The 72,089-nt window shown below is 33.7% G+C and overlaps 6 protein-coding genes across 7 annotated transcripts; 4 read left to right on the forward strand and 2 right to left on the reverse strand.

Moving 5' to 3' along the window:
• Positions 1-1,657: 1,657 nt before the first annotated feature.
• On the forward strand, positions 1,658-11,541 carry LOC127097200 (lysine-specific histone demethylase 1 homolog 3). Of its 2 annotated transcripts, XM_051035707.1 has the most exons (10): positions 1,658-1,887; positions 2,058-3,301; positions 3,395-4,001; positions 4,785-4,926; positions 5,085-7,307; positions 7,393-7,486; positions 7,851-8,344; positions 9,526-10,245; positions 10,389-10,463; positions 10,759-11,541. In XM_051035707.1, the coding sequence occupies exons 2-10, from the start codon at positions 2,191-2,193 to the stop codon at positions 10,822-10,824; spliced, it is 5,532 nt and encodes a 1,843-aa protein (XP_050891664.1). In that variant the 5' UTR covers positions 1,658-1,887; positions 2,058-2,190; the 3' UTR covers positions 10,825-11,541. The 2 variants fall into 2 exon arrangements, with proteins under 2 accessions (XP_050891664.1, XP_050891663.1); XM_051035706.1 differs by having other exon boundaries at positions 2,058-4,001.
• An 11,839-nt stretch (positions 11,542-23,380) lies between these two features.
• On the reverse strand, positions 23,381-32,122 carry LOC127097201 (DNA-directed RNA polymerase II subunit RPB2). Its single transcript, XM_051035708.1, has 25 exons — positions 31,670-32,122; positions 31,123-31,344; positions 30,141-30,431; positions 29,824-30,021; positions 29,065-29,129; positions 28,899-28,985; positions 28,675-28,795; positions 28,541-28,585; positions 28,323-28,460; positions 28,149-28,221; positions 27,839-27,915; positions 27,631-27,738; positions 27,430-27,546; positions 26,629-26,784; positions 26,440-26,544; positions 26,216-26,341; positions 26,061-26,138; positions 25,876-25,971; positions 25,677-25,792; positions 25,509-25,578; positions 25,373-25,426; positions 25,142-25,285; positions 24,625-24,924; positions 24,079-24,501; positions 23,381-23,970 (listed from the first exon to the last, which is right to left on the reverse strand). Exons 1-25 carry the CDS (start codon positions 31,925-31,927, stop codon positions 23,851-23,853), a joined length of 3,588 nt encoding a protein of 1,195 aa, XP_050891665.1. The 5' UTR covers positions 31,928-32,122; the 3' UTR covers positions 23,381-23,850.
• Positions 32,123-43,017: 10,895 nt separating this feature from the next.
• Positions 43,018-43,857, reverse strand: LOC127091684 (uncharacterized). The gene has a single exon (XM_051030367.1). The coding sequence runs from the start codon at positions 43,855-43,857 to the stop codon at positions 43,018-43,020; it is 840 nt and encodes a 279-aa protein (XP_050886324.1).
• A 2,488-nt stretch (positions 43,858-46,345) lies between these two features.
• Positions 46,346-49,800, forward strand: LOC127097202 (eukaryotic translation initiation factor 3 subunit I). The gene is made up of 9 exons (XM_051035709.1): positions 46,346-46,533; positions 47,407-47,638; positions 47,725-47,940; positions 48,020-48,147; positions 48,258-48,377; positions 48,498-48,587; positions 49,002-49,088; positions 49,173-49,252; positions 49,524-49,800. The coding sequence occupies exons 2-9, from the start codon at positions 47,455-47,457 to the stop codon at positions 49,597-49,599; spliced, it is 981 nt and encodes a 326-aa protein (XP_050891666.1). The 5' UTR covers positions 46,346-46,533; positions 47,407-47,454; the 3' UTR covers positions 49,600-49,800.
• A 2,081-nt stretch (positions 49,801-51,881) lies between these two features.
• Positions 51,882-53,958, forward strand: LOC127097203 (NADH dehydrogenase [ubiquinone] 1 alpha subcomplex subunit 1). Its single transcript, XM_051035710.1, has 2 exons — positions 51,882-52,123; positions 53,718-53,958. The coding sequence occupies exon 1, from the start codon at positions 51,929-51,931 to the stop codon at positions 52,115-52,117; it is 189 nt and encodes a 62-aa protein (XP_050891667.1). The 5' UTR covers positions 51,882-51,928; the 3' UTR covers positions 52,118-52,123; positions 53,718-53,958.
• Positions 53,959-64,354: 10,396 nt separating this feature from the next.
• On the forward strand, positions 64,355-68,605 carry LOC127097204 (probable 1-acylglycerol-3-phosphate O-acyltransferase). Its single transcript, XM_051035711.1, has 9 exons — positions 64,355-64,764; positions 64,927-65,163; positions 65,912-65,958; positions 66,047-66,165; positions 66,340-66,488; positions 67,197-67,306; positions 67,389-67,488; positions 68,072-68,195; positions 68,280-68,605. Exons 1-9 carry the CDS (start codon positions 64,604-64,606, stop codon positions 68,403-68,405), a joined length of 1,173 nt encoding a protein of 390 aa, XP_050891668.1. The 5' UTR covers positions 64,355-64,603; the 3' UTR covers positions 68,406-68,605.
• The last annotated feature ends 3,484 nt before the right edge of the window (positions 68,606-72,089 follow it).

The raw sequence follows: 72,089 nt of genomic DNA on the forward strand, positions 1-72,089 counted from the left end.
AATAATTGTGTGACACCCTTAATTGCATAGTTACTCTGATTGATATATGTTTGTTGTTTTAAATTAAATATTTGGGGTATTTTAGAAGGGTGTTACATCAATACACCCCAGTCTGAAGAAGGATCCACATCAAGGAAAGTTATCTCGAGACTACTTTTGCAAGCAAATATAGAGGCAGTTGCTGAAATGGCAAGATCCACCCAAGAGACATAAGTATCTTCTTTCGATTTTTTACTCATTGTGGGCACTACTTCCATCTTTTGAGAAACTAATATGTTGGAGTAAATACAAATGGTGAAGCTATAAAAGTGATGCCTAAAAAATTGTATAACTGACTCCTTAGCGATCACATAATGACATACCAAAAGAAGGATCATAAGCACTATCAACGACCCATATCGCCCCAAGAAAGTACTCTAAGTACTTCAGTTTCCAAAGGTCATTATGATAAAACCTATGAAAAGACATATGAGGCATGAGGCGCATTTAAGACGCGAGTTCCCAGTGACGTCAACGTCACTTATTGATCTTCCATTAAAGTCGGGTTATAGACGGCAGAAAAAGGACAAATGCAACAAAGTCATTGCACTACAAAGTAGAGACAAGGGCTTCAGGGGCAACTATTCCAGGCCAGTCAGGAAACCATATAACCCCGACACAGAGTAGGCAACAATCCACAAGGTCACTCGCGAAGTAAGAGTGTTATCATGGGTTGGAGCGCAAAAGATCTTAATCCAGGATCCATCCAACAACTCCTTGCATCCTACAATTAAAGATCAACACATTGTTATATCCGCTCTACTATATAAAGAGAATTTACACCCCTTTTCAGATTAAAATTCAAACTTCATTCGCTCATTTTACTCTTATACTGATTTGAATGTTGAAATTAAATCTCACCACACCGGAAGTTCAGGTAACCTCTATTCTCCAATCAATTTTGATTCTTTCGCATAACATCTTACAATCTCAATTTATTTATTTATTTATTGCTTTTTCCAATGTCCTTATTATTGTACTATTTATTATGATTATTGTACTATTCATTATAGTTAGATGTATGATTTAAAATATTTTATTTTAAAAAATTCGTAATTCACAATAATTTTACTTTTCGTAGAATATTGCATTGATAATTAATATTCCTCTTTTTATATTTTTTATTTATTTATATTCCTCTTTTTTATCATTTTTTATTTATTTATAGTGACGTTATTTTATTGATGCAATTGTTTCATTGTTCAACTGTTCAATGCATGTCTGACTTTTGAATTGCATTTATGGTTCCAGAACATATTCAACCATAACTTTATTATTAGTATTCATGGTTAAAACAAAATCGTATATTATTGGTAACTTTATTAAAATAAAATAAAATAAAAAATGACGTGACATTGAATTATAATGTTAGATTGATTAATGATATTGATATCCAATTAAATTTTAAAGGGATCCGAGTATTCACAATATTATTTACCCTAACTTTTTTATCAATATTTACCCTAATTTGATACTACGAATCCGATCATCAAAATTAATCTTAGAGTATCCACGTGGATAAAAAACGACGCGTTTCGATTAATTTCATTCATTTAAATACCACAAGTCACGTATTGTACTAGTACTTATTTTTGAGACAAATACTAGTATATATATATGTACTCTACTCTAAATTACCTCAAACAAAATTTAATTACTCTACTCTCTCTTGACTTGTCATCACGCTTCAGGTTACCGTGCGAGCATCTCCCCCTCGACGTCAGAAGCCGTTACTCGTTACATTGCGCACCCCTCCGCCCTCTCTCTCTCTCTCTCTCTCTCTCTCTCTCTCTCTCTCTCTCTCTCTCTCTCCTGTAAAACAATTTACGAATCAGCAGAAAGCTCCAGGTAACTCTCTCTCTATCTCTCTCCATCACTCTCTCTCTATATCTATATATTATTTATTTTTCAATATACTTATGTTTTGTTTGATACAGTGTGTGTAAATAAACTATGTTCCTCACTATCCTACAATTAACACTTATTATTAATAATTTTTATTTATTTTCTTCAATTAGGATTCTGATTTTGCATTCAAACGCGAGGTTTAATTTTCTGATTCTGATGACGAACAAGTTGAAATCCACCGCATAAGAGGAACAATTATTCAACAATTTCCATAATTCAGTTAAAACCTAGGGTTCATTATAAATGGAAAACGAAGATTTGAGGTCAGGGACGAAAAAGAAGAAGAGATCCAAACCGATTGAAATTGATTTTGATTCAGATAACGATAAACCAATTGGATCGTTTTTAAAGTTAAAGAGGAATAAGAAGAAGGTTAGCTTTGCATCAGAGGGTTCTTGTGGTGGAGACTCTGTTAAGGAAAAAGAGAATTCTAGGGTTATGGATGATAATGATACGTTGGCTACCTTTAGGAAAAGGTTGAAGGGTCCAAAGAGAGATCAGGGATTTGAGGCCATGCCTGCTTTGAATGTTTCCGTCGAGGGTAATGGCGGATCTGGGAAATGTGATGATGACATGCAGCTGCATCATGATTCTGATCAGCATATGGAAGAATCCTTGTCTACGATTTTCCACAAGGCGCAATCGTGTTCTGTTAGGAAATCCCGTGCCGCGATGGGTTCGAAGCAGAAAAAACGGAATCGGAATGTGGATAGTGGGTTGAAACATGGTTCCAGAAGTTTAACAGAAAATGTAGATTCTGTGGTTGAAATTAGATCTGGATCTGCTTCTGCCTTGAAATCGGTTGAGAGAAATCATGAGTCTGATACGTTTTGTTCAGTATCTGTGATGGAGAATCAAAAGGGTGGCGGTGACTGTTTGCAAGAGGAAAAGGCGAAAGGTATTTGTGATTCAAACATTCCTGATGAACCGTCGGTTGATCACTCTAACTCAATCATTGCCTGCGATGGCGATGGACAGCAATTGACAAGTGTACAAGTTGAAAATGTTTGTGGTGCTTCTGACGAAATGGTTACATTGCAAGAAAAAATTATCGATAATAGTTTGAATCAGTGTTCTTCCATGTTACAAGATGTTGAAATAATTGATATTGGCTCTCTCTCTAAAGTGGGGGAAGGGGTATGTGGACTTTCTGAGACTGGAGAGCTTGAGAATAATAGATCAATTGATGAAATAGCAGAAGAACAGGTGTGTAATGGTGCTTCAGAAGGAGGCATTTCTTCTTCAGCAGAGAAAGAAGTTTTGTTAACTTGTCACACTAAGCACTTGATTAAATTAAATGAAAATAATCCCATTGTTTCTGGAAAAACTTTCCAGGAATCCTCAATCAATGGAGGTAAAAAATTGGAAACTGAGTCTGTTTCTGGTAGAGATTGCTATGATTATAGTCCTTTAGAAACAAATGCTGAAGTGCAAGATGTTGTTGTAGGCTGCTCACCTGAAAAACATGAAGCAATTGCCAGTGGTAATTTATCCTCTATTTTGCCTAACGATGCCAATGAATCTGAGTTGATTGTCCAGTCAAATCACCCGGACAAACCTTTGGAAATGTGTAATATTCCAAAATACTCTAATGCACCCATTATGAAGTGCAGCTATACGTTAAATCCAAATCAATCCGATGGGTCCTCTATACAATCTTCAATTCCAGATGAAAATGGAAACACTACAGAATATCATGCCTCTGTGTCTGATTTTGCTGACAATGGTGGTAAGATATCGGGCATTCCTCGGGCAGCACGAAAGACCAAAATGAATAAGCACGGCGACATGACTTATGAGGGAGATGCCGATTGGGAGATTTTAATAAATGATAAAGCCCTAATTGGAAACCAAGATGCTGCAGACGGTGAACGTACTCTTAGAGCAAGAGTGAAGCAGGATTCCTCTTTGAATGCTGTTGAGGACTCTGAAAGTGTTGCAGTAGCAGCAGTATCTGCTGGACTGAAAGCTCGTGCAGTCGGTCCAATTGAGAAAATCAAATTTAAGGAGATCTTGAAGCGTAAAGGTGGTCTAAAGGAATATTTAGATTGCAGGTAGTTAAGCTTTCAAACAAGTCTTTGTATTTGCTTGCAATTGTTTTCTTTCCCAAATGATAGAAAAGTTACAGCATTTTTTTTTGTTTCGTGTGCTTCAAATACAGAGAACTATTTGAGATCATGCGACTGATTATTGAATGTATACTTGCTTTAGCTGATTAATCATGGAAATTAAAATTGTGAATTATGTTCAAGTTACGGATGTACTTATATAATTGGGCAAATGAACAGCCATTTTGTTTAAAAAAATTGGGGAAGGGGAAGATTTTTAATAATTAATGTGGCACTAATGGCCAATTTCTGTTCCTGAGGGGATTTTAAGTCTGTATCTTGAGGTTACAAGGCTAGGCTCTTACCGTTGAGTTAACCCCTTAAGTGTAGACAAATGAACAACTTGTTAGTGGTCATTCAAAAATAAAAATAAAGGGAATTGTAAGCACATACCTTTTGTTAGATGCCTGTCTGTAGGTTCATTTTTTCCTTCCTCTTTTGCCATTCTATTTTCCTGGATTTTATTTATATTTGGTGTTATATTGTTTTTTGAAGGTGCCCCACTCTTTCAAAAAGCATAATTGCATACTTCCTATAATTTAAGAGTGAATTTATCTTTATTTTCTTTTTGTATATTTGGAATTTTCTGTTGGGTTGTATATTATATGTAATTTTCTGTTTGGAATTTTTCTAAAACTGACTTTAGCCAAAAACTATGACTTTGTTACTCCTCTTTCAAACTGGGAAGCTTGTAATAAGCTTTAACACGCCAAATTCATTGCGTTGCAGGAATAAGATCTTAAGCCTATGGAGCAGTGATGTCACACGTATTTTACCTCTTGCTGAATGTGGAGTTAGTGATACCTGTTCTGAGAATGAAAGTCCCCGTTCTTATCTTATTAGGGAGGTCTATGCATTTCTTGATCAATATGTAAGTTTGTTCACCATATTGTTTAGCCACTAATATTCATTCCCTTTGCTATTTATTGGGTTTATTAATTTGGAATGCATATCTTTTCAGAAAAAAACATACTAGTGTTTATTTGCTAATACAATTGGAAAATTAAAATGATTAGATTGTTTTGGCAGGGTTATATAAATGTTGGAGTTGCCTCTCAAAAGGAGAATGTTGAGAGCTGTGCAAGACATTGTTACAAACTTGTAAAAGAAAAAGGATTCGAGGAAAGTTCTACGGCTTCATTGGCCGGCTCTGAAGATGGAGTTCCTTTTAATGTTGGTCAGACTAAAATGTCATATGCTTCTATGGATATTAACAATGATCTAATAAAGGATTTTGAAGACCTGACAACTAAAGCTACAGAGGGCATGATGCATGTTGACGAAGTGATGACAGATTCATCAAACATGGCACAACATGAAAGAAAAAATTATGATGAACAGGAAAATGTTGGGATTCAGGATGGAGTCGGTGGAATTATACATTTCAATGATAACAGTGCTGTTCCTTCTTTTAAATTTCCCGATTGCAGATTGACTTCTCTTGTTGCTACAAAACACAACAGTGAATCTAAATTTGTTAAACATGCATTAGGGGATCAGATAGGTGATACTCTGCAGTCTGATTTAGAGGCTAGAAAGAGAGTGATTATAATTGGAGCTGGTCCTGCTGGGCTAACTGCTGCTCGCCACTTGAATCGCCAGGGGTTTACTGTAACTGTGCTTGAGGCTAGGAACAGGATAGGAGGCCGGGTATTTACAGATCACTCGTCTCTTTCTGTCCCTGTGGATCTTGGTGCTAGCATTATAACAGGTGTTGAGGCTGATGTGGCCACTGAGAGAAGACCAGATCCTTCCTCGTTGGTTTGTGCTCAGCTGGGCCTTGAATTGTCAGTGTTAAACAGTGACTGCCCTCTTTATGACACAGTGACTGGTCAAAAAGTTCCTGCAGAAATGGACGAAGCATTGGAAGCTGAATACAACAGTCTTCTTGATGACATGGTACTGGTTGTTGCTCGGAAAGGTGAACAAGCAATGAAAATGTCTCTTGAAGATGGTTTAGAATACGCCCTTAAGATTCGCCGCATGGGACTTTCTGAAGGTAGTGAAGAAACTAAGCAAAATTTTGATGAGGAGATTTTGGATCCTCGGGAGAGGAGGGTTATGGATTGGCACTTTGCTCATTTGGAGTATGGCTGTGCTGCTTTGCTTAAAGAAGTTTCTCTTCCCTATTGGAATCAAGACGACGTGTATGGAGGATTTGGGGGACCTCATTGTATGATCAAAGGAGGTTATAGCAATGTTGTTGAGTCTCTTGGAGAAGGGCTCGCTATTCATATGAACCACACTGTCACAAATGTGTCATATGGTATCAAAGAACCTGGTGAGAATAATAAAGTCAAAGTTTCTACATTGAATGGCAATGAATTTTTTGGAGATGCTGTCCTCATTACTGTCCCACTTGGCTGTTTGAAAGCTGGAACTATACAGTTCTCCCCCTCTTTGCCGGAGTGGAAATGTTCTTCCATTCAGCGTCTTGGCTTTGGAGTTCTCAATAAAGTGGTTTTAGAATTTCCTACTGTGTTTTGGGATGATGCGGTGGACTACTTTGGAGCAACAGCTGAGGATAGAAGCAAAAGAGGTCACTGCTTTATGTTCTGGAATGTCAAGAAAACTGTTGGGGCTCCTGTCCTTATAGCATTAGTGGTTGGTAAGGCAGCCATAGACGGTCAAAGTTTAAGCTCTTCTGATCATGTCAACCATGCATTAAAGGTTCTTCGGAAACTTTTTGGGGAGACTTCAGTTCCTGATCCAGTTGGATATGTTGTGACTGATTGGGGTAGGGATCCCTATAGCTTTGGTGCTTACTCTTATGTTGCTGTTGGAGCATCAGGAGAAGACTACGATATCTTAGGAAGACCAGTTGATAACTGCTTGTTTTTTGCTGGTGAAGCAACCTGCAAAGAGCACCCTGACACTGTTGGTGGTGCAATGATGAGTGGACTACGGGAGGCTGTTCGAATAATTGACATATTGAACACCGGAAATGACAATACTGCAGAGTTAGAGGCATTGGAAGCTGCACAGGGGCAGTTGGACACTGAAAGGAATGAAGTTAGGGACATAATGAAGAGACTTGATGCAGTTGAGCTTTCTAGCATACTATATAAGAACTCTTTTGAGGGTGCTCAAATCATAACCCGAGAAGCTTTATTAAAGGAAATGTTTCTCAATGTGAAAACCAATGCTGGGCGCTTGCATGTGGCCAAACAATTGCTAAGTCTTCCTGTAGGAAACTTGAAGTCCATTGCTGGAAGTAAGGAGGGGCTAACTGTTCTCAACTCCTGGATACTGGTACTATTATACCGCATGCCACTTTATTCCCAAATTATTTTGTATTTTTTACATTATGTGCTTCATAGTTCATATCTAAAAACAGGACTCAATGGGCAAAGATGGCACCCAACTCTTGAGGCATTGTTTGCGCCTTCTTGTGCGTGTATCGACTGATCTAGGTGCTGTACGCTTATCAGGTAGTTATTTTGTTTATTTTTTTAGTATGAATTTACATCAGTCTATTCACGCAAATGCGTGGATTTATGTGAAGTTTATTTTTGTCATTCTGCTTGATATCATCTAATATTTGGAGGAATAAGTAGTTGGTTAACTGATGGGACCTGGTTTGGGAGATATGAAAATGATTTATCCACTACCATTTTGTAAGATGCACTATTAATGTCAGTCCTATATCTTTTCTTATGATTATCAATTCCTATCACTTGATCAGCCGAATGAAACTATGAATTATCAAGTGGAAGATATGTTTAAGCTCATGTAGATTATCGTGTCTGTATGGAGTCATGTGGAAATATGATGTAAATCTTTTATTGGATGCAGGAATGGGGAAAACAGTGAAGGAAAAAGTTTGTGTACATACTAGCCGTGATATTCGAGCTATAGCTAGTCAATTGGTCAATGTATGGCTTGAAATCTTTCGCAAGGAAAAAGCTTCTAATGGGGGATTAAAGTTGTCAAGACAAATAACTACTCTAGAATTATCAAAGAGAAAATCTTTAAAAGATTCAGCGTCAGGGAAGCCTCCTCTCAGCATACATCAGAATGCCGTTGAGAATAAAGAAGGCTTGCTGAATCCTGTATCTGCTGGAAGCAATTCACCTTCCACCACACACGCAAGGAAATTGCACAGCAAACAAGGAAGACAACAATCAGTATGTGACTCAAGGCATGAAGTCAGTTCTTCCAGGTCCCAAGGTTCAATAGATAAAATAGTTACCAAGGAGGAAAATAAACGCTATGCTATGTCTGAAGAAGAAAAGGCTGCTATAGCTGCTGCAGAAGCTGCCCGTACTAAAGCAATTGCTGCTGCTGAGGTTTGTTTCTCCTGGAATCTTAATATAGTGAATCGATCTGGTTCTGAAGATTACATTCTAGTGACAAACTAAATTGCATGACCACTGCCTTTGTATGCATTTGCAGTTTTGCACTAGATTTGATAATATGATGATTTATTAGGTGCAACCGTGCAAACTACTATAATCTTAATAAGTTATTGTGTTAGGAATTAAGCATTTTTTTGGGCTCTCAAACAATAGCTGCTAGTTCCTCTCTTACAATTTATATTCAATATTAAGTTTTAAAGCATTCCATTTGAAGTAAGGGTCTTTGGTCAAATTTAACGGAAAAAATTTAAATATTTGTGTATTAAGTAACTTATAAACAAATTTTATTTTATTTTTTAAATGTTGGAACTTTTCTTTCTTGTATTTTACTGCTAAACTTATTATATTATTATTGAACCATGATTAATTTGAGTCATGTCTGGTGGGTAGATTTATTTAGATGGCCCCATCTTTTCATTCACAAGACTGAAATCTGAAACTTTGCTAAAGGGAAGTTGAACTTCATGCCCACTTGACCTAGTTGGCATTGATATTTTAAATTTTAGTCTAATTTCAATTTCATGCCACTTGAACTAGTAGGCGTTGATATTTTAAATATTATTCTAATTTCAAATTGAGTTACACATTTTCCATCTGAATTTAGCTTGTTGTAAAAAAATTGATTCCCTTGTGAAATTTGTCAAGAATCTTTCTCGTGCATTGCTAGTTGATTTTGTTGTTGACATTTTTGTAACTGCCTCCCTTGCCCGTGGTTAATGCGTGAAGTGTGAAATCCTTAATCTGTTTTCTCCTGTGCTTTTGACTTTTAAGATCTTTGATCTTCTTTCCTTTCCTTCCTGGTTTGTCAAATCTCCCTTTGTTTTAACTTTTAATCATGGACCGTGTTCGTGAAGCACAACCTTTAAGTCAAGAGTCATGTCCATTTGCAACTTGTGGCATTCACTTGACTCTTTTGGGGACAAATATTCCTAAATTTTTATTTTACTAGACACTTGCTGGATGCTTAATTAACATGTGAGACATGGGTATTAGGAATAATTTATGTTGGAAATTTACGATGATTTATTTTCTTTATATGCTAAGTAATGATTCCTTTCCCTACTTGGCTTCCAATATTCCTCAAAAGATTCAGTGGTTCTTGTTCTTTGCAGGCATATGCCTCTGCAGAAGCTAGGTGCAGTACACTGTCACAGCTTCCAAAGATACCCTCATTCCATAAATTTGCTAGACGAGAGCAGTATTCACAAAATGATGAGATTGATAGTAGAAAAAAGTTGCCCGGTGGTTTTTTCGGAAGGCAAGATTGTGTTTCCGAGATCGATTCTAGGAATTGCAGAGTTAGGGAATGGTCTGTTGATTTTTCCACCGCTTGTGTTAATCTTGATAGTTCTAAAATACCGGTTGACAATCTCTCACAGAGGAGTCATTCAAATGAGATTGCCAGCCATTTGAATTTCGGAGAGCGCTCGGGAGAAAGTGCTGCTGTGGACAGTAATCTATATACAAAAGCTTGGATTGACACAGCTGGTGATGGGGTAGTAAAAGACCACCTTGCCATAGAGAGATGGCAATCTCAAGCAGCTGAAGCTGATTCTTATTTTTCTGATCAAATAAATCATTTGAAGGATGAGGAGGATTCAAATGCCTATTCAAGGTTACCCAGCTGGAAACATGATGGTGTAATAAATGAGAGTTCTGTTTCTCAGGTTACTGTAAATAAGGAAGGGTCCTTCAAAGGTCATTCTCGAGGAGCAGATCATATTAAACAGGCTGTTGTTGACTATGTTGGATCACTACTTATGCCCCTATATAAGGCTAGGAAACTAGACAAGGATGGATACAAGGCAATAATGAAGAAAAGTGCAACAAAGGTAATTTTCATCTTCCACTTCTTTGCTTATCGTTTGTGTTTGTTAAATTAAGGAAGTAGTGTTGTGACTTGTTAGGTAGGAGATTTTAGGGAATAATAACTGATCTAGAATATCATCTTATGTGACATATGGTTTTCTTTCAGGTCATGGAGCAAGCAACGGATGCAGAAAAAGGCATGACTGTTCGTGAGTTTCTAGACTTTAAGCGAAGGAATAAGGTACTGTTTTGTTATGTTCTTTGTCATAACTTGCTCTACTAATTCCATAGCACTTCTCCAAGATGCAGCCTTCCAGAAAATGTTATTTATATTCCTGATGTTAACACAATTTACTGCTTGGATTCAAGCTTCTTGAGGTCTGGTGGGCTGGCTGCAGATTTAACTAATTGATTTTCTTTTGCTATTTTTTTCATGATTGGTGTGCCTATTTTGCAAACAGTCTTATAGATGCTTCTGACAATCTCTTAATTTTTTTCTTAATCACTGACACTGGTTGAGTGCCTGAAACATGCAGATTCGCTCGTTTGTGGATATATTGATCGAGAGACATATGGCAACAAAACCGGGTACAAAATCATAATACTCTTTCGGTTATATGGGCTGTACTTTTTTGTGCTTCTCCACAAGGGTTGTTCGAGTCTGGTTCTTACAATTCTCAGCTTGGGTGGTTGTGCTTAAGTACTCATATGAGCATTTCAAGCTTCCAATATAAATGATCCAGAAGCTGCTACAGAAGTAACAGATACAAGTTGATCGATCCAAATCAAGTGGGCTCTGGAAAATTGCTGTCTTGGCAACCATGAACAGAATAAAGGTGACAGATAAAAGTTGATTGATTCAAATCAAGTAGGATCTGGAAATTTGTTGTCCTGGAAAGTGACAACTGGAAACAGAATACTTGTATTATCTGCAAACTCAGTGCATACATCTGTTAGATCTTTCGGGTGGCCTGCATTGGCAGATTTGATGATGACAACGGATAGCAGCCATATGTCCTTTATTACTTCATCTTTCATTGAGGTTTACACCTCCACGGTTGAAATCTTAGACCCTATTTTTATTAAAGGGGTTCCCAATGGGAAAACATATTGACCTTAAGGTCAATTCTTCTATTTGTGCAGCGTAGGCTTGTTTCTAGTGATGAAAAGCATACATAATCAGTTTCCCATGCTCTTCAAGAAACATTTCTCCTATTTAAGTTTTACATCAATAACTGACTCTTTTGTTTCATTCTCCAAAGTGTGAAGAATGCCAACTTTTGTAAGATACATTGTTACTCTAATAATTTTTTTCTCCATCTCTGTCTCCTTCCTTGTTTGTTCTTGGTGCATATGAGTACCTTGTCTATTTATAGTTGAGTCAGCTTCCAAGTTTGTACTTCAAAAATTTAAATAGAAACATCACATCCTCCGCAAACTAGCCTGCCATTTTAGCTATAACCATGGTTTAGACGATTGTGCCATAATGCCATGACATGCCCAACAGCACAGGTCTTCGTTACGTGCAATTCATTGGTCAACTGTTCAATCTTGGCCGTTCTCTTGTGCTGATTATTGTATATGCTTCTTTCTATGGTTGCTAGGCTGAGAAAGGTTATGATAATCACAAATGGGAGGTAATACATACCTTTCCTGTGATTTGGTGTGTTCTATTGCAACTTACTGTTTGGAACAATTTTCAGGTGCCTTCTGTTTTCATAATTTCATGTCCGATCATATTAATGGCCCTCTAGGTGTTGAGGTTGATGACCTGTTATGTTTATATTGCTTTTTGTTTCTGCTGCAGACCGTCTCTACACCAGCGGTATGTAAATATTGGATTAAAAAGTATCGCCGCCAGGTAAATTATGTTCCATTGGCTCTATCGAGGGGTGAGTGCATATTTTACATTTTCAACAATTCCCCTTCATATTGGTTATATTATATACCTACTGAAAAAGTTGGTTACCGAGGACTTGTGATGTTTACAAAACTGTATTACTTTTTTATTAACTAGGGCAATGGCCTTAATTTTAGCAAAATTGTTTCGAAAGGCCTCCTCGCTTCTATTTTGGGCTCACTTCTGGTATTATATTGCTTCCTACCATTTCAAATCTGTCATTTATCAGGGACTTGGTTGGGTTGTCGTATGATTCCTATTACAGCCATTTAGGCTTATAATGTTGTTAAGGATAAATGATGTATTCCGCATTATCATTCAGTTGAGGTTTATATATGGTAATATGATCCCCTAAAGCGAGGGTGCGTGGTACATCCTGTTGCTTTGAATTGAAATATTTTCCCCTCTTAGTGTTGGATCACTGCATGTAGTTTTTTTTCCCATGTATCGTTCCAAAAGAATTACGTGCAAGTCTATGTTTGTTTGCCTTCAGTTCGCGTGAATGTTTTTGCCTTACATAGAACAACTGTTCTTCATGTACCATAGATAGGTCTCAGTCATGTTGTAACTTGTTTGTTTCTAAGTCATGTATGAACTTCAAACTGTCCTTGTTTGTTTCTAGGTCAATTACGAACTTCAAACTGTCCTTGTTTGTTTCTAGGTCAATTACGAACTTCAAGCTGTCCAGATCAACACAAGTGGTGCCTTTGAATCTATAATTCTAAACTTTATGCTACTATGCGTTCAAAAATAGCTACTGATGAAACTGGCAGTCTTATTTTGAATGGATTGACCATTTGTTGCTGCCTATGGCCTATGGAAATATCACATTCATGTTGCATCCCGGAAGCGGGTAAAACAGCTTCTTGATCTTATTGTAACTTGTTTCGATGCTACTTTTTACTTGTGTGGGTGCAGGAATACAAGAGGTAAACGGCATGCATCATAATGTCAATATATTAATAAGAAAATGTTCACCGATAGTATAAGGAGAGTTATCTGATAGATATGATAAATTGGTTAAGTGATAAAAATAGCTATAGAGAGAAAATGAAGTGTTGAGTGGGCGTCATTACAAATGTTCACATTTATTAACAAAGTAATTGTTCTTCAAAAAAAGGGTAATTGTAATAAATAAAGTTGTAAATAATGTATCTTCATTTATCATATTTATCCAAACAACCATTTACTATCAAAAGAAAGAACAAATGTATGTTTCCCAATTGTGCGTTTTTATAAGAAAAAGTATTAATGCATGTAAAAATCTATAAACAGTCTTATGTTAATGGACTGTTTAATAATAATAATAATAATAATAATAATAATAATAATAATAATAATAATAATACTAATAATAATAATAAAAATAAAAATAAAAATAAAACTAAAAATAAAGGAAGGATGGAATATATATTGAATTAGACATTTAGGAAAAATTAACTAACTAATTGAATAACAACTAATCTATTTTAAATTTAAAACAACTCACTTTTTTCATTCATTTTAAAAAGTGATAAGTGAGAAAATGAGTCATAGTTTAAAGAGTAAAATTTGGTATCAAATGCAGTTGGTTCCGTAAGGATGGTCACAACAAGGTCATTTGCAAACTGCCTACAACTTCAACTCATCCAACCCTAATTGTTGCTTCAACTCATCCAACCCTAATTGTTGCTTCAAATCATCCATCATTTCATGTTGTTCCAAGTCAATCAAGCCTTCTGCTTCAAGTCAGCCAATCGCAATCATTGCTTCAACTCATCCATCACTTCCTGCTACTTCAAGTCAGCCAACTCCTGCTTCAACTCATTCGTCACTTCCTACTATTTCAAATTAGTCAACACCAACTGAAGTTTCAACTCAGCAATCACCCAAAAAGAAAATGAGACTTCAAAAAGGCCTAAAACCTATTTTGAGCAAACCCTAATAGTTATGTTGATCTTTGATGTGTACTAATTATTCCACTTTTGGCCTATTAAGGATTATAATGCCACTTTTGTTGATTTTCTGCTACTGGAACATATGGCTTGCAATGCCTGTTTTGTAGTTTTATGACTTATGGCCTATAATGCGAATGTCACTTTTGTTATGACTTATAATGCAATTATTGTTATGACTTATAAATTAACTTTTGTTATCGCTTAAAATGCAACTTTTGTTATGGTTATGGCTTATTATTGGAATGATAAGGAATGTTATGGTTATGTTACACAGTTCCAGATTATGATAACTATATTTCACTATTTCAAATTAAAAGTGCATTTATTATGATATGTTCATGGGAAACAAAAGTAACATTTCACTAATACCATCATGACAAATACATTTCACTGATAAATGTTGATAGATGCATAACAATAGACAAACACATTTCACCGATACATTTCAATGATACATAACAATATTGACAGACACATTTCATGACAAATACATTTCAACCTCCTTGTTCACAGATACATTTCACTAATAAATGTTGATAGATACATCTCAATAGACAGACAAAAATCCAACCTAAAAATACATTGTTACAAATACAATATTAAACACTAAACTCAATATTCCAACCACAATGGACATTTTCAACCATCCTCTAGTGTGGATGATCTCATTCTTCAATTTGTAAATTTTCTTCTTTTGCCTCTGAATCTTCAAATCCCTTTCGTCAACAATGTCATCATCTAACCATTTGAAGAAATTACAACCCTTATTCACATGATTTCTATAATTTCTATAACCCAAACACATTTTTCCAAAATTAACACTATTCATGTCACCCACAGTACGAATGACACATTCATCTTGGCAAAAACACTATCTCCTCTTGTTTCTACTGATAACCGACCTAGTTGTTCCAATGGAAGTACTGCTTGACAACTTAGACATTAGAGAAGATTAAAATCCTAGAAATGAAGATAAATGAAATGAAGGAAAATCGATGAAACCCTTTCTGCAATCCCAGACAACAAAAACGAAGAGATTGAGAAAGCAAGAAGACATACCAACGCAGTGAATATCACTAATAATTTTCTGGAAAAGGCGAAGACCTTTGATACAATTGAAACCCTTAAATAATGGTTTATTTATCCTTTTGCCGAGTCATTACACAGTTGGCACTCCACGTTGGTAAAGACTAATGTTTTCTCAGTTGAACTAACAAAAAGGATTAATAATGCTAATGGAACTAATATTACGGAACCAAACTGTAACTATTTTTTATTGAGAGACTAAATGGGAACTCAAAATTAACTTAAAGAACATAGGGACTAATTTGCCTTGTTTTTACTTTATTTTTTAAAAATAAATTATTAAAAATTGCAGTTGAAATGTAATATTATGATAATTATTTGTTATTAATCAATTAATATAATTTATTTTATATTTTAATTAATATAAGAATATTTATATTATAATAATTGTAATTTATGATAAAAATTATACACGAAAAAATGTTTCACCAAAAGATTTAAAATTATTGTTTTTTAATATCTTTTACACACAAAAATTATAATTTACAAAACTAGATAGTTGGATGAAGGGGTTTCGAAGGGGCACGAGAAATACCTATCTTGTCACGGAAAACGAAGGTACAGTGTATGCAGCATCTCCTCGACTTCTTTCCCAATTGACTTCGTAGCCTAAAGATATTTATGCACGTTGCCCAAATAACTGGCTCCAGGATGTCTGGGTCCGACTGCCTAGCAATCAGTTTATATTTGAAATAATATGAGTTTTGGTATGCCACTAGCGTTATCCCCGTTTCTTTTTGGCCGAGACGTCTAGCCGACCCTATTTGTCGTGTTTGTGTTCTTGTAGTTACTTTGCTTGATCTTGAACTCGTCTGGTCGCACTCTGCACAAATACTTATGACTGGTGATGGTATGTGATTGGCTGAGTGGCTTATTCGCCCGCCAAATATAACATTGGAGACCCATTCAGAAGTGAGGAGGGTGTCTCATAATCTTTGGAAGTGTCAGCGGTAATTGTCGTTTCTTCAATAAGTGACCTCTTCAAGCATGAGACGCGTCGGGTGTGAGGATCAACATTTAACTGTTGGTACGCTATGAAGCTCCGACACGCCATTCACACGGCGTGTCGGACACTGGCACGCGTACGACACGTATCAGACACGTTTTTGAAGTGTCCAACGAAAAAAAAAAATAATTGCTACGGACACGGATATAACACCTTAGTTCAAATAAAGGACACGTCCCAATTCAGAAAATTCTAGATTTAAAAAAAAAACTCAAAATTTAAAAAATAAATAGGTTTTTTAGCTTTCATATTCCACTTCTTTACTATAAAAACAACACAATTATGATTCCTTATTTTTTTTATATTTCACTGTTTTTGTCTCCACAAAATTCTTTTATCTTCTCCGATTATTTTCCTCTTTGCACGCCATTGCTTCGGTTTTCACCAGGTATATATGAATATCAATTATCATGTTCGAAATTTGTTTGAAAGTGTTGAAAGAATTTTTTATTATTTTATTGTAAATAAACAAAAAATTTGCTTCTCATTTTAATTTTTTTCTATAAATTTTGCCTATAAATTGTATTATTATATTAATATATAAAATATATATAGCCGTGTCCGTGTCCTATGATTTTTACATTAGCGGGGTCCTCGTGTCCGTGTTCGTATCGTGTCCCGTATCCGTGTCCGTGTCCGTGTCCGAGTCCGGACTTCATAGGTGGTACGTTATGGCGGGGTCATTATCGGGCTTTTAGTGCAGAGAAATAGAGAAGGAGACTACATTAGCCTAAAGCCATTTGATTAATATGTTATTTACCTTAGAAGTTAGTATGGATCATACCTTCATAGATCTGGTGGATAATCTTCGAGTTGAATAGCTATGGATTCTCCATTCGGCATCGACTCCCTCTAGGCCTTTGCCTCTCTTGCGATTTTTCTTCTTTACTTGTTAGTAGTATTAGATATGTCATTCTGCAGGGATGAGTTACGAAATTGTTGAAATCCAATAGGTTTTCACCTTTGTATGGACTCAAATCTAGCTGGTGGAGTCCTAGTTGTTCGAGTGTGATGGTGTAAAGGACCTTACATGATTTTTCGTCGTCTACGACAAATCCTGTTACTGTGTGATCTTCAATGGCTACTATTATAACTAATGGTAACTCCGTGTTTGGGACATCTTCTCGCGATCTAGAAATTCGAGCATCGAACGGTCTTCGCTTCACGGTTTGGTATCAGTTTTTGATTGGAGTAGGTGCTCCGGTGACGAATCTCTGTCAGATGTTTCCATATTGTAGATATCATCGAGGATCGATGATTAAGGTGGAACAGGATCGAAGGATTCAATAGTGTTCTTCGGCGCGATTTAGAAGGTGACTATCTTCATTTCTCAGTGGTTCTGGTAGATATTTGTCTTTGGATCAAGGGTGATCCATCTGTGGAATTTTTCGAAAATTAGGAGTCAATTCCCCCATACAGCGTCGTTGTTTCGTTGTGGAACCAAAATTGGTGTTGGTTGTTGACGTAGGATTCTAAATTAGAGATATTGATCTCTGATACGGTGGTGCGGGATAGACCTGCAATGTTAACACTCCAACGCATAAGTCAGTTCAAATTTCAAGATGAGTATAGTGAAAAGTGGGGAACATAAAAGTATATTTTGAATATCATGTATGTTGACTATATACATTGGATAATTTTGATTGGACTTGCGCATGGTTGAACCCTTACATTGAGTATCTGATCGGCCTAATACAGTACCCAAAAAAATGTTAAATAAATTATAAATTTAGTTCAGTTTACATAAGGGAATTGTTAATCTCACCCTAATAGGTGGAAAAACACCCTATGAAAATCCAAATATTCCCCTCTGATTCCGCAAATGCATTTCTGGCGCACCAGGAGCCTTACTAAAACACGCCCTAATTGAGTCTCACCCCATATGTTTTCTAAAATTTACTCCAGAGATGCATCTCCGAAACAACTTCATTTACACCTCATGCATTCCTCACTGGAACATCTTTTTTTGACATAAATTGTTTCAGAGATGCATCTTCGTATTCACATGAGACGGAATCCATAGATGCATCTCCGGAACCACGCCAGACAGTAACTTTTTACTTTGATTTAAAGATGCTTCGATGAATTTGACGATATATTATAGTTATAATATCATTTTCAATTTTGTATAAATTAAACCACGCTTTCGGAGTAATATGAAAATGATATATATAAATTAATAAAGTTGGAGTACACAATGAAGTCAGAATAACATAGAACCGAAAATATTATGCAAATACTATATACTACTGCGTATGACGGACTCGGACTCCCTATTCATATGATGACTCGTGTACTGTAGTGTCTCCATCATCATAGCATCGAGAACATCCCTCACCTCAGAGTCATCTAAAAAGAGTCCTCTGTCTATACCCGTCTACCCAATATCCATAATATGGCGACATCTAGGCAACACATCAACAACATGATTTGCCCTATCTTGTTCCTCCACTAGAATCTCCTGATGATGTGCCCTAGGTGGATCTCCCTGAACTTCCGGTGTCATATAAGGATGTGACACCCAAAAATATCATTGGATGTAATTGTGTACTACACTTCAATCGTTGGGAGCTATGGTACTATGTGCCTCATCTGATACCAGATGATTAAGATAATCATCAAACATGATATCCATATCTATGTGTCATAGTGGTAGAAGCATACTCATAAGGGGTTTGGCTTAGGTAACATTAGGGACGGAAAGGCATGGTCTCTCTCTCTCTCTCTCTCTCTCTCTCTCTCTCTCTCTCTCTCTCTCTCTCTAATATTCCGCTCTCTCATTTAAATTATTATATTTATTTTATTTGTTTTTCAGTTAAAACACCTAAAAATACACTAAAGGTACCATACATTTCCCTCCATAATGTTCCCCAATCATAACTTGACTCAAAAGGGTCTTTGAGAATAAACTGCATGTAGTCGAACTGTCGTATAATGCACTTAGTTAGATGAGGATACGTCAGACATGAATTGCAAGTCAATCATCCCGAGTATGAGGTTTTGTCATCAAAGGGATGTGTCTTACGGTGAGTGATGTAAGTATGTGTCATACGGTGAACTGACTTTGTGTATTTTTGCTTTGGAAAGCAAATGTCGCGGATAGCAAGAGTCGCCACCGACTTTTCTTTTATCCAATAAGGAAAGGCGGAAAAGAACAGGAAAGACCTTGATTAGATTTTGGGTTCGGGAGGTACATTATACAAAGGGAATGTGTTAGCACCCTTTCTATCCATGGTTATCCATGGGCTCTTAATTGCTTAGCTCACTTATGTTTTTCTTGTCCGAAAAAGTGTTTGAGAACTGTTTAATGTTTTGAAAAGAGAGTTTAACTTTGTAATGATTCTTGTACGAATGTATACAAAGTATTTATCTCGTTTAATTTTGAAAGTTGTTTAGAAAAATATAACTTGGCAATGATTCTAGCACGAATGTATACCAAGTGGTGATTTTCTAATAGATGTTTTGCAAAGTGTGAAGTGTGAAAAGTATTTTAAGTTGTGAGTCAGCATTTAAGAGTTATACCTAACCAAGGTCTTTATAGGTATTTCCTATCCTTAGGAGGGTAAAATTGTCCTTACTATTGAGAAGTAAGTAGTCTCATCCTTTGGATGTAAAGGGACATCGTAGGGTCGTCGATTGGTCATTGAAGGCAACATTTGTAAGGATACCTTAACATTCGAAGGGACGATCATCATTTAACCGTAGGCTACCACGAAGGGTCATCGAGGGACAAAGTCATGTATTTGAAGGCAACATTCGAGGGACTATGATGATTTAACCGAAGGGTCTTTGCTAAGTGTATCCCCACATTCGCGGGACATGACCGTAATACCGTAAGGCAACAAAGAGAGAGCCAAGATCATATATTTAAAGGCAACATTCGTAATTAGTTAGGCAATTAGGATGAATCTCCGCAAGGGTATCCCACCAATAAAGTGGAATACCTAGCCCGCTACCTTCTTCGGGAATATGTGAGCCCTCACAAAATTCAGCAAACAGGTCAGAATACCAAATGGGATGCAATCAATAGTTGCACCGAACAAAGGAATCGCAGCAGTAATAATGTCAGGCAAATAATACACAGCTATGATATGACATGTCAAATAAACACAGAACAGAACAGAAAAAAAAAATCAGCGACTGTCATGTTCGCTACTGCCTCGCCTAGCAAAGGCTTGGCGAACACTCACTACATGTTCGCTTAGAGATGTGCTAGCGAACGGCTGCGGATTTTGATTTTAATAACAGTACGATTTCAGCAAGCTCCAAACCCTATGGCATCCACTACAGAAATTACATGGTTAAACATTCAAGGCATCCATGCATACTTAAATCTACATGCAAAACCTAAGATATATTTATAAATTCAATCATAATATCACATGTAAATTGGGAGCATAAAGCGGTAGTGGTAGTGCAAACCTGTTTGCAATTGAATTGCAACGTTGAATTGGCAGATCACTCTTAGGGTTGGTGTCGGGTTGAGTTGGGCGGAGATAACCTTTGTGCAGATGAGTTTCCTTCAAGGTTTCCTTTAGGGTTGCTCTGAATTCTCTTGGTTAGCCTCCAGGGTTTGCTGTCTGTGTTTGTGTTTCCTTGCTAGGGTTTCTGTCCGTCTGTCCCCTTCCGTTTGTGAATGAAGCTCTGCTATTTATAATAATTGCGTCTTGGTGGGCTCAGAATGAAGCCCAAAATTTCTGGTATTCGCAAGCTTCGCTAGGCGAGTGGTGCAGCGAAGGGTTCGCTAGGCGAAGGATTTTGCTCGCCTAGCGAGAAAGCTATTTTAAGTCATTTGCTGGATTTGATCACCTGTGTGCTGGGTCTTTGTTCTTTTAAGATCAATGTCTTGAAAAATGAGTTGGAGTGCCTTGAAAAATGTCTTGCAAGATTAACGGGCAAATTTTGGGGTATGACAATATGGAAGTGTACATCCTCTGCTACCAAGTGATCAAGATACATTTTGTATGGTTGCGTCGCCTGATTTCCTCTAAGTGGGACGAATGCAGAAGCATGTGGCGTATCCTCAGTGTAGGTCGGAACACATGACTAGTCGGATATGCGTGGGAAGCGCTGGAGGATTTAAGCTTGAAAATGGTATATATGAATCATTAGTAAAAGATGTAGAAATTAGCGTAGCAAAAGTGTAATCAAAATGACACGTTATAAGATGTAGAAATATTATTGTCAACAATGTGATGTTGCATGTCACTTGTTTGATCTTCCACATACAACCTTCGGCTAACTTGGAGTACAGGTAGACTAAACAAGCCTCCTCCCCCCAATTGTACTCGTGGATCTTCTCCAAGTCATCGAAGTATCGCAAGTAGACCACACCCACATAAGTGACACTCTTATCCATAAAAATGGATGTGGCAACCAAATACAATAGGTATGCTCTCATATTGTATGCTCCATGTTGCGCAACCTACTCGTCAGCACCAACAGTTTGCCCTGCATCATGCAATTGTTGTGTATACAACCTCTCCAAGAATCAAAACCTAACATGAGCCCCTCTGAAGGCTTCTAACTCCTTCATAGCAATCTTTAGGTTAGCTCACAGATAGTCTATCATCATCTCTAGTGTGTCATCTCTGTTAATCCTACTATGGTCTAATATTCTCTCCATGATCGAAAGATGCAACAGGCATGAGACACCGTCCAGTATGATAGACATCTCACCATGTGGAAGATGAAATGATGACGTCTTCGAGTTTCATCTCTCTACAAACGCGAATATCATATCATGGTTAATTGTAACATAATCGATCCTGCACAAATCTCTCAGCCCAAATAGTTGCATCACATCATTAAACCACTGCTCATTAGGATGTTGCAGACTCGTAATCTTTCGGTCATGTTTGATGAATTTTAAAGCATCGCAATCCTGCAGAAAAATAAATCATTGTCGAAAACTTTGAATATTATAACAAAAATGATATGATATTTCAAAGAATGAATCCAACTGAATTTTACCTCTTCGTCTCAAACATGTTTGACAGTATGGTCCGGATATATAGGCAACAACGATAAGTCTGACGGACCTCCTCCAAACCCCTCAGGTGTCTCAAGTTCTTGCGGTGACTCTGGTGTCTGAGTATGTGACATGTCTCATACGAAAAGACGAAGGTGGAAATGCATGATCCCTATTAGTTGATGCCCTTGCATCAACCGGACTAGAAGCGATAGGTGTCTACGATGATCGAGTTATTTCCCTCTGAACCAATACATGTTGCACAACTCTTTTATGTCTCAATCTATCTAGGTTATCAGCCATAATGTCTATAAATAAACCACACAAACATTATACATATGAAATACAATGAGATTAAACTAAAAAATGCATACTGATAAAATTCAGAGATGCATCTTCGGATTCTGAAAATCAAAATATTGGAAAATTTCAGAGATGCATCTCCGTAAGGTTCTGCAACTCATAAGCACGTTAATGGCGGAAATGTAGCTCATGCCAACATCCAAAACATTGCATTGATCATTTAAACTATCTAGCAAACAAATTCCTCGTTTCAATAACATGTCTAAACTACTTATCACATAACCTAATACTCAATTTCTATAAATGTATATAAAAATAAAAAAAGTTCAGAAAAATCATAAATTTACTAAATATGAGTTTAGTTTGATGTTAAGTGTGCTCTTTGATCGATTTGATATTGATGGAAAAAACTTTGAAGTGAGTTGAATGATTTTGAAAAAATATAAGTTGAGAGTTTCATACTTGAGAGATTGAGAGTATTTTGAAAAGTGAGGAAGAAGAAACGGTTCAACATATTTTTGATTAAAACAACGCTCAGAGATGTGTTTACACAAAGAGACATTTATAATTTCTTTTGTCTTGCGTTAAAACATAACTCAAAAACGAATGTGTTTGAAATCCATCCGAAGATACATCTCTAAACACCTTAAGCAACTCCCTTTACATAAACTAGTATCAAACCTGCTAGACAACCTAAAGATATTAGGAATCCATGTCTAGTTCAATATCTCTTTTCCAATAAAGGTTTAATTAATATAACTTGTTTTCCAATAAAGGTTCAATATCTATTTTCCAATAAAGCTCTTGCACTATTCAATTTAGCAGCTCTGTATTTTGTGAAATTTTGCCTATTGATTTCCATCCCAATTCTACTGGGAGCGCTTGTATTGTTCGAGTCATAAGAAAACATCACAGTAAAAGATTAAAATGGTGTTTTTAGTTAAAACAAAGAAGCTCAAAAACTTAATACTATTTTTTAATATATGATAAAGTTACAAATATAATTCACCATTTTACAAGTACCAGACCTACCTTCAAAGGATACAAAACGCAAGCAGGTCTTTAGAATGACTAAAGTTGACAGCCCTGCTAAATGCTAAAATTTTCAACAGATACATTCTCATGTAATTAACATTGCCAAATGTGTTATGTGAAACAAGGTATTGATGGGGCTGCCGGGCACAGGCTTTTTCTCGGATATTTATTTCTGTATAGTAAGTTAAAATCCTTGACTTATAAATGGAATGTCATTCAAACTACTTGAATATATGACTTCATTTCCCAACACTTGAAAGGCTCCTGATTTCATTTATCAGTCTTGAGAAAGCAGGGAAAGTCAAATTAATACATCTTCGGAAACAATGTGCGATCCAAAGTTCAAGGGAGAAAGAAGTCTACATATGTGGTTTTTCTCAAACTTGCTCATCAGGCTCCTTTTTTCTTTTGGTCTTTTATAGACTTGATCTCTTTAGTAAGCATTCTTGGAGCTATGGCCATAGCCATTAGCTCTTGGAAGAGCAGCTTACAAGCATAAGGAATGTAAACCTGCATAAACAAACAAAAGGCAGAAACTAAGAATTCAGCACAAGGAGAAAACACTCATAACTGTAATATGGACTACATAGTGCAAGACAAGATAAATGATCATTTCACCTGAACAATGTCAGTTTTGTTCTTGCAACCCCTACACTCGAAAGAATTCTTCTTCAGATTTGCAATAGCTATTAACCCACAGCGTTCGCATACATGGACCCTATATGCATCACTTTGATCAAACAATCTTTCCTTTAGAAAGTGAGCAGCTCCATGGGCTATCATGCAATCACGTTCCATCTCTCCAAACCTAAGACCACCGTCTCGTGACCGCCCCTCAGCAGGTTGCCTGGTAAGAATCTGCACAGGACCTCGTCCACGAGAATGGATCTTGTCATCAACCATATGCTTCAACCTTTGGTAATAAGTAGGGCCAAGGAAAATCATTGCACTGAGACGCCTCCCTGTATGACCATTGTACATTGTCTCAAAACCACGCATTTGGTACCCACATTTGTGTAGAGCTTTGCTGATATTATCCACCTGGATTACAGTAGTAAAAAAAATACCAGAATTTAAATGCTAGCTAAAAAGGTGTCTTGAACATGGTGAAAGAATGAAAATGGTGTTAAAATAATGAAAATGTGATGAAAGACTGCTACTTACTGTAACATCGGTAAAAGGAGTTGCATCTCCTTCTTTTCCCATATGGGCTGCAACCTTCCCCATGATACATTCAATAAGCTGACCAATTGTCATTCGAGAAGGTATAGCATGTGGATTGACAATAATATCAGGGGTGATGCCCTCCGCAGTCCAGGGCATGTCTTCTTGTGTATAAGTCATACCAACTGTCCCCTTCTGACCATGCCTACTACTGAATTTGTCACCAATCTGTGGTATTCGAACAGATCTCACCCTTACTTTAACGAATCTCAACCCATCAGCATTTGTTGTCAACAGAACCTACAAAATAGGAAATACATAAATCTATAAGTAAAATAATTCCAGGAATTCAGGCTTTAGATAGACTAATATGTTCTTCATTTCAGACGTAGTCATTTTGCTTTCGGAATGTAACTCTCATTTTGTTACTAAAAAATTCTCCTTTCATTAAGTTTTCATAGTATAGGCTCAAACTCAAAGGGTAACGATGAAAGTTAATATTTATGACAAAACTTACTTGATCAACGATTCCAGTTTCACTGTGGCGTAAACTTATGCTGTGATCACGTTTTGAGTAACGAGCAGCTTGTCCTTGAGCCTCCTCCTGAGATAAAGGAGTGGTCTTTCCAATAATAACATCCTCACCAGACACTCTGGTGCCCTGTTTCATAGTGACAAATTGCTACATTTAGTACACATTTTCACTGTCGGACATGACATTCAGAATGTTGTCAAAATTGATGCTTACAGGTGGAGCAAGGCCATCGTCGTCCAACTTATCGTAAGAACCATGCCTCATACCCTGCAAAACAAAACTTGGTTATAAACTACCAAATAGCAAATCAACATATATTATAAAGATTAAAGAGGACCAAAATTTTCACCATAGTGTTAGCTCTATCCGGCCGACCAAAATCTTCTTTGACAAGGGTTCCCATCTTCTTCTCTTCATCTCTATAAAAGATAAGCAATGCTACAACACATCATACAAAAATCACGAACAACAAAAAAAAAAGGAGTGGATTTTTTATCAATTGAGGCAGCAAAGTCACCTATATGAACGGAAAAACAGAGACCGAAAGAAGCCACGGTCTATTGATGATTGGTTCATGATGACAGAATCTTCTTGATTATAACCAGAATAACATGAAATGGCCACAATGGCATTCTAAGGCAAGAAAGGAGAATATATTAGAACACATAATTATCAACAGAATGACAATGATTTAAATAAAGGAGGTCAAAACTTACAATTCCAGCAGGTAGTTGACGAAAATGAAGATGCTCCATGGCTCTCGTAGTGACCAATGGCTTTTGAGGATAGTACAATACATAGGCCAAGGTATCCTAAGCAATGAAGCAAAAGCATCAAGTGGAATCCAGCATCAAGTATAGCCCACTAGATACTTTTAATCATATAAACAAGTGAACAATACCATTCGAAACTGGTAGTTGGTAACATAAATTCCCATTGCTTGTTTTCCCATTGCAGACTGATACGTGTTACGAGGGGACTGATTGCACCACCAAAGATAAGATATTAATAGTGTGTATTAATCAAAATGAGCACACAGCAAAATACCATATTTACCTGGTTGTGATCGGGAAATGGTATGATGGAAGCACATACACCCAAAATCAGTGATGGATGGATTTCACAGTGAGTGTAAGTATCAGAATATGCTTCTTCTGGATTGAGCCTTGCTTGAACAAGATCCTGTTACATATATTCGTATTGATTTACATATTCATGATTAGCATTTATGTATTATTGGAAGGTATATACTTCCACAAATTTAGAATTATAAAACTGACATTAATGGTCATGGAAATCATAGTTGTCTCTTCCTCTTCTGTGTCAATATATTCTATAAATCCCTTGGACACAAGATCATGCCATCCACCATCTTCGGGAGATTCCTGAAGAAATAGAAAAAGAGGTTAAGCAATTACTAAAACAACAATGACTCTTCAGATGCACTACAGTAACTACTTGCAACTTACCCTTTGTTGCAAAGAATGAATGTCCTTCTTTTTTATAAGAAGCCTTTGTTTATCCACAATGAATAAAGGCCGACTGCAGCGACCATAATCTGTATATATGCGCAATTCTTTAAGACGGATATCCCTAACAACCCCAACTTCAGTATTAACATCAACCTGCACGACATGAAAGCCATCAGCACTAAACTACAACTAAAACATATAACAAATAAACAATTATAAACAATGATGGTCTCCTCTTTAAAATGTAATATGATAAATACTCCTATAAAAATGAGCGGAAACTTAAACAAGCAATCACATCTGACTTTGTTTTGGGATTTAGTTTTTTGAAGCAGAAAAAAATAAATGGAAGATGATTCTTCTGCCTTTTTTGGCTAAAAAATCTTATTTTGCCCTTTATCTTGTAAGAATGGTTCATCCTCCTAATATCTCAGCCAAAAGATTAAGCTAATAAGGCCTAGCTAAAAGGCCCTCATTAAGAGGTCATGAAACAGAAAACATGAATCAAGAAATATAAACACTTATTGAAAAATACATCATTTAATGCAGTTCATGTCACAGTATTTTCCAAATATTACATTCTATTTTAATTCCTTAAGCAATGCCCTTGAGGCACACAATAGTATTTGTGTACTGATTACATAGAGATACAAACAAAAATTGCAATATCATCTTCCAAAAGTTGATGTTCTCACTATTTTAAGAGGGCTGCTATTTGTCAACAGTTTCAAACAAGTACAATATTTTAGGCTGTCAAAAGAATCAAAACAAAATCAGACAAGTAAAATGAATAGTTACCCGACGTCTCAGCTTTCTCAATGTTCTAACCAGCATATCAGGGTCACGATGAATACCCATCCAGCAACCATTTACGAAAATTTTTGTAGCTTGGGGAATCACAGCAGGAGAAATTTCCTACATTGAGAAAAATAAGCAAATTTACACACAAACAGTATAGAGAAAGAAACAAATTAATGTTATGCAGGAAGTCACAAGTACCTCAAAATTTTCTGTACCCCATTCCTCTAAAAACTCCAGAATAGGATATGCTGCTGAACCAACTGTTATGTAAACCATCAAGGCCAGGTTCTTCACCAGTCCACAGGCCTAAATAATAGCCCAATCACACCCATAAATACCACCGAGAAAGATGAGTTCCTCATAAAACAAGAAGTAATATAAGAAGCTTGCAAAGAAAAATACTAACTTGTCCTTCAGGTGTTTCTGCCGGACACATCATTCCCCATTGTGAATTATGCAGCTGTCTTGGTTTGGCCAACTTGCCTGAAATAATAGAAGAGAAACAATAAAAATACAACTTCTACAAATGTTATTTATTCATTAAAAAAACTAGTGTTGGATCTTTGAATCTAAATTCCTAAAGAAATCATTGAGGACTTATTATTGGATTCCATTGATTGTATCTATTTATTTATAAATTTATGCAAACAATGCACAAGAGGGAAGAAACGATTGAAGGCTCGGTCAGGCTTGAACAGCAGAAGGGAAGCAAATACCTTCACGTCCTATGGGAGAGTTCAATCTTCGCAAGTGTGATAAAGTGGACGCATAAGTTAAACGATTTAGCACCTGAAACATAAAGACAAAAAGTTAAGTTGTTAATGTTTCATTTCCTTTTTAGAAGAGAATGTGCACGACTGTTGAAGCATCAAAATAGCACATAATTATACCTGCGACACTCCAGCTCTAGTACCTGCAGCATTTGCTTGCCCCCAATTACCAGTAGCAAGTGAGTATTTAAGTCCACTTGTGATGGTTTTTGCTTTGATAGCAAATTGCAGGTTAACTTCCTTCCCATTATCAACACACTGCACCATTCATGAGGTAGAAGGGTATAGGCAGTGAAAAATAAATAGTAGAAAACATGTACTTTAGAAGTAGAACAAACCTTCTGTACATAACCCCTGACATCTCTAGTTAACTTTCTGAACAGCTGCAACACAAATTATAGCAACAGGTAATTAAAAAAACAAATAACAAGCCTAATTAAATAAAATAATATCAATTACTGGAGAAACAAACCATTCTAAAGAGTCCACCAAGTAAAGGACCTGCAAGGTCCAGCCTCTTGTTTCCGTAATGATCCCTGTCATCTTCGGCCCTCCGCCCAAGTGCACACAGAAGTAGCCGATGAATGATATATCTGATGAGCAATGATGAGCATAATAAATACTAAAAACTAAAGTAATAAGCTTAATAAATACTAAAAAATTAAAGTAACAAGATACAACATGTTACGAACTTACCCAAAATAGTACGCTTTTTTTGTCTCGCAATACTCTCCAACACCAACATGGGGAAGCATCTCCTTTTGAAGGATGTCCTTAGCATACCTAAAGATTTGGATAACAATTACTTCATGATGGGAGCAAATAAATCATTTTATTCTTACAGAAATACAACTCAACTCACTTAATTCTCTTTTCCTTGGTTACACCTACTGTTGCCCCTCTTTTTCCAATGTAGTCAAGTGCAACCTGGAGTGAAATTAATATTTAAGTGAAAAAAAATCTCCCCATACAAAACACATGAAATATTAAGAAAATTATTTATCAAACAATGTTATATTTACCTTAATAGAATAGTTTTTAATCATCTAAACTTATAGGGAGAAAAAAATGCAACGGGAAAAAACATATGACACGATGTGGAAAGGCCATGTAGTAAGATAAGGAAATATTGCAATGGAAAACAAATAAAGAATTAAAATTAGAACATTTAACTAGAGACTTAATTAAGAGCTAGTCTTGATAAACTTTTGCAAAGTACTTGTAGAAACAATAAGGTTCAAATAATGGTGCGATAACTATGAGTATGCAAACAGATAGCTTCTCTAATATTGTTAAATTGAGTTTCGTACCTCAATTTTTTTTCAAAAGCCCTCTCATTTAATTTCTATACAAAACGCCTATAAGCTTATAAGATCTGTTATATGGATAAGAAATTAAATGTATTCCTTATATTGAAATACTCTCCTCGTAACTATAAACTAATCCAAACTGAGCCTAAATTTTATTATAAAAAATATGCAGTACAGGAAAAATAGGCTATTCCATCCTTCTGAACACAAAATTGGGTTGTACAAACTCACTCGAAACTAATATAAAATCTTAGACAACCAATCACCATTTTGACTGGAAGCAATTAATATTTAACAGCTGCAAAACCCACCTGTTGATTTTGTATTACAAAGGCTTCTTCCAGGGAAGGACGGAGCAATTCCATCATTTGAGTATCCGCAAAGTCATAGCATATATGTTCGAGTATATCCTTATCAGCGACAAATCCCAATGCCCGAAACACAATAATGATAGGAATTTCAGTTCGAATGTATGGAAGAGTGGCACGTATATATTGCCCTGAAGAACCCTGATAGGAATAAAAATGCATAAACACTTAGGCATTGGAACAAAATACATTTGCAGAACGTGACTCACAACATAGCATAAAATAAACAAATTAACAAATATACAACGGTTTTCACTTACCCCTTTGGAACTAGCTCGAGAGAGCATGCGCACAAACATAGTGCTAGGTGGTCTGTTCTGTGATTCTGCCATGGACCGAACTTCACCCACATAAGCATACTTATTAGGTTGCCTCTTCTTGAAGACGTAGACATGATTGGTGCTCATCTTCTCCTGAGCAATGAGAACCTTCTCACTGCCATTAATAATGAAATATCCCCCTTGATCATACGGACACTCTCCAAGCTCAGTCAAATCCTTCTCCGAATTCTGATACAATGTGCAATAACTAGACCGGAGCATTATAGGAACCTAACAACAACAAAATCATTAGTTACGGTAAAACGACAAAATCTTATACCATCCCATACATCTAAAAATAACTCAAAATCTTATTTACACATCGACAAAACGGCAAAATAAGTACAATATGATTATAATTGACTATATATCTGTGTATAATCATTAAATGAAATTGCTTGATATAGTGAAATGCATCACATCATGGAGCTTGGAGAAATAATTTCATTGGCAACCTGACCCGTGATTTCCGTCAATGCCAACCGACATTTTTCTCAATCGTTTTGAAATTCTAACTTAAAATCTTATTTATAAATTGACAAAACTACCAAAAAAAAAGTACAATATAATTATAATTGATAACTAGATATCCGTGTATAATCATTAAATGAAATTGCTTGATATAGCAAAATGCCCCAAATCACGGAGCTAGGGAAATAATTTTATTGGCCACCTGACCCGTGTTTTCCGTCAACAGCGACGGACATTGTTCTCAATTGTTCTGAAATTCTAACACGTGCATTCGTGAATCGATACTTTTGCGAGTCCATTTTTCGCTACATATATAGTTCTGAAAATTACTTCGTAATTTAGTTTAATAAATAAACCCAAACATTAAATACTTAATTACTATAACTATTAACTCTTCCAAACACCCCGTTTTAACATGTAGAATACTATAATTGAGATGAGTAAGGAGCACCTTGCCAATGAAAACTTTAGTGAAATCCTGAGTCTCAGTGACCTCTTCACCATCATGTCCTTTTTTAATGACCCTCTTGGAAACATCAACATACAAAGGAGCCGAATAAGTAAGATTCCTTAATCTAGCCGCCTTAGGAAACAATGTGGCAGTTTCTCCATCAGATTCTGTCATCATAGGTTTACTCAAGTAAATCTGACCAAAACTTATCTTGTAAACTAACTGCAAACAAATCCAAAATCAAATTAACATCAACATTGTTACAAATAATAAAAGAAAACTGATTTTGATATTCAACAATTCAGACATTATTTTTACATATAATTTATTTTTTGTATCAGAAGCATTAAAAAAACTTTCTTAAAAATAAAATCAGTCATTATATATTTTTGCTGGAGAAGCTAGTCAATTAGATTTTTTTTATCACAATCTCACTATTGAAAATCTGTAACACACTGATGAAATATTGTAAAGTGATTATTTTTCAGTGCTGTGCACACCATGTGCAAACCAACAATAATAACAACAACAAAAAGAAGCTAGTTACCTCTGCGGCATCGGATTGGTGACCTGGATTATGCTGAGACTCAGGTCGAATCTCAATATCAGCAGATTCATCTACGATTTCCTGCATAGTGTTTTGGATGAACTCATCGAATGAATCAAGTTGCTGCCGAACTAAACCTTTCTCTTCGAAGTAAGCTGAAATAACAGCCCAAGCATCTTCCTGTGTAATTTCTTCTTCGTCATCTTCTTCGTCCATTTGCTGATCGTATTCATTTTCATCCTCCAAATCCATCACCATCTTTTCTGATTAATTTACTGTAAAGTTCAAATTCAAAGTTCAAATAAGTTTCTGTTCTCACTTTAATTGTGTAGTTCCAGTTGGAATTTTTGAGTTGTAATTCGCGGAAAGAAAGAGGAAAATGTGCAGAAATGAAACCCTAGCAGAGACAAATACTCAAGCTGTCTTGGTCTCTGAGTCTAAAGAAGTCGGAATAATTACAGCGGTGCTATTTTATAGGTGGTTTCGATAGGCCGGTTCGAGTTGGCTAATGGATATTATCTGTATGAACCGTGAGAACCGATATAACTCGGTTGGGAGTTTGAAAAATCGGTGAAATATGGGTCAAAGCATCTTGGACCGGTTCTTGCACAAAATCTAGATAAAACTTAAGTATACGAGTATTTGAAGCTAAAAAGGAACTAGAAAAGTTATTTAAGAGTAACGAAAATTTAACAAATGTGAGCATTTTTTTTTTTAATTTATAACTTAAGATACCTCTATTCTCTTTTATAACTCTATTCTATAATTAAATTTTTAATAAATTTATTAAATAAATAATATATTTGAACTATATAAATTAAATATATTGATTATTTGATGAAAATAAAAAAACTTGACTTTTATTATCAGGTTACTTTTTTTCCATAGATGTATGTTTGACCGATAATTTTTAAGTTGAATTTAAGATAAATTCATAAATATCAACTAATTTGAGAGAATTTTGATGTAATGAGGTGGTTCCTGGATAGTTTATACGGTTGATATTTAATAATTATATGATATCTTTTACTCTTTTAATATATGTCTTTTGTGACTTTTCAACTAGCTTTTTATATAAAATCTTTGTCTCGTCTTTTTCATTTGTCATGTCTCGAATCACCGTGATCGTCTTATTCATATGATATAAATATTTATTTGTTGTAGAATTTTAATTTTTTTTAGTTTGATATAGAATAAATATAAAATAAAATCAATAAGCGATGTTGATTGTCTCCATGTCTCTCTAAAAATCCAACGCCAACCATTATCAACATTTGTTTTCGGTCTATGTATCAAATCTCGCAAAAACATCATATTTTCCATTGCTTTTGTCCCATAAAAGAATTATTTCAAAAGAAAATAAAACTCATAAATAATGCAATCTTATATCTAATAAAATATTTGTCTAATGATTAGATTTAATAATTTTAATATGAATTAAAAATATATATTTTGAAAGTGTGGTATCATAATTGTTGAACTTACGGAGACACACATAAAGAAATTTAATAGAATAATTCATGCAAATACATAAAGTTTGTGTAGTTGAGAAAATTAGTATTTTGTTCCTTTTCAAGTGTTATTTTTTTATTTTTTACACATATCAAAAAAACTAATTATTAGTGTTACTTTTTAAATAATAATTCACCTTTTACCTCTAATACCCTTAATTATATATTACATTAGTTTTACTTTTTCTCTATATATAATAATTATATAGGGATAATTTTGACAAAGGTACATTTAATACTACCTTGAACTTTGCAATTGACACTTATAAAAAATAAAAATTTATCAAGAAAGTGACACTTAAAAAAGAATGGATGGAATATTCACAACGATATATCACCAAAACCAACGTAAGATTAATTTTAATCAGAAGACTGAGCCACTTTATTATGAGTTAGTTATGATGATTCATCAATCTCCCATTGATGGTTAGAACTTTACCAATGTATAAATAGTTTTTTCCCTTTTGTAACAACTCATTCAATAAAAAAAATCAGTAGTGTAATCATTCACACATATGATTTTCTCTCTCATTTCTTCTTCATTTTATTTTTTAAGATATGATATTAAAGCTTTTGAGTTTTATACTCTCTCTCTCTGAATGAGGTAATTTGAAATAGAAATGCTTTCTCGTGAAATTTAATAAATATAATTATGATATAAGATCTCAAATACTCTTAATGAAGTCTTTGTCTAATATCAGTAAGTTATTTTCTAGTTTAATTTAGCATGAATGTCAAAGTAATTAGAAAATGTAGAATAATCATTTGTTCTTGTTAATATAATTGATGGACAAAAAGCTCCATAAAGGAGTAAATTGTGGTAATTCCAATGGATTTGGTAACTCCCGTAGCTCTATTGGTAGAAGAAAAGGTCATTATAGGTCATGCACTTATTGTTGCAAGGTTGGACACAATGTTGATATTTGATATTGTTGAAGTATGTCGTAAACTCTTTGAGTTACAAAGATAAAGAAAACATGTATCAAGATTGTCAAAAATCAGGAAGCCAAAAAACAGTAAGAATGTTTGGTTCGGGCAGCCCGCGAATATCGAGTTTGGTCAGTTCGATTTTTGAATCGGTTTATTTAATGTAAGAATATTATACATATTTTTTATATTAATTTATAAATAGTCTAAATTAATACAAAAATATATCATAAGATATTTATAATATTTTATTTTAATAATTAGTGGATTGTATTTTTGGCTTTGTTATGGATATGTCAGATTTTAGCAATTATAATCTCTTTTGTTATTGTAAAGTGTGACAATCTTAATAACTTTAGAGTTGAAGGCATAAATAAGGGTTTAGGGTTTAAGGAAACCTTTTAAGTTATCTAGAATGGGTCAGACAATACTTCTAAACACCTTGAACTTGTATATGACTATTATATTGAGAGTTATGGAGAGGTTGGGAAACACTTAGTTAGAAAATACGATTTCTTTTTGGAAGCCCGAAAGGTTATTTTCTTGTAACTCATTTGTAAACTTTTGTAACAACTTTTGGAGTATATTGAATCGAAGAGTTGCTCTCTCCCCCGAACATAAATCAATTGATCGAACTGAGTAAACAAGCATTTTGTGTTTCTCGCCTTATTTTATCTTCTTCTGCCAACTTACTTCACTTTCTTATTGCATTAAAAATTATTATTCTCGATGGTCATTTGTTTGGTTGTCATTGGTATTTGTCCCATACATCAATTTTTTTGGTGTGATTGAACTCTGAATAATTTCTTCTGAAAGAGTTTTAATTATTCTATAAATTTTACAACAAGTGGCGCCCACCGTGGGGAAAAAGGGTATTGTTTACAAGTGAACACCATAGGTAAATGGAATATCAATAATTTTTTTGGAAACAACGATTTTGGATTGTGGAAATTAAAAATGCAAGAAATTTTAATTCGATTGAAGTGTATTGATACTTTGAAGGGTGATGAGTCGATGCATGCACGCCTAAGTAAGGCAGAGAAGACCGAGATGGTGTATCAGGCTAGGAGTGTCATTATCCTGTGCCTAGGGGATAAATTTCTAAGAGAAGTCGTCAGGGAGTAAACTATGGTTACAGTGTGGGCAAATATTAAATCATTGTATATGATAAAGTCTTTGGCTCACAAGTTATGTCTAAAATAACAACTATATTTCATTATGAATGTTGGAGAACAAATCCATATCAGATCAATTAACATAAATTCACAAGATTATTGATGATCTTAAGAATATTAAAACGAAGATTGAAGATGAAGACAAAGTTCTACTATTGTTTAGCTCATTACCTAAATCCTTTGAACACTTTAAGGATGTCATTCTTTATGGTAAAGAATGTATTATTACTTTGGATGAAGTCCAGACGGCGATGAAATCTAAAAGATTTCAAAACCGAAAATTTGAAGATTGATGATATTGGTGAAGGTTTAAGTGTCTCAACAAGAGGAAGTGGGTGTTATGGGTGTACGAACCAAAGAGGTTTTACAAGTCAACGATAAAATGGAATAATTTTCAGAAAGTTGGTCATTTCAAAAGGTATTTTTCCGATGGAAAGGACAATGGTGATTTGTTCAAGTTTTGATTACCTTAAATAAGGATGATTATGATAGTGTTGGTGCACTAGTAGTGTTGAGTTTAGAGACTGAAGATGTCTGATGACCGCAACCACTTTTGAGCTTTCTTTATTGAGATACTTGTTAAAATATTTACATGTTCCAAAGCTTGAGGCAACAATATTATTTTAGAACAATCAAGTAGCTTCAAACACTTATGCATATTCTGTATATCACGAGAGGACAAAGCATGTTGAATTAGATTGTTACATTGTTCGTGAGAGAAACAAAAGAGGAGAAATCAAGATAATGTATGTACAAAGTGGGAATCTGATAGTTGATATATTCACGAAATCACTGTAATTACCCACGCTACATACATATCTCAGTAAATTGATTGTCATTGACATCACACTCAAACTTCAGCGGAGTTTTAAAGTAAATAAAATCCCCGTTTAATGTGATTGACAACTTTCATTTCTAAATATAGAGTTATGATATTATCATTATTATTGTATCCGTTAGACAACTCATTACAATTGAGCAATGTCCCCTGCTATGTCTATATAATAGGCAACTGTACATATATATAACTATACAAACTACATTTCTATATACTTGTTTAACTACCAAGAACATGCTACCTCAATAAGTTATAAAACATTTTTTTATATATAATGTAGTACAATGAATTGCATATTTAATGATATTTGTACGATATCCACATACTCACTTGGCCTCAAATTGGTATAATAATGCCTCAACTAATACTCGTACCTAATATCTTTACATCCTTTGGACCACCTGAAATGCTTATCAATGGAAGAATCATATTCATCAATCCTGGTTTGAACCTATAGTTAGTAGAGTTCTAAGATTTAATGCCCATGTCCTCCAGTAAGTTTACTTGTTTTAATTGGTTAATTGCATACTTAAATTTGATATGTTTAGCTTTGATAATTCATTACCAAGGAGCAAGATTCCAATAATATGTGTTTTTTCCATTCGGTCGTACGATAACTTTTTCGTGTATAAGTGGAACTTTCCGGTGGAGCTCTTTCAAATGAAGAAAAAAATGAAGATTTGTTAATGAGTGCAGCTATATATCTTGTGGATTTAGATAGATAACATAGTCCATGGACATGGTCCCATATGGGGTAAATTAACGAGACAAATTTTGATTTAACCTTGATGGAAAAACACACCTCCTTCGTTTTTAATCTCGTTTCTTTTTCTATTGCATTATGGCATATTTTACTGTTTGGAAACAAAAACTGTTGAATATTTTTGTTATTCCCCTATCACATCACCCTTCAAACCATAAGCGTCATATCAAAATTGTTCACTCACTAGGTGATTGGATTCATGAGATACCATGATTATGTTAAATCTTATTTAATTAATAATTATAATACAACTTGACTGTAATTTTGTTGTTCAATATAAACTGGAAAAATTATTTATGCCCACTCGTTGGATGGCATATGATGTTACCTTCTTAATAATCATATGAAATTGATATTTTAAAACTAGGCTGAAGATGTAAGGAATGTGAGTATAAAGGACCCACAAAATGATGAGTCAACACCTAATGATGAAGCAAAAGAAATGGAAACAACTAATTCTATTACGATTTCGAAAGAAAGAAAACTTTGATGCAATTTACGAGTCTCTTGTTACTTGCATCGGTGGACTGACACCGGAGGAAAAATGAATGTGATTCCCTGAAATGAGTCACCTCATATCATGTGCGTATAATATATTGTGTATTGATCTTACATAATACGTTTTTTTGAAAACCTTTTTCCAACTGCGCACTGTCCCACCTCAAAATTTAAATGATTGTATATGTGTATTATGTGGCTTTCAAAATTACGACACTTTGTTTAAGTTTATTTGAGACCAGGATGCCTTATACCACTTACATCACCGGAGTGGACAACTCATTCAACAACAAAAGTTGAGACTTGACCGAACCAATTTATGGAAAGGATGCGATAGTTCGAGAAATTGAGCAACATTAAAAGATAATCAAATGCACAAAAGACAAAAGGGATATCACACTTACTTATAGATTTAGCCGACGACAAATCGTTCGATTCGTTTTAGTTTTTCATCGTCAATTAAGTGTATGTAATTGTGTCTTAATATTAATGAAGTGTAATATATACAAATTCTAAATATTTTAATACATTTTTTTTATCTTTGCCAAATTATTTGTTCATTTTCCAAAAAAATCATCAATTAGGTTCTGCTTTCTGCCGGGTTCAAGATAGATTTCGTAGATGTATATTTGGAATACGATAATAGGGTGTGGTACCAGAAATATATCTCCGAAACCAACAATGATACATGATAGAATTTTGTAGGGTCATATTTGTCTACAACTTATATAAATTAAGGGGCTTTTGTTTTTTATTTCACACAAACATAAAATGTCTTAAATGTCACAAATAAATATCATTTGATATATCGCAAATCTATCATTCTCCGGTGCGACACCCAAGTGAAAGTTTAAGCTCAATGAATACACATCTTTTGCAGAACTGAAATACGAAATGCATAATCTCCTACCTTATAAAGATAATAGAAAATTTGTGAAGTTTGAGTATCATTCACCGTCAATTAACAACGAATGCAAGATTGTGTTCGACACCTATGAGCTTAAAACAAATGCAGTTGTAAGGGTTATGTGGACTACATTTTTTTGTTTCGAAACAAAAGTTTTGCTCGAGTTGAAAGTGATGATTTCAAGATTGGTCATAGATATTGTGAAGATGTTGAAGTATTCACCCGGATATTAAAATATAATGTTATATATATATCCGGATATTAAAATATAATGTTATATATATATATATATATATATATATATATATATATATATATATATATATATATATATATATATATATATATATATATATATATATATATACACCAGAGCGGTAGGGGCCTCTAGAATACTAATAATAATAGTAGTAATGATAAACATAAACATAATGGTGAAAATACTAGTAAAGATAAAGAAATTATTGATAAAATAAATTGTAAGAGTAAAATAATATGCGGAAGACATGGAAGACATGTTGAAAATATTAAAAGACTTGCTTTTATTTATGAAAATACTTACAAAGGATGACAATCAAGATTTCCAAGTTTTAAGACTGAAAACTCGAATGCCTTTCACAACACACAAATGATCCTTTTATAGGAAAGGATCCACACGGACTTCAAACTAAATTAAACTAAGCATAAACTTTATACAAAGTAATGACCCACTGAATAATTGAAATAAAACAAAAAACTCTAATAAAGTAATGACCCACATGGTCTGAATAATTGAAATAAAACAAAAACTTTAATAAAGTAGAGTCAATAATTCAAAAGTAATTCTGAGTGGAAGGTAATTGAGGCCAACAAAGGGGGATATTGTTGTCTTTAACTTCTTATCTTTACCATAATTGGTTTTATCTTCAAAATAATTCTGACAAGAGGAATCTTCAAAATCTTATCTTCATCATAATTGAACTTATCTTCAACATAATTTAGAGATCTATGATTCCATAACAATCATTTTCATTATTATTTTCAGAAGTGCTAGAAGCACTATCACTTTCAAATAAAGCAATCATAGCTTATTTAATTCTGTTCAAGAATTATTTATGGCTGGAAGTAGCAGATAAAGAGGCAAGCAATTTTGATTTATCTAATAAGAGATGTATTTTCTGGAGAAATGATTTTTTCTTTGCAAAGACCCGAATGAGACTTGAACCAAGAATCTAATCTTGATGGAGAAAGCAAATCTGGATTAAACTTTGACCACCATTTAACAGAAAATTTCTTGACCAATTGAGTAGATGAGGACCCTTCCCGTAATGGATCAGTTGAAAAGGTCCAAGATGAAATCCATGTAATTCCAAAAACCGCACAAAAACATAATAAAGACTTGTAATCCGGACAAGTAGTTTTTGCTGTAAAATTGTTAAAGGCTTTTGAGGCATAATAAGGAAATATTTCTAAAATTGGCCCAACAATTATGAACCACTAGATAAATCAATTAGGAAAGATAAGTGAAATATCCTTGTTGAACCATATAAACCAAGTGTGGTTGAAAGGTTCGACCGACAAAAAGTTGAACAAAGCATCCATGTAATCAAAGTACGAATAGTATTGTGGAGTAAAGGCTTTGGGAAAAGATTTTAATTCTGATGGAGGTTGATTCCAATCAGAAGGAGATAATACCTTATTAACTTTGAATTTAAAGACCTTTATCTTAGATTTATCACTCGGATCTGTTTGGTGGGTAAGAGTAATAGACTCAGAATCTACCAGGATAAATTCGTAGAATTTTCTGGTATTGGTTTGGTCTTTAGGAATGAAGTAAAATCCTGGGGGGAAAATTCTTGAAATATTTTGTAATAAAGAGGAGTTTGGAGGACACTAAAGGGTTTCTAAAGGTAATATTGGTATAGACAAATCTTTGGTAATAAAGGTCGATTTTGGTAAAGAAGAAGGAGGTGTATAGTAGGCTAGTTTAGACGGGTGATTTTTCTGGATAGACAATGGACTGGTAATTTGAGATGTAAAAGCTAATGGAGTTAATAATGTGGGCTTAATAGTTGTCAGGGGAGTTGCAGTAATAGGAGAGGTAACTTTGGAAATAAAAGATGGAGAACCTAAAATTATTTTCTTATCTTTTTTATCTTTAATGGGAGGACCATAATCATCTTTGGGGTCAATTGATTTTTTACTCATGTTTTCCCTGTAAAAATTCTATGGTTAGAAAATCTGGTAATGAATTTTTAATTCCTTGAATATGCTCGATTTCAAAATCAAAACAAGAAAGTAATGCTTGCCACCTAGCAAATTTATGTTTTGAAACTAAATTTTTAACATCCTTTTGTAAAACACTTTGTGCAGCTTTGCAATCTGTTTTTAATAAAAATATTTTTGAAAACAAGTCATCTTGAAATTTTGTAATACACAAAACAATAGATAAAATTTATTTTTTAATAGTACTATAGTTTAATTGAGTTGGGTTCCAAGTTCCAGAATAATATCTGACCACTTGTTCCTTTTCCATGCCCGAAAGTATTTGTTTTAGAACTCCCCCAAAGCCTATGTCTGAGGCATCGTTTTCAACAATAAGGTTGGCACTATGATCAAATATCCCTAAACATGGTAATTTTTTAACTATTTTATTTAATTACAAAACACTTTGGGTCATTGAATCATCCCAAGGAGGAGGATTCTTCCTAAGTCTCTTGAATAATGGTATACAAATGGTTCTTAAGTTGGGTATGAAGTCAGCCACATAATTTATACAACCTAAGAATCTTTGCAACTGGGTTTTATCCTTTAGTTCATCTGAAAATTTATTAATAAATTCTAAAAATCTACTAATAGGGGTATACATACCTTGGGAAATATCAAAATCCAAAAATCTTACTTTAGATTAAAATATTCTAAGTTTCTTTTCAGACAAGACTAACCCATTCTCTTTAATTATCTCATAAAATAGGTTCATATGTTGTATATGCTGATTTATAGAATCTGAAAATAATAATATGTCATCTAAATAGACTATGGTAAAGTGTGGGTAATCGTTAAATATAGTATTCATAATATTTTGGAACTCGAAAGGAGCACTTTTTAATCCTAAAGGCATGACATTCCATTCATAGTGACCAAAGGGCACCACAAAAGCGGTTTTATATTTGTCTTCTTCCTTTAATTGTATTTGATAATATTCAGATTTTAGATCAAACTTTGAAAATATACTTTTATTATGTAATCTTTTATCAAATCCTTTTTATTAGGTATGAGATACCTAATCCATTGTAATGCTTTATTTAAGGGTTTGTAATTTATTACTAACCGAGGACTTCCTCTTTCTAGCTCAGAAGCATTGGTAACATAGAAAGCGGAGCAACTCCAAGGAGATTTACTGGGCCTAATCAATCCCTTGTCTAAGAAATCTTTTATTTCTTTTTTACAATAGTCTAAATTTTGTTTATTCATTTGTATTGGTCTGACTTTAGTGCGGATATTTGCTTCCTTAAAGTCAGGTTCATAGGGTAATGAGATAGTATGCACTTTTCTTTTCCAGAAAGCATTAGGTTGTTTTTAGCAAAGATCTTTAATGAATTTATTTTGTATACCTTTAATTTTTTCTTGAATACTTGGAGATTGCAGTTGATCTTCTATCTTTTTATAATGTATTTCTTTATTAATGAAATTAATTTGTTTTCTTTTATTATTAATTTGATTAATAAATGATATAACCTTACTCTGGACAGAGTTAAGATCCCTAATCTTAGGTGGTTCTAAGAATTCAAATTTAATTCACGCCCTAAAGCAATAGTGGTTATAGCTGCATTATTAATTGTGAAAGGGTAAAGTAAAACTAGAAAAGGGGTTCCTAGAATAATGGATTCGTGAATATTTCTTACTAAAAGAAAAGAGGTTTTATAACAAATCTGATCTTTACAAATTTTTAGCACTTGATAATTTGTAAGAAATTTGTAATCTATTACCATTGGCTCCTCTTAAAGATTCTTTGGTTTTTTTCATAATATTGGGTTGGGATCAACCCTTCTTGGATGCAATTTAAATTTGCTCATGAATCAATCAAAGCAATTAATTCATAAGTTTTATCTCTAAAAATGAGATTTATTTTACTATACCATTTATGCGATATTAATTTTTCTATTTTGTTAATATACTCATCTTCATTATTCAGAATAATAGTTTTCTCATTTTTTTTGGTTAAGTTAGATGAGGCTAAGTTTTTATTAGATTGATTCTGAATAATCATGTTTCCTTGAAACTCTAAAAGTTAATTTCTATCTCATCATCCCTGGTTTTTAGAATTCTAATTTCATTTTTTTAAATTACTAATTTCTTCTTGTAAGTCTTTAATAGAAACCGTTTTTTCAACCGGTTTCTTAAATAAATCCATAACATTTTTAAATTCTACTTTGTGAATATTCTTTTTGGAAATATCATTTTCATCTACAATATTTTTAATTTGTCTCAGGAAAGCATTCTTACTTTATGAATTTTCCATTTTGTCTAATATTCCTATAAAAGTATTAGCTTGATTATTTGTTAAAACATTAATTATTTTGTTGCAATTGTCACAATTACAAAAATCTAGGCCTAAACATTCATTAGAATCATCATCCGATTTTTCAGAATTGTCAATTTGATGTATTTCTTCGTAAGAAGATTCTTCAGATGCTGACGACCCTTCTTCCTCCGAAATGTCTAAGTTACTTAGTTGATTAATTTTTTCTTAAACCTTACATTTATTAGTATAATGGCCAAAACGATCACACTTATAGCATTTAACATCTTTATCCTTGGGTTTAGATTTATTATTATATTTTCTATAAGGTTTCTTACCATAATTTTTCTTGTAAGGTTTTTTATAAAATTCTGGCTTGTCTTTGTAAAATTGCTTCTTATGATAATGGAAGTTATTTCTTCCTTTACTAGCAGGTTTTTTATTCTTGGGGTTACTCAGAGCCCTCAAAGGAGTAGCTCCATATTGCTCGCAAAATGATCCCATTTCACGCCTATTACTAGCCTTTTCATTCTTAATCTTATTTTGTAATTTATAATTTGTACAAATTTGTATACCAGTTTCAATTACATAATTAGATAATTCTCCAATGGTTAATGACTGATAGGGGATCGTTCCATTAAAGTTTTGCTTAATATTAATTTTTACCTTTTCTGCAAATAACCTAGGTAAACCACTAATAAATCTTTCTTTCCAATAATCTTCCGCACCATCCGACCTAAGGCATAGTTTAGATAAGAACATATCTCTATACCACCTATAATCAGACATGGTTGGACAATAAAGGTTTAGCAATTGGTTAGCTGCTCTTTGTTGGAGTTTAAGGGGTTCTCCTACAAAGAACTTAGTAACAGCATATAAGAGGGTTGTAACACAAATCTCTTCGTTAGATTCTGTTTTTACGGCTGAATCTATTTGGTATTTATCTTCTGAACTAAGGAGGTTTTCCCACCATCCTTTTAGTTGTCCGGTAAATCCCATAACTAGTATCTCTTTAGTATGTTTATCCGTATTTCCTTTAAGTTTGAAGGCAGTAGCAACCATGGTCATGTTTTATATTGTATCCAAAACTTGTTGTTCAGACGCACCATCGATATTCCACTCGACAATGGATTCTCCTGAATAATTATTTTCTATAAAACTACTTCTTTCTTCAAATTGCACGTCAGCAAATGAAGGCCTAGGATAATAGTTTCGGGTTTTAGGCCTTGGGGCTCTTCCACCTAATCTACTTACCATATTGTCGTATTCTTCGTCTTGAGATAAAGTATTTATCTCTCCTGAAGAAGTTTCTATGTTTAAGGTTTTTAATTTAGTAACTAATTCTTCTATTTTATGAGTAGTATCACGACCTAAACTCATTCCTTTCAACTCTTGGTTAGAAGGAGTATGGTATTGATAAATAGGTCGGGTAGGATCCAATTTATAGTCTTTAACATCCTTAGGTTGAGGAATATGGTTTTCTATCATATCTAATTGTCGGGACATAGTGTAAAGTATTTGGAATCTGACTATGCAGATTATTAATGTCTTTTCTCTGATCTACAGGATTAGCTATCGATTTAAATGGTGAAGCTTCTATTTTTATGTTCTCTTTAGAAGGGGTAATTCTAATAGCTTCCAATGGTGGATGAACCGACTCTATAATTTCTTTCCTAGAAGTTTTCCATTTGGTACTTATCCTAACATTAGCATCTAAATACATCTTAACAGTAAAAGGATTTTCTATCTCTTCTTCTAGACAAAGTAATTCAAACCATGTAAAGAAATAGATATTAATTTCATGTGTTTCTAGAAACCTATAAAAAATTTGCAAATACATTTGAGTCTGATCTTTAGAGAAATTTGAGAAATACCAATTTCTCTTTTCTAAATTATAAATGGCCTCAAAGTCAGCTCTAATCCAAGCTTTGTCTATGACAAAGAGGTCGTCATTTGTAATAACACCTAGTATTTGGGATTCAGTTGGAGAGGGTGACCTAGAGGTCCTCTAGAGTATAGCGGTTGGGGAATTGTAAGAGCAAAGTTTACTCCTGCAAGATTTACCCTAATTGTTGAATCAACTGAATGTCTAACACTAGATGTTGACCCAATACTACTAGATTGATGATAACGATAGGATTGGCTTCTATTCATCCTGATCCTGACAGATCCATCAATATCTTGAATAACATCTCTAATAGTTCTGGCCTCAATCTTTTCAAATTTAACCACATCTTGTAATATCCATCCTTGAGGGAATTTTTCTATAATATCAGAAACAATCAGTATTTTTGGCGTCATAACATTTGACCTGCTAAGATTTGCTTCAATAATACAAGTTTCATTTCTTAGAGTAGTTTTGAGTGATTTAAAATCATAATTAACATTAGAGACTTTGTAGGTAATTTTACTAATAACGTCAATATTGATAACTCCAGGATTAAAATTATCACTTAGACCCTGGACGTATATAACTAATGAATTCTTAGTGAATTCATCAGCCAAGCTCATAGAGTAATTAGGATGGCAGTTAAAGTAGACTGGACCATCGTTAAGATTTGATTCAACTATAACAATAGTTGAATTATGAAAGTCTTTAATTCTAGTGTCTCGAAGAACTAGCAATATAGGGGTGTTTAACCCTAGTTTATGTAATGGTTTTATAGCTATCTGAATTAATCCTAGATGGATATAGCGATAGCCTTCTCTACAATGCGTTTCTAATAATTTTTTATTCAACAAATTAATAGTTTCATGTTTGTTACTAACAGACGTAGCAGATTCAACAGTATGAATAATCTTTTGACTTTTAAAATCAAAAGTACCAATTTTATATATTTCTAAAATTTAATTTCTGGCATAGACCAGTTAACTAATCTATTTTCCATTTCCTGAATTTCTAATTCTTGGTTTTGGAAGGTATCTTGATCTAATTCAATTTTATCATTATTTAAGGTAGCAAGAACTAAGGTTCGGTTATTAATTTTACTCCGTGAATTACATCCTAATTCGCTAAAAGCCTTGATGATTTGAGACATGGATTCAAAATAATATTTATACAAATAACTTTATTTAATCGAACTAGTTATTCTTCAGGTTTCTCACCCACTATTTGTCTCTATTTGTTTGTTTTCTTAACGGCAACTACAATGTGCTAAATCAACGGATTTACTGCCTCACCTATCCGGACTTACGACCTGGACCACACACTACCATATATATATATATATATATATATATATATATATATATATATATATATATATATATATATATATATATATATATATTATAAAAAAATGTTAAATATGATGCATATAGACTAATATATAAGATTTCTTAAATAATATAAATTAATTGAAAATTTTAATAAAAAATAGACTTTTAAATAGATTTTTACGCCAAACTAACATTTTAAAAAGATCAAATAAGAATAAAAAAGAGAATCTATAATAGACCATATACCAAACCCATACTTATAAATCTATTATAGGTGATACTCAAACCTTCTAAAGACGAGCTTAATCTAACATATTTTCATCCATACACATGCTACACTAGTAATATAAACGGTGTATTTAGAAATTCCCAAAAATTGTGGATTCAAATAGGCCCATTTTCATAAACCCTAAAACAGAAAATATCTGAAACATCTCACTGATCTCAACTGTCCGCCGGGAAACGCAGCCGGAACGACCGTCAGCCTTGAATCAGCCACCGGAATCAGCCACAAAGTCCGTTCAGGTTTCCCTCTTCGTCTTTTTATCCAAGCACGATTTTTCTTCCCCTCTAATAGTGCGTGCGCGAGGATCAATTCCAGCACGCCGCCTATGCAAATGATAATCGCGTCGTAGTAGAGCATAGATCGAATATGCACTGCAGTTCCGATTTGGTTTATGTTTTGCTCTAGTGTCTGAATGGTTGTTTAGATTGCTTACTGCGTCCAAATGTGTGATTGCTTAATGTATCTCCCTAGATGCAACCATAGAAGTTTGTTTATAGAAATTAAGATTTTAGCTATGAAGCACTCACACACAATACATATCTACATCAACATACTTATTTTTATTTACAATTGAGAATATGAAGTTATTGAGTTAAACAACAGAGAATATGGAATTTTTGAATGTAACTACATGTGACTAGGTTTCGTGTCGAATATCAGAGCTTTAATCTCATGTGTTGGTGATTCTATGATTTTAGACATCCCAATGTCAGAATATGGAACTATTGAATGTAAAAATTCTAAAAGAAGTAGCTCTACTAGAAATAACTGTTGCCTACCAAGATATGAAATTTCTGTTAAATTTTCTTAATTTTCAATCAGTAGCAGCTACTTGAGTTAGCTAATATGTTGTTTCACAAAACCAATCTTGCAGGATTAGCAAAGGAAAACAATATATGGATATAGAGTTCATTAATTATTTTTCTGTAACAAGAATGTTTTTTTTTGACACCATGTAACAAGAATGTTTATTCCTTTGAAAAAGTAGAAAGTTTATTTTTTGACCGTAAATATTACTAATTTTTTTGTTCGGTGTCAGTCATGAATACTAGTAAGATTATGAGTGGTACCAGGAACTTTAACTGCGTTATTGTTGCAACTGTAATTTGCAGCCTAGCTGCTATCCAACGAGAGAGAGGAGAGACAAAGCGAGAAGAATCATGAGGCCCATTTTGATGAAAGGCCACGAGAGGCCATTAACATTCCTCAAGTACAACAGGGATGGTGATCTTCTGTTTTCTTGCGCTAAAGACCACAACCCCACCGTGTGGTATGCTGACAACGGTGAACGTCTGGGCACTTATCGAGGCCATAATGGTGCTGTTTGGTGCTGCGATGTCTCTAGTAAGTTTGTCCTCTTCAATTTCTATGCATGGATATTATTTTTATGCTGTAAAATGTAGGTTAAATTGACGGTTGGATGGTTGCAGGAGATTCGGGACGACTCATTACAGGAAGTGCTGACCAGACTGCAAAGCTATGGGATGTGCAGAGTGGTCAGCAATTGTTTACTTTCAATTTTGACTCGCCTGCAAGGTCTGTTGACTTTTCCGTTGGCGATAAGCTTGCAGTTATCACCACCGACCCATTCATGGAATTGACTTCGGCAATCCATGTCAAACGCATTGCAAAAGATCCTGCAGACCGTAAGTAACGTCTTTCATTATCTCTACGCAAACCTGTTGGCAGCAAATCCGAATGCCAATGCTTCTTTTTTCTATTCAGAGTCTGGGGAATCTTTGCTTGTCATTAAGGGCCCTCAGGGAAGAATCAATAGAGCCATATGGGGCCCCCTCAACAGAACCATTATCAGTGCCGGAGAAGACTCTATTGTTCGTATTTGGGATTCTGAGGTCTGCCGGCATATTTCCTACCTTTAATTATTTTGCAAGCACTCAGCAGTCACTAATACCATCACCATCAACTATAATTACTTCATTCTGTTTCACTTGCTTATTTGCAGACTGGAAAACTACTTAAGGAGTCAGACAAGGAATCCGGCCACAAAAAGGCAGTAACATCACTCGCCAAATCTACTGATGGCACACATTTCCTGACGGGCTCCCTTGATAAGTCTGCCAAGGTATCATCAATACCATCATCATCATTTCAATTTATTTTTATCATGATATTATTGCAGTTCACCTAACCAGTTTCCTTTCTTTTTTCCAATATTTATGGATATACTCCGGCTATTAATTAGATTTGGGATAGCAGAACATTGTCTCTAATCAAGACATATGTGACAGAACGCCCTGTCAATGCAGTTGCAATGTCGCCTCTCCTTGATCATGTATGTTTTTGTGTATTGGCAATTACTTAATCTAATTTATTTCATGTCATGGTATTCATATTAGTAATCTTGGTAATATATGCAAGTAATACTCGTTCATCTTTATTTGATTAAATACCTTATGTCTTCCTTTACTACTTGCATAAAAGTGTCCTATGATTTTAGGAAGCTGGTTAAAAGTTTTTGTAATATCCTGACCCTTTTTCTTTTTTGGTGTGAATTTTCTCTCCATAAACTACTAAATTCTTTTTCACATGTCTGAATTCATGAAAGAAATACATCTCTAAATAGTTCCTTCCTGATAGTTTTGCATGAAAACCTTATTTATTTTTTAGTGTTTTTTCATTTATTCTGGGTATATTATTCCAGTTATTGTATGGTTTTCTCAATTCCTTACCCTGTGTTCTTTTGTAGGTGGTTCTTGGAGGTGGTCAGGATGCATCAGCTGTTACAACTACTGATCATCGTGCTGGCAAATTTGAAGCCAAGTTCTACGATAAGGTAGATTTGGTTTTTCCTTCCAATACCATTTCAAGTTCTCTAAGGCTTCTAATTTTCATATTTGTTATTTTTTCGTCTATTTAGATTCTTCAAGAAGAAATTGGAGGTGTTAAAGGGCATTTTGGACCGATTAATGCACTGGCCTTTAACCCTGATGGAAAAAGGTATTTCCTTTGTTTTTCACCTCACCTCTTTCTGTTGCATCATGGTATGATATATTTTACTGTCTATGTACAATTACATCTGAACATTTCTGTTATTCCTGTGACACTTTGATTTGAGACGTTATACTATACAAATATTTGTAGTTTATTTTTAAAACAAACAATGTTTTTGTCTTAACAATTTACATTTGTGATAAAAGTCCTGAATAGAAGTTAGCTGATGAACCGTTTCTTCTATTTATCAATCTCTCTCATTCTTTTTGTTTTGTAGTTTTTCAAGTGGAGGTGAAGATGGATACGTACGTTTACATCACTTTGACCAGGAGTATTTCAATATCAAAATTTAGTGCTCGAGATAATTTCTGCTCATATAAAGTGTCGTTCCTAGAAGTTAGATTTCAATTCCTTTCACAATATATATTAGTGACACAGTTTTGTACTAAAGTTTTTACTGTAATCCTTTTGCCATAACATTATGAATGAATTTTGGTTGGAGTTGAACTCCCATATTGTAAGTTTTTCATCCCAAATCTTTTGATTTGGGACAAGCTTTGGCATATCTGTTTGATAATGCAAAGGTTTCACTAACAAGATTGCACAATGTGAATGCAAAGATAAATGCTGGTGTAAACTTCCGCCGTGACAAGTTATCTTAAATTTGTTTTCTTTTTTCTTTTGCAAGTTCTAGCTCTAGCTTTGGTATTTTGTTTAGTAGTGATGTAATTGTGAGTAATCTATATCGACTGTTGAGGTTGTATCTGAACGTCCTCTTGCAAAATTATGGCTCTGTTATACTACTAGAGCTAATGAGAACCCAATATACTACTAGAGCTGTTTGATGTGAAAATCAATATAAAAACGGTATGAGTATAACAGAGTGAGAGTGGGGCTTGTCCCCAATCCCCATGCTTGCATACCCTAGATTAGGTTTAAGAAGTCACAAATTTCACTCAGAAAAAATCAATCAAAATCGACAATCCAGATCAAATCTAACAAAAAAAACCAATTGTTTTGATTCAGTTTAAAAATCAAATCAATACAACCGAATTGATGACTATAAATACCAAACTGCTCCTCTGATTTGTCTGCTACCACTGTTTCTCTTGTCATTCTTATTCTTATAGGTTATGGTTGTCTTATTTGAGTTTTATTCGTTAGTTTTTATAAAATAGTTTTGATGTGTGAAATATCTTAATCTATGTGTATTGACACCTTTTGTGTTTATTGTTGTGTTTTATTTATTACATCTTTTGTGTTTATTATTGTGTTTTATTTGTTAAACTTTTAAATCGCTTCTCAACCTAAAAATTTCTATTTGATAATGCATTTGAAAGTTATATCAATACTTGGTATGAATTAGGAACAACTTGTGAGTTGTTTGAAAGTTAGAACATAAAATATATTATATATAATGTATTATTTGAAAAAATAATAGTATAAAATAAAATAAAAAAAATATGCAATGAATATGATATTTTAAAAAAATATTATAAACCGATCAATCAAATCAAATTGGTTAGTTTGGTTTAATTTCATTTTTAAAAAGGATTTAATTGAAATATACTGACACTAATTGAAATACACTGATAGTATAAAAAGATTTTATATCGTCAGTTAATCCTAGACATTAGATATTGAAATACGTTTGACTTTTATTTTAAAAACATATAAAGTTATGCAAATGGATGATAGTGATGAATAAACAGTATAATATAGTAATTACTCCCTTTTAAAAAACATAAAAAAAACAAACGAAATCCGATGAAGATTTATCAATTCAAACAATTTTTTGATAAAAGATCGGTCCAAACCGCACTAATTACTCATTTATTTATATATATATATATATATATATATATATATATATATATATAATATATATATATATATATATATATATATATATATATATATATATATATATATATATATATATATATATATATTTATTTTTGTTATGGCAACCGGTAAAAAGAAATTAGATGGTTATATGGTTGTTTAATATTATAAGTTGTCACATTTTTAATATTAACTACTATTAAACTTAGTTAACAATGAATTTGAAAATCTTTGATCATAATTCTTAGGTATTCACATACATGATATTTACTACTCCATTTGTCTCATTTTATAATTCATTTGTGCTGTGTATAATTTTTTTAAAATCAATTAATACGGTTGATTTTAATAATAAAATAAAATTTATTTTAAAACATTTTTATTATTAATAATAATTAAAATAATTAAATAAATTGAACTAAACAAATAAATAATTTGATAAAAAAGTTACAAAATTTGTTTCGAAATCATTTAAACTTGAGAAACATCCCAAAGATTGAAAAAAAATCTTTATTTTATTTAGAGAATGAATAAACAAATACTTCATCAATTGGGTCTTTAAATGATTAAAATTAATTTTTTTCAACTATCTAGCTTTTAAATAACTTTATATAGATATTAAATATTTAAATGAAATAATATTATAGTTTTTAAACTTGATTTTAATAGTTTAAAGACTAAATTGATAAGATATAGTACCTTGTTTATTGTTAGAGAAACTGTGGACATAGACTAGTTATGGGCTAGCATAAACCGAGTTTAGGCCCATTAAGCTGGAGTATTTATATTTATCCAGAAGAAGAATAAGAGGTTAGGAAATTGGGAGAAAGAAAAAAAATGGCGTTGCATTGGTTAGAAGCTGTACTTCCTCTCGGAATCATTGCCGGAATGCTCTGTGTTGCCGGAAACGCTCAGTACTACATCCACAGAGCCGCTCACGGCCGACCTAAACACATCGGTAACGACTTGTGGGATGTCGCCATGGAACGAAGGGACAAGAAGCTCGTTGATCAAGCTTCTAATTAATCACAGGTACCAAACCCTAACGAATTTTATTCATGTAGATTTATATGTTAATTTGAATAGTTCATATGTGAAGCTTCAAAATAGGGTGTTCACGCGGTGATTTAACCTAATCTATTGTGATAGAGTTCAAAATCAGTTGAAATCTGACTCAGCACCGGTTTATCCATATGTATACCAAATCAATTGATTTAAAAGTCATTAAACAATTATGATAGATCCATCAGAAGAAATTAAAAAAGCTTTGGTGTTTTTTTTTACATAGAAAAGATGACTAAATCTAATGAAGAAATGAAGAAATTGGGGGGAAATGGAATTATCAACCTACATTTGGTTTCTTTAGAGTACAGATGGTCCAATTCACTCTTTTGGTTGAGATGAGGAAATTTGGGCGACATGTAACTTTTAAGGTGTAGAGTGGATGCTATGGTGTTGATCTCTGCAAAAGATATGGCTTTGGTGGTAGAATTGGAGGATGAGGACTTTGGTTAAGTAGGGTGAAAAGGAGATGGAGGCAGTGAGAGTTAGAGTGAGTAAAGACTGTGGTGAAGAAAGTTAAAAGAAGAAAAGCCAGAGGCAGTGAGGGAAAAAGGGTATATGAGTGTTTGAAACCGGTAACAAAACCTAAACTACAAAACGGCACCCAAATAATGGGTTTAGGTCTTGTATTAGTTTGGTTTTTTAGTAAATTGGTCTAGTCTTTAAAAATGTTTGCAGCCTGGTTACTGGATGAGTTAAGGGTAATTGAACGGGACTCACAGGCAGAAATGCAAGACCATTTCATTCTAAGTGGTTGTTTAGAAGTTTATCCAAAAGGGTTCTATATAACATTCTATATAACACACTCATTTATGCCAGAGCCTTTTGAGCTTTAAGTGTGGACAATACATGTGTACATTTATTTTGTGCTGAGATTTAACTTAATAGAGGAATTGGGACAGCAATAACCGATCTCTAGACCATATAATAACTAGGGAGGATTCTCATGCCATATAAATTGGCTATATCAAAATCTTAAACTATTTGGTGAAGATACCTCTAAGATAAAGAAGTTAATTTCTTTTGGTTGTGTGGGATATCTGCAACAACTTGGGTCCATGGCTAGTTGAGATGTTATAAAATTTAGATATAATTTCTTGTCACTATCGGATCTCATACACCAGTATATAAATTGACTTAGCGTGGATACCAACAGTAACCATCTATATGATTAGATACCGTATGAATAGGTGGTCTTAGCAAACTTTTTAGTTAAGATGCTTATGGCGGCTATTCAGAGGGTTTTCTTTGTTGGATATTCAGAATCAGCGGCAATTTAATTCTCGTTGATATCCTTTTTCTTTTGCTTTTATATTTTCTATATTTTATGGAACATCCTTTTATCCTGACTAAAAAAATAAAGAATTTGCAATTTGATAACTAAAAGAACAATATTAGGATGATTTCTTCATGATCTGAGAATCATGTGCTCCATGTTTGATTTTCTTTATGTATGGAATCATCAACCGGTTCATAACTTTTATGTTTCTAAATGTAGGTTGTTTGATTTTCTTTATGTATGGAATCATCAACCCGTTCATAACTTTTATGTTTCTAAATGTAGGTTGTTTAATCAGCGTGTTTGTGAAGAGAATAAATTGCTTAAACGATGCTCTCCAACTGTTCCAAGGAAGCAAAGTAGATCTCTACAATTAAATTTCCATATTTTCAATATTTTCTTGTATGAAATTTGACATAAGCATTATGATATACATATCTGATCAATTGTTTTTTGTTAGTTGAATATGGTGAAATAGACCTGTGATCTTTTTGTGATGCTTTATTATAATATCGGTTGCTTTTTAGATCATTGAGCAATTTTGTGTTTCAACACATATAGTGGTATTGTTTGGCGATGAATAATATATAATAAAACAGCTTGTGTCCCCACCGACCTTTGTTTTTAAACCAATCCCAATCCCCACCGACCTTTGTTTTTAAACCAATCCCAATCCCCAATCCACACCTTCAGCAAGAGGACAGAAAATTGGAAAAAGAGGTCACTATGGCAAATTGATAGTATATATGTAAGCTGCATTAGAAAGGTATCATAGATATTGGAAGGTTGAATGGAAGATAGATATGATATTGTGAAAGCTACACAGTAAACAAAGGTTTGCGTTTTTGTATGGGATTAAGAGCTGATAATTTTTTTAAATTTTTTCCGTAGTGATCTTGTCTAGTTAAGTTGCTCTGTTTGCATGATCTACCATGGTGCTAGAGTCCCTTGAAATCAATCTTGTTAAAAAGCTGGTATAGTTGAACTATAGTGTAGCAGAATTTGGACAAACTGTCGTTGTTTTTGTGATACACTGTTCAGCAGAATTTTGACAAATGGCTATTGTTTATGTTATTTAGTAACCAAATGTTGTCAAATAGCCACTATAATACTATTGCAAAACGGAATTTTAACAAACCCTTATTTTCTGTCATCTACAATTGATAACACTTCTTGAAGGACATCAACATATAATACTTTTTTATGTAGTGTGTCATCCGAGCCTTTTGCTAGAATTTTTGAATGGCTTGCTTTTTTTCTACCAGTGTTACCGTTTATTTGCAGATTGGTGCTGCTTGGCATCAATACTTTCAATCTATAAGCTTAAATTTCACACCATTGAAATGCATATATATATATACGCATAGAAAAAGATTTAGAAAAAAAGGTAATACTAGCAGCACCAATCTTAACCAATTAAAAAGGTAACTAAATATAAGCTTTCAATCTATAAGCTTTTTTTAATTTATTTAGAAAAATATAAGCCAATTAAAAAGGTAACTAAATATAAGCTTTCAATCTATAAGCTTTTTTAAATTTATTTAGAAAAATATAAGCAAATTTTAATCTAAGTAATTTTAAAAGACTTACTTCAAATCTTAAGCATTTATACACTATGTAGCACAGTCACATGCATGCAGTTGTTTATACATTATATAGTATTTAACATTTATTTTAAAATATAATTTTATTAAGACATATAATTATGCATCAAATTATAAATTTATTTTGAGAATCATAAATTTATTTTATAGTAATCTCTCTAAACACAAAATCGTGTTTTCCTCTCTATATGTGTGACATCATAAATCTCAAAATAATATATTTCATATTTATAAAAATCAAAAGTGTTCAAATCTAATAAAATTTACAAATTTCAAATTTTTGAGATAAAATACATCTCTTCGTCCACTTACATATTACAAATGATTAAAAAAATCAAACTAAAACAATTCTACATCATTATACTGAATATAAGTAAAAACATTTTAAAAATAATTTTTTCAACCTGATGTCACATATCAGAACGGAGTTTCTCCCAAACTTGAACTACAAGACTCATTAACCTATATTTTTACCACGATTTTGCAAATGCAAGGACAAGATAGACAAACACAAACATAAAAGGGTGAATTTCGAAAATATGTAACATCATAAAATAACGTTATAATATAAAATCATAGTTAACAAAGACCATCAACATCAAATATAATTCACAATTTCAAGATATACTTATTCTCATCTTAAAACAACGTGAATAAAAACAATTAATCACTACTATAAAATAAATCTTTTTTAACACCAATATTCCAACCGTCTTCTGTTAACTTTGATAATAATTTTTACGATTTCAATTTTATTTTTTATCATTGATTTCGGCTTTCTTCTGTCTCAATGACCTAATTTTTTGGAGATGATAAATACTTAAAGGTCTCACCTTCACCGTCTACGCCAATTACTTTTAATGATACGAATTTCATTATTTAAAAAGGTTATTACTTTAATGAAAGAAAAAATCAAATGGTTTAAGTTGATTCGAGAAATGATTAAAGTTTGTGATATGTTTTACCATATTCTGAAAAGTCCTCCTTTAGTAATTGCTACTAATTTTACCACGTGGAATAAAAATGACTATTATTATTACCTTGTTATAGTACTCTATGCCGTATGAACTTAGTAGGAATTGTATGTTTCTTCAAACTGTTCGAGAAATTTGAGAACATCTATGTTAGACTTATTTCGTGAAACACGATTCTCGTGCTTAATATGACTTACTAAGAAAAATCTTCAATAGCATGCAAAGAAGTTTCTCAATCACTGAATATATTGGGATTCTTAGTGGTTTCTGGCTTGAGTTGGAACAGTACCAAAATGTAAAGATAAAGTGAAACAAAGAGATTGCTACTATGCATATTGTCATTGAGAGGGATATGCTCTTTTTTACATTTCTCATAGTGAAAAGACCTGTTGACGTGTCATGCTTGATGAAACTCCACTTGGAGTGTTAGCTTCGAAAGCAAGAAAACTTGGAAAACAAAGATCAACAACACCACCATCCAAGTTTGTCTGTAACAATTTTATTGTAAGCATTATGAGAAAACATATCATACAAAGCATATGTGCTTCAGAATGCATGGGTAAGAACATGTTCTTAACCAAATTGGATGTGTTATGAGCATACCTCATACCTCGAGGCATGTTGCCGCATTGGCCTTAAACACTGCAAGCTCTACAACGGGGGTTGCAAATCTATTCCCTTTAATCAAGATAACATGGATTGTTTGAAATCCATACTTGTCTTATCCGATACGGTTTTTGGATTTAGTTTTCTAGCAATTAGAGATCATGTGACATTTGATCCCACAATATTATCTACGCATTGCTCACCTTTGAGTATACATTATATCACACTTGTCGATGGTTCTCATGATCCTGTTGTTTGATTTGGAATATTAACTTGCAACCTTCATTTACATTGTAAATCATGTTTCATCTTCTAAACACTTTTTCATAGTTTTATTTTTATCCATAAGCTTACTCATGATCAAGATTGTGGAGTGGTATTTTTTTCTTTTCCTTGTGTTTTTTATGATCTTACCACGAGGAAGGTGTTTGAAGTTGCTAAGGAAACATAGAATCTATACTACTTATCAAATGACCATGGTAATGCAAAGCTGTTGTCCCCTTATCTACAGTTTGAGTCTTCATCCTTTGCAACTCAAAGTTGACAGCCTGCAGGGTCTTTTAAAATTAGACCCATTTTCTTGGTGTGATTCTTGTATAAAGTTGTGGAAAATGTGTTTTCCAATAGGTTGATGGTAGTTATAGCCAAGGTCATCTTGGAGACTAAATTCGCTTCTATGAATGGTGTCAAATCTTTGATAAAATTTTGATTGGGAATGAAGTGGTGGATGAAGCGGATATGTTGAAGAAAAAGCTCATTATTTTTAAAATGGATTTTGAAAACGCCTATGATTTTGTTGAGTTAGAGTTCCTGGATGAGATGTTGAATAAGATGAATTTTCTAGTCAAATGGCAAAAGTGGATGATGGAACGTGTTAGTTATGCTTCTGCCTAGATTCTTGTTAATGACAGTCGTAGTGATGAATACAATTAGGAGAGGGGCTTGTGCCAAGGCTTCACAATTTAACTTATTGGTAACCGATGATTCATCAGATTAGAAAAAGGCTTTCAAGGTGGAAGTGTAATACTTTGTAGATGGGAGGCCGACTTGTGTTACTCAACTTTCTCTTTTGGTCTTGCTAATTCATTTTCTCTCGATCTTCAAATATTCTTCACCTATTATCTCTAAAATAATTTTTTTGTTTAAAAGTTTTTTTATGAAGAGGGAGTGAGAATTCTTATAAGATCCACTGAATTCATATAAGGTCCAATACATTCAGTGAAATACAATTTGTTTAGACCGAGATAAAGGTGGTTTGAGTGTTTATTAAGTGAGATAATTTAATGTGTCTTTATTAGAATTTTTGTGTGGAGAATGATGATGGATTAAAGACACTTAAGTATAGAGTTTTATCTCATAACTATAGAGTTTTTTTTGAAATATTTGTATTCGGCTTTGCGACCAACTAATCTAAGGGAATCAATCCCATAGTTCACTTGTGGGGGTTCTGTTTAAAGCTAGAGCAAAGCTTGTGGAAACTTATATTGCAAGTTATTGTTCAAGGAATCCCTCTTAAAGAAGAACATGCTTTTGATGATGACAACTAGTCGTTGATGATGACAATTAAAGTCAAACGTATAACAGTTAAAGATGCAAGCAGATCAATAGGGTTTGATAAACTTGATTGTTTGATGACGACATCCAAATGGAATATAACTCAAGACTCATCCCAAAGTAAAGACTAAGTAAGTGTCTACAATATTAGAAGTATCTGACAAGTCTTGAAGTATATGAAAGCTCGCCATGATACGTCTGAATAAATATACATTATAAAAGCATAAGAGCTTTCTTGCAAAGTTCTATAACTAAGCGCACACACACACAAACAAATTTTCAAACTTATTTTTCTCAAGAAAATACTTCTAAAAATGCATTGAAGTCGTGCCAGATGATTTGGGACATGTCATAAAAGTTATGGACAAATTTTTGTTCTTGACAATCGATTGACACTTATACCCAATTGATTGAGTTAGTGCAAAAATATTCCCTAAGAGATTAGGACAATATCTTAATTATAGGCAACAACTATATATCTTTTCTTACCTTTTAAAACTTATTAATCGATTGTTTTTAGGCTAACCAATCAATTTGAGCATTATGCCAATCAATTGGGTCATCAATTTTAGCCATAAAATTTTTTCTTTTTGTGCCAACCTCTAGTCCCTTCCCACATATTTTCACATCTAGAAACATGAGATTTTACTCCTCACTTCTCACTCTCTCTAAAAATATTTTTCGTTTACTTTCTCTCACTAAAGTTTAGTCGTAGGGCTTTCGAGAAAGACATTTTGTGAGTGAGGCAATTGTACTTATGGAATGTTTTATTTGTAAGTTCACTAAGGAAGTTTTGTTTTTACCTTGCTTAAATAAATAGTCCATTTAGGATTATTTATTTGGGTTCAAAGATAAACCTGTTAAAAATTTGGTTTTGGGAATTTAGTTACTAAGTCGCTAGTTCGGTTCGAAGACTCAGGCCATTCAAGAGTATTGATTCGCCTGATATAAAATCACAGTTCAATTCTGATGCAGCCGCAAGTGCACGACTGTCGCAAAGTAATAAAATAGATATCGAACCATATAGATTAATGGTTTAAGTATCGAATTTTTGTCTTATTGGTGTATATATAGAGAAATCAAAAGTAGAGAGTTTAGTAAACAATTTAAAAGAAAAAAATAATTAAATAGAAATAGTGGAAAATCACTTAAATATCAAATTGGGGAAAATAAGACTTAGGGTTATAGTTCATGTTTCTAAAACAATCATACGATCCTTGTCACATCTATTGCGAGTCTTTTTCATAAATTATATAAAATAGATAAAATTGGGCACTACTAGCTTTCGTTAGCACATTGCCCCTATCCTCGACGAATAATCCGTCAGCTTTCGTTTCGTCCGAATAATTATTCAATGAGTCATTACTTTTACCTAGCTACATGTTTTCTCAAATTCGTTTGTCGACTTTCGCATCATCCGAATTATGTTGTTTAAAAATATGTGCTCAGGTATCGATACATATCCTTTTAGACAATCATATGATAAGTCATGAGACAACCCCCATAACCCTAGTCCATAGGAAACTACTCACCCATGGTCCTCGCAGACACAATTACAGAGTTATTCATCTTTAAACTCATAAAAATCAAACACAAGAGATGAATAATATAAAGAGAATGGATTATAAAACCTGAAATATGAATAACCTTGTTCCATAAATTGCTCCATTGGAGACTTGAATTACAAATAAAAGTAGAATAAAAACTAGGAATGAAAAGTGACAAAAGTTGAGAGCCCTAAACTCATAACATCTTACGCGTTTTACAGGGAATTGATAAAAGTGAAAAATATCCTTAGTTTAATGCAAAATATTCATATTTGATATAGATCCAATCATGCCTAAGAGCCACAATTAAGAGTGAATAATTCTATTTATGGAAGCAAAAATAAATATTGACTTTTCTCTCGCTTCCTTGTTACGGTCCATAGCAGTTGCTACAGGTGGTCGTAGCAAGTCCCCGTTTCTTGTACCAAAGGGGCTTCAAATAGGGGTTAGGGCATCATGCTTCCACGACCCGTAGCAACTGCTACGGATGGTCGTAGCAGCCCCCTAGTTTTTGTATGGGAGAAATTTACAAAATATCGTTTTGCTCCATTTCACTTGCCTTTGATCCCTCTTTGTCTTGAATTCTCATTAGACACTGGAATTCACAAGAAAACACAAAACAAAGCATAAAACATGAAAAATGAAAGGAAATCGAACAAAATTCACTAAAATACTAAATGAAAACAACAAGAAAGAACGATGCAAATACCGCTTATCAGGTTCGTGAGTTCAACCCTATGTTAACAGCTTTCCTTGGTTAAAGATCAGCCCTGTAAAATCTTGGTTTGAAGCTTGAAGAGCAACCGTTAAGGATGGCACGGCGATGGACAAAATTCTCATACCCGAGTCCATACCCACGTGGACACCAACTTTTATACATGTACTTGTACCATATGGATACCTAAGTACTCATACCTGTACCTGTTACCCATAGTTATAGTAAAAAAATAGATAAATTAAAAAATAGCATATCATTTTGTATTTGTAACAACATGAACAAAAAATATAAGTTTCTTATTGTTGTGTTATGAAACAATTGAACACTTATATCAAAATGCATAATAGTTTAATATTGATGTATTTTTTAAAAGTGATAGATATACAATTTTATATAAAAATATAGATGAAAATATATAAATATACATTGTGCGGGAATGGGGTTGGGTGGATACTAAGGTACTCCATACCCACATCCATACCCACTTATTTTAGTGGGTAATTACTCGTCTTCGCGCCCATAACCATTTCGTGGGTTTTTACCCTACCCGTTATGGATATTTTTGGTGGGTTCCTATTGGATATGAGTACAATTGTCATCCCTACTAACCGCTCCAAGTTTCTCGTGAAAAGAAGACTAACTGCTTCAATCCATCATTTGGAAGAAAGACTCACCACTTCTCTCTGTGTTTGATGTTTGGTTGAAAGTTAGCCACAAAATTCATTTTCCTTGTATAAGGGATTTGAGAGTTTAACCTACTAAAAGTTCTTAAATTTATTGGAAACTGTCAAGAATAAATCTCGGGGAGAGAATTTGAGGTGAGAAAAACACAAGAAGGGGAGGTTGAATTGTGTTTCCTTTTTCTTATTTTAGCTTTTTCAGATTTTGCTTTTGATAACTTTCAAACCGATTCTGAACACTTTGTTCAGAGTATGACTAAGAAAAGCTTGGATAGCTTCTAAAGGTCCTTATCAGATTCTGAATCAGAATCTGACTTAGAGTATCAGAGTTGACAGCAACAAAATATTAATGAGCATAAGCAATGAAAGTAAAAGCAGAGACGCAAGTAGTTATCCTGGTTCCTCTTACAACTTGAGAATAGTCCAGTCCCCTTGTACTTCCAAAGGATTTACACTATAACCAAACTGATTACAAATGCTCAAGCATACAAGCAAGATACTTCATTTGCTCAAACCCAAAAGTAAAAGACTTCTTTGCACTTTCTTTGCTCAAACACACAAGTAAGAGACTTCTTTGCTCAAGCACACAAGCAAGAGACTTCCTTTTCTCAAACACACAAGTAAGAGACTTCAACTGCTCAAGCACTAAAGTAAGAGACTTATGACTCTATAAAAAATTGTTAAGAGATTTGGGTAACAACTACACTTGATATACAATCAGAGGTGTAGATAAAATACAACTTAGAAACTCTAAGGCTTAAAAACTTCTAAAATATACACAATGTTAAGATGTTCCAAGTCTAGAAATTTTGACAGAGTAGGTTTTCTTTGAATGTCATGTTTCAGAGTCTTATGAAATGTATTGTTATTTTTCTTCTTCAGGTGCGTTGCTCCTTAAATAGGGAGGAGAGAAAGAGATGTTGAAGACTTTCACCAAAAGATTGGTTAACATTTGTACTTGATTAAACATATTATCCGTTGAAGCTCAGACATCAATGGAAAGATTTTTCCTTAAGTCTTCACGTGATCAAAAGGTATATGAATCTGTCAGAGTTGCATCAATTGAAGAGACTTTGTTTCAGAGGTTAAATTTCTTTAGACTTCACTCTTCAGAGGTTGATCACTTCAGAGTCTGGATCACCAAATGCTGACTTTCTTCAGAGTTGACTTCTACAGAGTCTTGATCTTCCATCAGAGCCAGAGTCTTCAGAAGTGATCTTCAGATGCATATTCCTCAAGCTTCTCTTTATTTGTTCTTTAATCAAATAATCCCGCATTCTTGAATAGATGTTAGAATACCCAATTGTTTTTTAAATACTTTGTTATAATCAAAACCCAAGGGATATGGTATCAATCAATTTTGTTCCAATATGATTATGCCTTTTTCTCTCTTCCTTTAACTTTTATTTTCTACACTTTACTTTATGAATTTCATTTTTCGTTGCTTACATTCAAAACTTTTCTAAAATCATTTTAAAATTTGAAATTAATCCTAAAAGTTTTTTAAAATCAAGTTTCTGAAACACATAATTCAACCCCTCTTGTGTGTGAAGTTTAACAATGCTTTGTATGGACTTGCCCCAACACAGAAATTGTTTGACCTAACAGAATTTGAATCTAATACCTTAAGAGGATGACATTCTCAAGACTCAAACCTTCACCATCATACCAAACCCTGATGGTTAACTATGGAGTAAATTGAGGCCTTGTCTTGAATGATATGGTGAGGGTGGTGGCTATAGAAAAATGTTCGTATGGTGGAAGAGTTTGCAACTTTTTAACAATGAAAGTGTAACTAATGAGTATATTTGGATTAAGGACCACATGTTATGCGTGGTTGGTGACAGGTTGGGTACTTCCTTTTAGTGAAATCAGTAGTTGGAGTAAGGGTGTGTTATGCAAGTGATATAGAAGATTTTATGGTCTAACATTAAACACACATTATTTTAGTAGTTAAGATGTGCAAGCTAGGGTGGACAGACAGTGGATGGGTACAAATGGAAGCAAAAAATTTTTGCTTGAGAGAAAGAGTTAATTATAGATTGTTGCGTGTTGCCGATCAACTCTGTTTTATAGGATAATATTCATGATAAATGGTCTTAGAGGCTTGGAGGTAATTATGAATAATATATCAAAAACGTTTATCAACTATTGACTCAGAATGCGACTTCCAATCAAGTGATCTCAAACAATTTAGATTGGAACAAAGTGGTTCCCTTACAAGTGTCCCGACTTGTTTAGAGTTTGTTGAAAAATGGACTTCAAACTAAAGATAATTAGACTCATCTTAGAATTTTTAAATATGACGCTTTATTGTGTTATGTTATGTTATGTATGAGAAGGAGAAAAAATGTCATCATTTTTTGTCTTACTTAATTTTGTCCTAACTGATGCTAATCATTTTTATGATATTATTATGAGAAACAAAAGTATTATATTTGATAAGCATATCTTTTTCTTTTATATATATATATATATATATATATATATATATATATATATATATATATATATATATATAATATATATATATATATATATATATATATATATATATATATATATATATATATTTGAAAAGAAATAAAAAAATTAAATTTTCTACGAAAAAGTCCTCAACAATTTAAATTGTTGATAAAATTAAAGTTTAATGTTGTCGGTAATTTCAAGCAAGAAGTCAAACACAATTTTTAAATTAAATCTTTAGTCGTATTTTTTTAACGATTGATCTTTATTTTTTTTTATTGTTTTTTTTTCTTTAATTTGAATTTTGAGTTGTGTTTTTTCGAAGAAGATATTATTTTAAATTATTTGCATGGTATATATTATATTAATTTTTTATATATATTTTTGTTTTTAAAGAGAAAATAAGTTTAGATAGGTAGAAGTAAGAAATGAATGAAATATACTAAAAAAAACAAAGTTCACATGAATGAAGAGGATTGTCGATAGCTTAGGTCTCATATCCAACAATCTTGCCTTACATACTTTTGTAATAGGGCGTACATTTTGTAAGGAGAAAAATAGAACATGAACAAATATTTTCTATGACAATTCTATGAATTGTCTTTTGACACCAATGTAAAATAGTCTTAAACAACATCCATTAAACTCTTATTTTATTTATGAGAGAAAATATTTTTAGAAAACAACTAAAATCAAAATACACCGTTGTTTCAATAAAAAATTTATTCCCAAAATAGAATATCTTATTCAAATTTGTTTTGAGCAAATGAATCTCATTCCTTTATAATCAATTATACACGTTAAAATTTGAGGATGTTGTTGCTCATGCGTCATTGCCCGCGTAAGCTTCTTCATTTCACGTCTCTTCTTTACTTCTTCCGTAGTAACAGTCAAAACTCAATTTCACTGCTCCTTCTTCTTCATTCATTCATTCTTCCAAGTTGTAATAATCATTTCCAATTTCCAATCACAGAAACAAGTTCGTTTCTTAGTTAGTTAATTTGTTACTAGTTTGTTATTCTATGAACCCAGTTCGATCCCGTTTCTTAGCAAAAATGGCGGCAGAAAACACCGGAAAAAACAACCTCGAATCAGGCGGTTTCTGGCCATTTCTCCGCCGTTGGATCCCCACTTCTACCGACCACATCATCAATGCCGAGAAGCGCCTTCTTTCTCTTGTCAAGTATAACTAACTAACTAATTAACCAATTATGTTATGTTGCCACTATTCAATTCATTCATGATTCATCACAAACCCTAATTCCCCAATTGATTGTGAAATTTTATTATTAACTATTAATTTTTATTTACTTATGCTTGTTATTGTGTTTTTTGTTTTTGGTAGGACTCCTTATGTCCAAGAACAGGTTAATATTGGTTCTGGTCCACCTGATTCCAGAGTGAGCTGGTTTCGTTCATCTAGCAATGAGCCACGGTTTATCAACACTGTTACCTTTGATAGTAAAGAGGATTCTCCTACACTAGTAATGGTTCATGGATATGCTGCATCACAGGGTTTCTTCTTTCGCAATTTTGATGCACTTGCTTCGCGATTTAGGGTTGTTGCTATTGATCAACTTGGGTGAGTGAGCTTTGCTTTTCGCAAATGTCTTGTGGAGAGTCACGGACTAACATGGCAGTTTACTCAATATATATATCTTATTACTATCCTCATAGGGTCTAATGAACTATACGCTGAAAGTGTCATCCAATCATATCTCACCACATAGATATAATTAGAAAATGAAATAACAAAATGACATCCCAGATCACAATCACAGTGAGATATGATCAAATAACTATGTAAAATCTTTTACCCAGTCAAGACATAATCATTAAGAGTAAACCGCCAAGTTAGTACGTGACTATGTAGGACACTCTCAATAGGTCCCTGCCAAATTATATATTTCAAAACGGTTATCAATTCGTCAAGTTGGTCCATGTATTTAAGCACTTACTTACTATCAGTTAAGTCCTTATGTTATTATCACTTAGTATCAATTCTGTCCCTGTATTTATACACTTACTATCAATTTAGTCCATAACATTAGTATTGAAGGGTTAATTTGAATATGAATTGACAGAGTCAGGGACCATTTTAAGGTATTTATACAGTCAGGGACCATTTTCATATGATATGTAAGATATATATTTATGTGTGTGAGAGAGAGAGAGCGATTAGTTATGATGAAGTTGCTCAAATTTCAAGGGTTGATTTTTTTATTATAGTTGCTTATCTTCGTTCAAATGATATTTTGGGCTTATTTGGCATAGGTGGTGGTGTGTAAGTCTAATTGTACGTAGTGTTTTGTTTTCATTCTTTTTTGTAGTTGGGGTGGATCTAGCAGGCCAGACTTTACATGCAAAAGCACTGAAGGTGAATGCTAGAGTTAGTTAATATGAAATTGCAAAAGTTTTATCTTGTTGCAATTCTAAATACTAAATTTCTTGATGCTACTGTGCAGAAACTGAGGCCTGGTTCGTTGATTCTTTTGAGGAATGGAGGAAAGCCAAAAACCTAAGCAATTTTATACTTCTTGGGCATTCTTTTGGCGGTTATATAGCTTCCAAATATGCACTTAAGGTAGAATGTCCTACACTGCGCATTAAAACGGCTTGTTTATTTTTCTCCTTTTATTGTTGTTGTTGTTATTACTATTATTATTATTATTATTATTATTATTATTATTATTATTATTATTATTATTATTATTATTATTGTTACTGTTCTGATATATCTCGTAATATTTATGTGTAGCACCCAGAGCACGTACAGCACTTGGTTTTGGTGGGATCTGCTGGATTTTCATCAGAAACAGAGAGGATTACAAAGTTTTTATCAACATGGAAAGGATCAATCCTGAACCAAATATGGGAATCCAATTTAACACCTCAAACAATTATCAGGTAACATTAATGTATCCTCTTTTAATGTATAATGTAGTGTTTTTCTTTTTGTAACAGTTTAGGTTGCCTAGAATTGCAGTGTCTGTATTTTATAAACCCGCAGCTATGATGGAGTCATCAGGAAAAAAATCAGTTATTGTTGCAGTTATTGTGCTCACATGCTTGTGGAGAGTATAGTGATCTTCAAATGTTTGGTTGTGGCGGCAACTGGGTGCATACACACCCAATCATCTTGTTGTCATTTAAATGAGAATGTGTATCTGATGATCATATGCATGATACATTTATACAGATTTTTAGATTATTACTTCTGATTCACCGCCTTTAATATCTATTCTAAAGGTGTTGTTACGGAAATAGACAATTATGCATATAAAATCACAGGTTATAACTTTGTTATTTGATCTAGTCACTGGCGTGTGGTTCCTTTTGCCGGGGTTGCAATCTGTTACATTAGTATTATTCCTATTAAGTATGTTGAGTTGTAGGTACTAGGTTGTGGCGAAGAGGGGTTTTGGGTCTGATTCCTGATTCCTTGAAAGAAATATAAAGCATTTTTTGGATTCATCAATCATTCTTTATTTTCTGTCAAGAAATGTTTGATTCTGATATACTGTCATTCTTATAGTATTAGCATTTTTATGCACTTAACTTTTGCTTATATAGAAATGTCTCATGTTAATATTTTTCCACATATTTTTGTGGCAGAGGATTAGGACCTTGGGGTCCTGATTTAGTACACAGGTATACAAGTGCTAGGTTTGTCAAATACTCAACTGGCGAACTGTTGACAGAATCTGAATCGAGATTACTAACAGGTATGGCGAGATAACTCATTGACGTGCTTTAGCTGTAACTTGTAAGAGCATATTTCTAACTGGTGTTTTTCTCATATTGAAGACTATGTTTATCATACCTTAGCAGCCAAAGCTAGTGGTGAGTTGTGCTTAAAATATATCTTTTCATTTGGAGCATTTGCCAAGTCGCCTCTTCAACACAGGTTTGTTGATCATCCTCCTACTATAGATTACAGTTCTACATCAAAATGTGCTATTTTCACCTGAATGATTGTTATTCGTAAATGGAGCAGTGTGTATTTGATAGACTACACCTTGAATTTGCATTTCATGGCTAATCACTGAATGAGATAAAAATTGTAGCCAAGTCACAGTACTTATGGCTTGATTCAGAATTTTATTAGTGCATGACTCGTATCTAGTTGTTCAATTTTGAAATCTATTGTATTGGAACAAAAGTTATTCTTGCAAATGTCGAACTAGAATTCAATGAATAAAAAAGGAACTCCTAGTAGGAAACAATTGGAAAGATACCAAGAGGCAAATTGAATCCTTTAAAGTTTGCAAGCTCCGTAAAATATCAATAATTCTTAAAAGGTTTGCCTGAGAAATTTTCCACTGCCATGTCATTTGCCAATGAGCTTTAATGAAGCTCATGTCAAGAATTTTTTTTCTCTATTGGTTCAAACATCCATTCTTCTTTATTCGATGTACTACTATGTTATGTGGACTCTGGATTCTGCATGTGCAATGTTATTAACCTCTATTTCTCTCTCTGGTTTGCAGTGCCTCAGAGTGGAAAGTGCCTACCACTTTCATCTATGGTTTTAACGACTGGATGAATTACGAAGGGGCCCAAGAAGCTCGCAAACATATGAAGGTTCCATGTGAAATCATCCGGGTTCCACAGGTATCACTTTCTCCATTTCCCCCAAAGGTGAAGCCATGCTAAGAGGTTTTGAAGCGAACTAACAAACTAAATTCCATGTTGCAGGCCGGACATTTTGTGTTCATTGAAAACCCATCCGCCTTCCATTCGGCTGTGTTTTATGCTTGTAGAAGGTTTCTCAGTCCTGATCCCAACAATGAATCCCTTCCTGAAGGGCTAACATCTGCCTAGAGTATAAATTTCTGTACTGCTGTCTGTAAATCCTTTTTATCTCATTTTTTATAAATAAATTCCATAATTTAATCAAGCCTTGTCCTAGTCTTGCTTAATGAAATTACAGTTGTAAGAGCAATTCAGAGAAAAGAAACCTGTAATATAAATTTGATTAATGATACACCTCTTAATTAAAAGTTGTTACCACTTACCAGTTATTCTTTGATTAGTTGTGCTATTTATGAAAATTTTAGAATCAACACAATGTAAAACACGCATCATTTATAATCCTGATTTTTTCTACTTTGATGATATGCTCCGACCAGTTTAGTATAGGGGTTGAAGCAAGAAATCTCTGTGTGAAGTGGTCCTAATTGGAAGGCAACATAATGATTTTGGTGCCTAAAAAAGTATTTGTGTATAGTTTATAGTCTAACTTGAGCAGACTTCGTGTCCTATAAATAGTTTTGTTTAAAGAGGGTTACTTTTCAAACCCCCTATGTTTCTAGAAAACCATTTATCGTTCTCAAAAGTATATATTCGGATGGCATAATTTGTCCGGAAGTGTACTTCTTTCTGGCCGGCAAAGATCTGTATTTTTGGATGTCCACTCCTGAAGTCATTTAGGGGGATGGTGAAAGTTTCTTCGGTGGGAATTTCTTAATGCGTTTTATATATTACTAGGGTACCACGTAAAAATACAAAAATATCCTTAGAATTTGGAGATGCATTTTCAGACGCTCCCTAAGTCAATAAAAGTCTTAATGTGAAAAAACTACGAAGATGCATCTTTGTAAACATTACGGAGATGCATCTCCGGATGCAGTTTGTATATGATGCGCCAAAATTTTTCTTCTTCCTCACTTGTTAAATAAATATTTTTTTCTAAAAATTTCTCAAAATCACATTGTCTCAAAATCAATCAAGCAATATCAAATGTTCTTCAATCAGCACAAACTACATCAAAGAGTTCATTCAACTATATCAACTTTAAAGATTCCTGACTTCTTGTAAGTTTTTTATTATTGTAAACTTTTGGATTATTCTGTAAATTTGAAGAAATTGATGATTATGTATTGAAATACATAGTTCATGCATGTTTGATAGTTGATACATTATGAGAAATGTGTTTCATAGTTAAAAATAATGATCAATGCATTATTTTTGGGGTCTTGGTGGTCTTCATTAGTGCCATTAACGAAAATGAAATTTGTAGGAAAATCTGGAGATGCATCTCCGTATTTTTTCAACGTTTGGATTCTCAGGAACCAGAGATGCATCAGTCTTTTCTTTTTTGTAGGGTTGCTTCTAGTAATTGCAGTGTGGATTTATGTTCGATTGTATTTTACTTTTACTTATTTAGACTTCATTGGATATTTCAATTTTATTGTGTATGTCATAATGATTTATTTTCACTCCAAATTTAGATATGTCATTTTTTATATATGGGTTGTATGGTTGAATGTTCATCACATAACAAATGTCTTAACATTTATAAATCGTTATTTTCATTTGACTGACCATAAAACTAACTTATCTTGCACTGTTTTGACTGGCTACAGAGATGCATCTCCGTAAATCTATTTTAACTTAAGACAATGGTGCGTCTGGAGATGCATCTCCAAAATTTGAGGGATATTTTGAATTTTCTATAGGATGTTTTTCCACCCTATAGGATAGGATAAGAAATCCATTAGGTGCTTTTCAAGTTTGGATTAAAGTATACAAACCTCCTTTTTCTATAAAGACAGACGTGCATTTGTTCAAAATGGGTCTCAGGATTGCGCATGTATTACTCTATGTTATCTATTATAACCAGAGTTATCAATAGCGGCCGCAAATGGTGCGATCCCGGGTGGTCCGGCCGGAGCGGCCACCCACCGCGTGAGAAGACGGGAGTGGAGCGACGTTTGAAAACGCGGGCGATTTCGCCGCAAACACGGATCACGAGTCGCACCTCGGTCGGAGCGATTTTTGTTTGTCCAAGCAGATTTTATGAACTTCTAAGATGAACAGTAACAGGCACCGCGGGTGGAGAAAAAGAGAAAAAGATGAGATGAAGAAGAAAGAGAAACGAATATGGGAAATGAGATGAAAGAGAAACGGATCTGGGAAATGAGATGAAAGAGAAAAATAAATATTTATTCCCCCGTTCCTTTTTAAGTGTCCATTTCTTGTAAAAAAATTGTTTCTTTTTAATTGTCACTTGCAAAGTTCAAGGTAGTATTAATTGCAATTTTATCAAAATTACCCTTAGATAATTATTATATAGAGAGAAAAAGTAAAATGAATTTAATAAATAATTAGGGATATTATAGGTAAAACAAGAATTATTGTTTGAAAAGTAACAATAATATTATTAGCTTCCTTGATATGTGTATAAAGTAAAAAATGACACTTAAAAAGGAACGGAGGGAGTAATAATAAAGTGATTACAGCTATATGGGTTGAAAAGTCAAAATATCTTTTCAAAACCTGTTGGTTCTAAGTGTTGGCAGCAATTTTGGTAAAACAAAGAGTGTTCACAAGATGTTATGTGTGATGTCTTAACATAAGATATCATTTGTACCTGCTGGAGTTTAAGAACATGATCATGCAGGATTGTTTCAGAATGTCATACACAATGTCATGGCTTCTGATAATGTGTACCTGCTGGAGTTGAAATGAAAAACATAATTATGCTGGATTGTATAAGGATGTCATGACATCTGATGTGTTGTACCTGCTGAAAATTATAAAAGGAATTATGGAATTATGCAGGATTGTTCCAGGATGTCAGACTCGATGTCATGACATCCTGTACACAGAACATTTAGTATGAATGTCTGGTGTTATGTGATTGCGCAATTAATGGCAATCTATGTATGATTGAAGATCTGATTTGCAGGCGCATTCAATCATGGATTACAACCTGATTTACTTATTTTTCAAGGAGATCTAACCAGCTGTCATGAGAAGATTTAATTGGAAAATAGATTTAGGCTTTTCAAGATGTCCAAGCCCAGCTAAAAGCTTCTATAAAAAGGGACTTAGAAAACCTGTTTTACAACACAACCAATACTGAGCGGAATATAGAGAGAGAGCTAGGGTTTGTGTCTTGTTTAGTCGTAAGACTTGTAAGCCATTCAAGTCATCTTTTGATGATTGAATTGGACTGATTTGTGGTTGTAATTTGTCACTCTAAAGTTGTGAAGCAAGAGTGTGTGTCTACTTGATCAAAGCTGTTAAGCAAGATCAAGTGTGTGTCTACTTGATCAAAGCTGTGAAGCAAGATCAAGTGTGTGTCTTCTTGATTGAAACTGTGAAGTAAAATCAAGAGTGTGTTAATGAAAAGTGTTTTCTTTTCTCAAGGGATTGTTGTTTAAGATCACAGGTGTGATTGTAGGGAAGTGAGTGGGTTCTCATATCTAAGAGTGCTTAGGTAGAAATTGCACGGATAGAGATTAGGTGAGAAAGACTGTAACTTGTTGAAGTATACGGAGAGTCTTTGAATTGATTCTATTTTAGTGAATTTTCATCCTGGCTTGGTAGCCCCCATACGTAGGTGAGTTGCACCGAACTAGGTTAATAATTGCTTGTGTTTTTTGCTTTACCATTCTGTATCTTTATCCTGTTTGTGTTCTCAGATATTAGTGTCGTGACATTACCTTCGACATCTTATATCTGATACCAGAATTTCAATTGGTATCAGAGCAGGCATCC

Source organism: Lathyrus oleraceus, chromosome 6, assembly GCF_024323335.1.
Source record: "Lathyrus oleraceus cultivar Zhongwan6 chromosome 6, CAAS_Psat_ZW6_1.0, whole genome shotgun sequence".
Taxonomy (NCBI): domain Eukaryota; kingdom Viridiplantae; phylum Streptophyta; class Magnoliopsida; order Fabales; family Fabaceae; genus Lathyrus; species Lathyrus oleraceus.

What these genes read in the sequence shown, in the direction of transcription:
- LOC127097200 (XM_051035706.1), top strand. Translation starts at nt 2,191, where the DNA reads ATGGAAAACGAAGATTTGAGGTCAGGGACGAAAAAGAAGAAGAGATCC. An exon ending in AAGGAATATTTAGATTGCAG is followed by an intron (nt 4,002 to 4,784) that starts GTAGTTAAGCTT and finishes ATTGCGTTGCAG; the next exon opens with GAATAAGATCTTAAGCCTAT. An exon ending in TTCTCAACTCCTGGATACTG is followed by an intron (nt 7,308 to 7,392) that starts GTACTATTATAC and finishes ATCTAAAAACAG; the next exon opens with GACTCAATGGGCAAAGATGG.
- LOC127097201 (XM_051035708.1), bottom strand. Translation starts at nt 31,927, where the DNA reads ATGGTGATGGATTTGGAGGATGAAAATGAATACGATCAGCAAATGGAC. An exon ending in CATTTCCCGATCACAACCAG is followed by an intron (nt 26,139 to 26,215) that starts GTAAATATGGTA and finishes TGGTGCAATCAG; the next exon opens with TCCCCTCGTAACACGTATCA. An exon ending in CTGTTTTTCCGTTCATATAG is followed by an intron (nt 25,579 to 25,676) that starts GTGACTTTGCTG and finishes TATCTTTTATAG; the next exon opens with AGATGAAGAGAAGAAGATGG.
- LOC127091684 (XM_051030367.1), bottom strand. Translation starts at nt 43,857, where the DNA reads ATGACCATGGTTGCTACTGCCTTCAAACTTAAAGGAAATACGGATAAA.
- LOC127097202 (XM_051035709.1), top strand. Translation starts at nt 47,455, where the DNA reads ATGAGGCCCATTTTGATGAAAGGCCACGAGAGGCCATTAACATTCCTC. An exon ending in TGTCGCCTCTCCTTGATCAT is followed by an intron (nt 48,588 to 49,001) that starts GTATGTTTTTGT and finishes GTTCTTTTGTAG; the next exon opens with GTGGTTCTTGGAGGTGGTCA. An exon ending in AAGCCAAGTTCTACGATAAG is followed by an intron (nt 49,089 to 49,172) that starts GTAGATTTGGTT and finishes TCGTCTATTTAG; the next exon opens with ATTCTTCAAGAAGAAATTGG.
- LOC127097203 (XM_051035710.1), top strand. Translation starts at nt 51,929, where the DNA reads ATGGCGTTGCATTGGTTAGAAGCTGTACTTCCTCTCGGAATCATTGCC.
- LOC127097204 (XM_051035711.1), top strand. Translation starts at nt 64,604, where the DNA reads ATGAACCCAGTTCGATCCCGTTTCTTAGCAAAAATGGCGGCAGAAAAC. An exon ending in CTTCCAAATATGCACTTAAG is followed by an intron (nt 66,166 to 66,339) that starts GTAGAATGTCCT and finishes ATTTATGTGTAG; the next exon opens with CACCCAGAGCACGTACAGCA. An exon ending in AAATCATCCGGGTTCCACAG is followed by an intron (nt 68,196 to 68,279) that starts GTATCACTTTCT and finishes TCCATGTTGCAG; the next exon opens with GCCGGACATTTTGTGTTCAT.